The 56,212-nt window shown below is 46.2% G+C and overlaps 6 protein-coding genes across 8 annotated transcripts; 1 reads left to right on the plus strand and 5 right to left on the minus strand.

The window, feature by feature from the left end:
- Positions 1–5,448: 5,448 nt before the first annotated feature.
- Positions 5,449–9,627, minus strand: LOC125515677 (U-box domain-containing protein 24-like). Its single transcript, XM_048681192.1, has 4 exons — positions 9,317–9,627; positions 7,926–8,472; positions 7,489–7,798; positions 5,449–7,331 (listed from the first exon to the last, which is right to left on the minus strand). The coding sequence occupies exons 2-4, from the start codon at positions 8,463–8,465 to the stop codon at positions 5,704–5,706; spliced, it is 2,478 nt and encodes an 825-aa protein (XP_048537149.1). The 5' UTR covers positions 8,466–8,472; positions 9,317–9,627; the 3' UTR covers positions 5,449–5,703.
- A 626-nt stretch (positions 9,628–10,253) lies between these two features.
- On the minus strand, positions 10,254–15,311 carry LOC125515678 (alpha-1,3-mannosyl-glycoprotein 2-beta-N-acetylglucosaminyltransferase). The gene is made up of 18 exons (XM_048681193.1): positions 15,119–15,311; positions 14,874–14,945; positions 14,715–14,790; positions 14,346–14,408; positions 13,852–13,886; positions 13,708–13,784; positions 13,205–13,250; positions 13,055–13,117; positions 12,403–12,469; positions 12,251–12,319; positions 12,093–12,162; positions 11,931–11,992; positions 11,751–11,841; positions 11,561–11,654; positions 11,376–11,438; positions 11,243–11,281; positions 10,990–11,160; positions 10,254–10,841 (listed from the first exon to the last, which is right to left on the minus strand). Exons 1-18 carry the CDS (start codon positions 15,185–15,187, stop codon positions 10,731–10,733), a joined length of 1,338 nt encoding a protein of 445 aa, XP_048537150.1. The 5' UTR covers positions 15,188–15,311; the 3' UTR covers positions 10,254–10,730.
- A 9,090-nt stretch (positions 15,312–24,401) lies between these two features.
- LOC125513171 (probable serine/threonine-protein kinase PBL7) lies at positions 24,402–25,679 on the plus strand. Its single transcript, XM_048678199.1, has one exon. It carries the CDS (start codon positions 24,458–24,460, stop codon positions 25,601–25,603), a length of 1,146 nt encoding a protein of 381 aa, XP_048534156.1. The 5' UTR covers positions 24,402–24,457; the 3' UTR covers positions 25,604–25,679.
- Positions 25,680–31,976: 6,297 nt separating this feature from the next.
- On the minus strand, positions 31,977–35,983 carry LOC125515679 (protein FAR1-RELATED SEQUENCE 5-like). The gene is made up of 8 exons (XM_048681194.1): positions 35,681–35,983; positions 35,303–35,600; positions 34,589–34,853; positions 34,139–34,496; positions 33,805–33,939; positions 33,266–33,723; positions 32,895–33,182; positions 31,977–32,807 (listed from the first exon to the last, which is right to left on the minus strand). Exons 3-8 carry the CDS (start codon positions 34,622–34,624, stop codon positions 32,205–32,207), a joined length of 1,878 nt encoding a protein of 625 aa, XP_048537151.1. The 5' UTR covers positions 34,625–34,853; positions 35,303–35,600; positions 35,681–35,983; the 3' UTR covers positions 31,977–32,204.
- A 547-nt stretch (positions 35,984–36,530) lies between these two features.
- LOC125515680 (BTB/POZ and MATH domain-containing protein 3-like) lies at positions 36,531–42,699 on the minus strand. Of its 3 annotated transcripts, none has more exons than XM_048681197.1 (3): positions 42,432–42,699; positions 41,032–42,304; positions 36,531–36,653 (listed from the first exon to the last, which is right to left on the minus strand). In XM_048681197.1, the coding sequence occupies exon 2, from the start codon at positions 42,299–42,301 to the stop codon at positions 41,045–41,047; it is 1,257 nt and encodes a 418-aa protein (XP_048537154.1). In that variant the 5' UTR covers positions 42,302–42,304; positions 42,432–42,699; the 3' UTR covers positions 36,531–36,653; positions 41,032–41,044. The 3 variants fall into 3 exon arrangements, with proteins under 3 accessions (XP_048537154.1, XP_048537153.1, XP_048537152.1); XM_048681196.1 differs by lacking the exon at positions 36,531–36,653 and adding an exon at positions 39,514–40,177 and having other exon boundaries at positions 41,032–42,319; XM_048681195.1 differs by lacking the exon at positions 36,531–36,653 and adding an exon at positions 39,514–40,177 and having other exon boundaries at positions 42,432–42,698.
- On the minus strand, positions 36,661–39,180 carry LOC125515681 (BTB/POZ and MATH domain-containing protein 3-like). Its single transcript, XM_048681198.1, has 2 exons — positions 38,953–39,180; positions 36,661–38,843 (listed from the first exon to the last, which is right to left on the minus strand). The coding sequence occupies exon 2, from the start codon at positions 38,820–38,822 to the stop codon at positions 37,923–37,925; it is 900 nt and encodes a 299-aa protein (XP_048537155.1). The 5' UTR covers positions 38,823–38,843; positions 38,953–39,180; the 3' UTR covers positions 36,661–37,922.
- Positions 42,700–56,212: the final 13,513 nt, after the last annotated feature.

Consider the following 56,212-nt stretch of genomic DNA (forward strand, 5'->3'; position numbering starts at 1 on the left):
AAATGGTGGTGGCGTGGTCTCTCTCTCTCTCTCTCTCTCTCTAGCGTCGAGGAGGAGGAGGAGGTTGAGGCACTCCAAAAGAGGGTAAGGCGTCAAAGCGGGATGGGGAAGCTCGGGAGACAAAACGACGCCCCACGAGTTGAGGTAGAAAGTATAATTATTTTCCCCCAGAGTGCCCACGTAGGCCTCGTCGAAAGTATGCTTATTTTCCAAAAAATGGAATGTGAATATAAGTTGTGGGTTCCTGTAAATACATGCGTGGAAACTTTTTGACTGGAGTAAAAATAATCTTATTTATTGCGGCAAAAAATCCACTCAAATGCTATTTAGCAACCTGTCCCATGAATAAAAAAATTCAAACATAATATAGCACAAATCTTTTTTGGCATGTTTTTATCAGGATTTGCCCAAACAGGGCCGTGTGGGACGGGCTTTGCAGCTCGTGGGCTGTGAGGGCCTGAAAGGCCAATAAGTACTAACAAACCCTAGCTAGGTAGGTCCTCTGCTTCCGTCGGCGTTGGCGGCATCGTGCGGGCGCCGTTGCGAGCAGCGACTCCGTGTGTTTCGGGGTGACCGGGAAGGGGGATTGAGCGGGAAGGTTTGGCCCCTCAGCCCTGAAACTAGTTAGGAATGTGATGAATGGTGACTGATCGAGTAGGTCGTCGATTTCCTTTCCGGTGAGCTCGCAGCAGGTCCGCCGCCATGTCGTCCTTCGCCGGTGTATCGGTCCTTGACGGCGACAAGGGGTGCTCTTGCGAGACGTCTGGCTCCTCGTGATCAAGGGCTACTCGGGTAGCAAAAAGGAGGTGGCCACCGGCGCGCGAGAGCACGAGCACTGACCCTTTCATGCAATGCATGGTAGGAGGCCATAATTGGTACATCGACTACTACCCCAACTGCCGGCGAGAAGAGAACCGACTTCATTTCCCTCAGCCTCTCCCGCCTCTACGGAGATGAGAGGTCGAGGAGGGTGTCGAGGCCAAGTTCAGCTTCAGTCTCTGATGTATGTTGGTCGAATTAGTCAACCGCTAGAGCTCTCCAGGCCTCATCCTTGCTGGGGCTGCCACGACTTCCTCACAAGAGATGCCCTTGCGTTTGCAGACACCGATGGCGACTACAGGGTGGGGGCATGTAGCCACGACCTACCCCTCTGTTTTGTATGAGCTCATTGCCATGCTTGCTGCAAACCAGCGGAGATAACACGCTGTATATGGTACGCGTGTTCCTTAATCAAGTCTGTGTGTCTGTGTGTCTTGCTTTTAATTGTCTCATCAATCATGTAGAGTAGTTTTCCTGTGCGCCGAATCAGAAAAATTCTCTTGAGAGAGAGTGAGATGGTAGTCTGTGTGTCTTGCTTTTATTGTCTCATCAGTCATGTAGAGTAGTTTGCCTGTGCGCCGAATCAGAAAAATCCCCTTGAGAGAGAGAGATGGTAGTCTGTGTGTCTTGCTTTTAATTGTCTCATCAGTCATGTAGAGTAGTTTGCCTGTGCGCCGAATCAGAAAAATCCTCTTGAGAGAGAGAGATGGTGGTCTGTGTGTCTTGCTTTTAATTGTCTCATCAGTCATGTAGAGTAGTTTGCCTGTGCGCCGAATCAGAAAAATCCTCTTGAGAGAGAGAGAGATGGTAGTCTGTGTGTCTTGCTTTTAATTGTCTCATCAGTCATGTAGAGTAATTTGCCTGTGCGCCGAATCAGAAAAATCGTCTTGAGAGAGAGAGATGGTAGTCTGTGTGTCTTGCTTTTAATTGTCTCATCAGTCATGTAGAGTAGTTTTCCTGTGCGCCGAATCAGAAAAATTCTCTTGAGAGAGAGTGAGATGGTAGTCTGTGTGTCTTGCTTTTAATTGTCTCATCAGTCATGTAGAGTAGTTTGCCTGTGCGCCGAATCAGAAAAATCCTCTTGAGAGAGAGAGATGGTAGTCTGTGTGTCTTGCTTTTAATTGTCTCATCAGTCATGTAGAGTAGTTTGCCTGTGCGCCGAATCAGAAAAATCCTTTTGAAGAGAGAGATGGTAGTCTGTGTGTCTTGCTTTTAATTGTCTCATCAGTCATGTAGAGTAGTTTGCCTGTGCGCCGAATCAGAAAAATCCTTTTGAGAGAGAGAGATGGTAGTCTATGTGTTTTGCTTTTAATTATCTCATCAGTCATGTAGAGTAGTTTGCCTGTGCGCCGAATCAGAAAAATCCTCTTGAGAGAGAGAAAGAGATGGTAGTCTGTGTGTCTTGCTTTTAATTGTTTCATCAGTCATGTAGATTAGTTTGCCTGTGCGCCGAATCAGAAAAATCATCTTAAGAGAAAGAGATGGTAGTCTGTGTGTCTTGCTTTTAATTGTCTCATCAGTCATGTAGAATAGTTTGCCTGTGCGCCGAATCAGAAAAATCCTTGAGAGAGAAGAGATGATAGTCTGTGTGTTTGCTTTTAATTGTCTCATCAGTCATGTAGACAGTTTGCCTGTGCGCCGAATCAGAAAAATCCTCTTGAGAGAGAGAGATGGTAGTCTGTGTGTCTTGCTTTTAATTGTCTCATCAGTCATGTAGAGTAGTTTGCCTGTGCGCCGAATCAGAAAAATTCCTCTTGAGAGAGAGAGATGGTGGTTCTGTGTGTCTTGCTTTTAATTGTCTCATCAGTCATGTAGAGTAGTTTGCCTGTGCGCCGAATCAGAAAAATCCTTTGAGAGAGAGAGATGGTAGTCTATGTGTGTCTTGCTTTTAATTGTCTCATCAGTCATGTAGAGTAGTTTGCCTGTGCGCCGAATCAGAAAAATCCTCTTGAGAAGAGAGAGATGGTAGTCTGTGTGTCTTGCTTTTAATTGTCTCATCAGTCATGTAGAGTAGTTTGCCTGTGCGCCGAATCAGAAAAATCCTCTTGAGAGAGAGAGAGATGGTAGTCTGTGTGTCTTGCTTTTAATTGTCTCATCAGTCATGTAGAGTAGTTTGCCTGTGCGCCGAATCAGAAAAATCCTCTTGAGAGAGAGAGATGGTAGTCTGTGTGTCTTGCTTTTAATTGTCTCATCAGTCATGTAGAGTAGTTTGCCTGTGCGCCGAATCAGAAAAATCTTTGAGAGAGAGAGATGGTAGTCTGTGTGTCTTGCTTTTAATTGTCTCATCAGTCATGTAGAGTAGTTTGCCTGTGCGCCGAATCAGAAAAATCCTCTTGAGAGAGAGAGAGATGGTAGTCTGTGTGTCTTGCTTTTAATTGTCTCATCAGTCATGTAGAGTAGTTTGCCTGTGCGCCGAATCAGAAAAATCCTCTTGAGAGAGAGAGATGGTAGTCTGTGTGTCTTGCTTTTAATTGTCTCATCAGTCATGTAGAGTAGTTTGCCTGTGCGCCGAATCAGAAAAATCCTCTTGAGAGAGAGAGAGATGGTAGTCTGTGTGTCTTGCTTTTAATTGTCTCATCAGTCATGTAGAGTAATTTGCCTGTGCGCCGAATCAGAAAAATCGTCTTGAGAGAGAGAGATGGTAGTCTGTGTGTCTTGCTTTTAATTGTCTCATCAGTCATGTAGAGTAGTTTTCCTGTGCGCCGAATCAGAAAAATTCTCTTGAGAGAGAGTGAGATGGTAGTCTGTGTGTCTTGCTTTTAATTGTCTCATCAGTCATGTAGAGTAGTTTGCCTGTGCGCCGAATCAGAAAAATCCTCTTGAGAGAGAGAGATGGTAGTATGTGTGTCTTACTTTTAATTGTCTCATCAGTAATGTAGAGTAGTTTGCCTGTGCGCCGAATAAGAAAAATCCTCTTGAGACAGAGAGAGAGATGGTAGTCTGTGTGTCTTGCTTTTAATTGTCTCATCAGTCATGTAGAGTAGTTTGCCTGTGCGCCGAATCAGAAAAATTCTCGAGAGAGAGAGAGATGGTAGTCTGTGTGTCTTGCTTTTAATTGTCTCATCAGTCATGTAGAGTAGTTTGCCTGTGCGCCGGATCAGAAAAATTCTCTTAAAAGAGAGATGGTATTCTGTGTGTCTTGCTTTTCATTGTCTCATCAGTCATGTAGAGTAGTTTGCCTGTACGCCGAATCAGAAAAATCCTTTTGAGAGAGAGATGCTAGTCTATGTGTTTTGCTTTTAATTATCTCATCAGTCATGTAGAGTAGTTTGCCTGTGCGCCGAATCAGAAAAATCCTCTTGAGAGAGAGAAAGAGATGGTAGTCTGTGTGTCTTGCTTTTAATTGTTTCATCAGTCATGTAGAGTAGTTTTCCTGTGCGCCGAATCAGAAAAATCCTTTTAAGAGTGAGAGATGGTAGTCTGTGTGTCTTGCTTTTAATTGTCTCATCAGTCATGTAGAATAGTTTGCCTGTGCGCCGAATCAGAAAAATCCTTTTGAGAAAGAGAGAGATGGTAGTTTATGTGTTTTGCTTTTAATTATCTCATCAGTCATGTAGAGTAGTTTGCCTGTGCGCCGAATCAGAAAAATTCTCTTGAGAGAGAGAAAGAGATGGTAGTCTGTGTGTCTTGCTTTTAATTGTTTCATCAGTCATGTAGAGTAGTTTGCCTGTGCGCCGAATCAGAAAAATCATCTTAAGAGAGAGATGGTAGTCTGTGTGTCTTGCTTTTAATTATCTCATCATTCATTGAGAGTAGTTTGCCTGTGCGCCGAAATAGAAAAATCCTCTTGAGAGAGAGAGAGATGGTAGTCTGTGTGTCTTGCTTTTAATTGTCTCATCAGTCATGTAGAATAGTTTGCCTGTGCGCCGAATCAGAAAAATCCTCTTGAGAGAGAGATGGTAGTCTGTGTGTCTTGCTTTTAATTGTCTCATCAGTCATGTAGAGTAGTTTGCCTGTGCGCCGAATCAGAAAAATCCTCTTGAGAGAGACAGAGATGATAGTCTGTGTGTCTTGCTTTTAATTGTCTCATCAGTCATGTAGACCAGTTTGCCTGTGCGGCGAATCAGAAAAATCCTCTTGAGAGAGAGAGATGGTAGTCTGTGTGTCTTGCTTTTAATTGTCTCATCAGTCATCGAAAGTAGTTTGCCTGTGCGCCGAATCAGAAAAATCCTCTTGAGAGAGAGATGGTAGTCTGTGTGGCTCCATTATATCATCGGCTTAATGGCTATCTCAAATCCCAGCCGTACACTCAAAAGGTGGTCTCTTAGTACCATGAGCAATGCACATAAATTCCATGTCTGCATAACATCAGATACTAAAAGACACCTCTTGAAATATGTGAGAGCAAAAATAACAACAATGAAACCCGTTTAATGCAAGAATCATCTAGCATTTGCTTTGCTTAACAAGGCAAACGGAGTGACTACAATCTCATTGTAGACACTCCCGTTGCCTTTACCATGGCATAGTAGCAATCATCGGCTACAACGAAAATGCACACACAAATTGACCTTGGCCTCAGAAATCTGCAACTATGCAATAATCAACTAATAATCTGCAACTAGAGAGTTTGTTTATAGGCAGGCAGGCAAGCAATAATCCACAGCAAGATGCTATGTACACATTTTCTCATCTGCACATACATCTTTATTATATATCAGGGTGCAACTTAACAAATCATCACCATCACATGTCTTCAATTGTGCTTGTGATTGCCATACTTGATACTCCTACCCTATTATATTAATTAATAAACATGAACAAACCAATAAAATCAAGCTACATACACATTTACATCCATCATATATACTTTTTACATACAAAAAAGCAAGGTTCGAATTTCAAACAGAGAGGATGGCGCCAACAAGATGATGGATGTCATGTTCATGGCCGGCGTGCTTGGGCATGGAACGCGCTGGAGAAGTTGGGGATCCTGTCCAGGTGCCGGAGGGCGCGCTCGGCGGTGTGCCGGGTGCGAGGGTCGCCGTTGCGGTACGCCTCCACCAGCGCCGACGCCACTGTCTGGTCCGCCGCCACCTCCTGCGCGATGTCCTCCACCCGCAGGATGCGCTCCACCACCCACACCGCCCGCCGTCGCAGCGCCTCCGTCCGGTTCTCCACCAGGATGTCCACCACCGGCCGCAGCCCGTCGGCATCCCCAAGCACCCCCACGCCCTCCGCAGCCTCCACCCCGTCCCCCACCAGCGTCGCCAGTGCCGCCAGCGCCGCCTCCACCACCTCCGGGTTCAGGTGGTCCAGGCACGCCACCAGCCGCTCCACCGCCTTGCCGCCGGCCCCGCCTTCAGCCAGGCAGAAGCTCTCCCGCAGCGAGCAGAACCCACCGTGCACGCGGCACACCCCCACCGGACGACCTGCAGCCGCACCCGTCGACGATGGCGCCCCGAAGCACGCGCACAGGAAGCTGCTGCCGGAAGGCGCTGGCGGCGGGGGGTCAGGGATGACCGTCAGGTTCCTCGTCTCCAAGGACAGCTTCTCCAGCGCCATCGCCGAGTAGAGCTGCACCGCGTCCTGCCCGTTCACCTGCACCAGCTCCACAAACAAGGGCGCCAGGGCGGCCTCCCGCGCGAACTCCACGTACTCCGGCGCCTCCTGCAGCATGCACGTCAGCCTGTACATCACCTTCACCATGCCCTCCGTCAGCGGCGTCGTGTACCGGTTCCCGCGGATGGCGCCCCGCCGCAGCTCTGCCAGCTTCGTGCTCAGCGTGCCGAACGCTCCCAGCTCGAACAGCTGCCGCGTCAGCTTCGAGTCCCTCTCCGGGAGGTCGCCCAGCAGGCCCACGGCTGCCGCCTGCTCCTCTGTCACGCCGCCACCACCGGCGTCGGATATCACCCGGAGCAAGCTGCTGAGGTGGCCGCCGAGTGCATCCGCGAGCTCGGCGCCCATGTACGGCGACACGTTGCGCAGGAGCTTGAGGGACTCGACGCGGATCTCCCGGTGAGCTGCCTCCAGGAACTGGATCAGGCTGATGGTGGCGCCGGAGCTCTTGATGGCCGACACCACGTCTTGGGCTGTGTCCGGTGAGCTGGTGAGGCCGACCAGGACGTTGAGCAGCTTGCACTCCACGGCAGGGCCGGTGTTGCTGATGAGATGGAGCAGGCTGTGCACCACGTCCTCGGACAGGAGCGTCTGCGTGCCGGCGTCGTCCAGCGGGATGGAGCGGAAGCTGGCCCCGGAGGCGACCAGGTTGGCGAGGATGGTGGCGGAGACCTCCTTGAGCCTCATGGGGAAGTGGCTGCTGGCGCCGACGGAGAAGAGGTCCTTGACCAGCGGCGGCAGGATGCCGGCCTGCAGCAGTATCTTGGCGCTCAGCTCGTTGGATGACATCTCCCTCATGGCCTTGAGCGTAGCCTCCCTCGCCGGCAGGCCGCCGGTCTTGATGATGCTCACCAGAAGAGTTCCAACCTGCTCCGCCACCACCACCTTGACGTCGTTGGCCAACGCGAGCTCGCCGAGGTACTCAACCATGGTAACCTGCACCTCAGGCCCGCCTGCAATTCAAACCAGAAGTTGGAAAATTAAGACCACAAATTAACCTCTGGGAAACATTCTAAACCTTTTGCAGTTCAAAACAGAGGACCAGACCAGAATTAGCAAAACTATAATAGTACGAACATGGTGAAGCAAAGTGAAGATAATGATGCAAACCTTGAAGCAGTTTGGTGAGGAGAGGCTGCAGCCTGCCATTTTCAGCCATTTGCTTGATGTTGGTGTCATACTTCTCCAGATTTTTGAGTGTCTTCTCTGCTTTCTCCACGGCCATCATGTTCTCCGACTTGCTGCTCCCCATGCCAACCAGCAGGAGTATGGCCCCATAGATGGCACCGATCCTTACGCACACGGGCTCATACTCTGACAGCTCATACAGCAGGGAAACTGCAAGCTCCCTCTCCTGGATATGCTCGTTCGACAGGAACTTTATGATGGTGCGCACCGTGTCGCCTTTCCCCAGCTCTTCCTGCAAAAGAAACCAAACATACATACATACATACATACATATAGTTACTTACTTACTTGAATAGCTAGCATATACACTGGGCCAACTGTGGAAAATCCATCAGGACTTCAGGAAAGAAAAGAAGAACCTTGTTCTGATCATTGTCCTCGACGACGGTGCGGAGGACCTGCAGGGACTTGAGCCGGACCCTCCTGCTGCTGCTCTTGAGCAAGTCGGCGAGCGTGGATATGATGCCCTGGGCACGCACGAGGTTCTTCTTGGCGCCGCTCCGCTGGCATATCTGCGAGATGTACGCCATGGCACGCAGGGTGTCATCCTCGTCGTCCTCGGGGTGCATGTGGAGCGCGTTGCACGCCTTCTCGAGGTCCTTCTCGTCGTTCCTGGCCCTCCACTCGTCGATGACATTGCGGAGGGCGATGCTGGGATTGATGTCGGTGGTGCGAAGCTCGCGCTGCGTCAGCGGGCAGGTGGGCCTGCGGCCATTGTCGCGGCACTCGCGAAACCACTTGAGGATGGCCTCACGCTCGAAGGTCTGTCCGGTCTCAATGGTGACAGGATCCTGCATCACCTGCTTGGTGAGCGGGCACATGAAGGCCTCGAACGCCGCCTCCTGGTACCCCTCGGTGGACTGCTCCTCCAGCTCGCCGTCCGAGTTCCGGGCCATCATCTTGCAGCTGTGCAGTGTGGATGCCACACAAGTCAGATAACGAATTGTGGGATACATATGGTAAGAATGAATTAATACTGGTGTGGATACAGCAACAGCAGCAGAAATAGCAGTGGTGCAGTGAACTAATAGTTTTGGCAATATCTTGGGTATATATATTGTAAGAAATAATTAATACTGACATGTATACAGCAGCAATAGCAATAGCAATAGTGCACTCACTAAGATTTTTCTGAAGCCGAGATCCTGGGTATATAGACTGTAAGGATTCATTAATACAGGCATGGATACAGCAGCAGCAATAGGAGTGCAGTTTGTTGAATTTGAAATTAAGATTGGGGCTGTTGATGGATGGAACATAAATAAACATGATTTAATATCAATAGTGCACTTAGATACAGCAGCATATAAATTAAGATTGGGGCTAAGATTTAATATCGGCATAGATACAGCAGCAGCAGCAGCAGCAATAGCAATGGTCACTGAAACTGAATTCGTTTTGGTAAAGTTGAGTTATCTGTTTTTTTGTTTTGTTTTTTTTAACCCAATAGTATATACTCTGTTAAAGATGAATGATGAAGCAATTCTTGCTGCCCCCCTACCCTGTCTAGAAATGGAATGGAATTGAATTGAAGGTCCAAACCTACAAAACTTGTCCCCAACCCAATACTCTATTAGAAATCAAAATCAAAGTCAATGGGGAGGGCAACCCAAGCAAGCAAAGGCCCCAAGGCAGGGATGAAGCAGTAATCTTTCTTACTAATTGGTTTGGTGGTTGCGATTGCAGCGTGGGGTGGGAGAAGATGGAGGGGAGGGGAGGGGATCAAGTAATAATAAAGTAAAGAGCAAACCTCCTGATAGATAGAGATGAGGTGGATCTGCGCGGCGGCGGCGGCGGCGGCCCTGGCCCTGGCGGGGCGCAGCCGGGCAGCAAGAGGAGAGGAGAGGAGAGGAGAGTCGGCGGCGCAGGAGGAATCAGCCAGCGGAGGAACAAGGAATGGGGAATGGAGGGCGGCGGCGACGAGGAGGGGAGGGGAGGGCAGCTGAATCAATCAAAGTCGCAGGCAGGCAGGCAGGGGAAGAAGAAAGAAGAAGCAGCTGTGCTGTGCTGTGCTGAGATGCCTGCCGACGACAAGCCAGCTCGAAAATGAAATGAAAAGAAAGAAAGTTGCTCTTTTTATTTCATATTCAGACTGCCAAAGTTACTAGTAGTGTACTAGTAGTATCCGATTGACTGAATCCACACCAGATGCAAACGAAAATGGAAGCCCAAAGCAAAGCTGTGCCGAGGTCAACAACAACGACGACTCAAGGCTCAATCAACCAACCAATCAATCAATCAATCAATCAATCCCATAATATAATTAATATAAGAGCGAGTTCGTTTATACTATGGACTGGAATGGAATGGAGGGAGGTTCAACTTTCTGTTTTTTCTTTCCTCTCTCTCTTCCTCAGGCAATAAATCAAATCAGTGTCATTATCTTCTTTCTTCTGAATTAAACATCATCAAATGGATGGATGGATGCATGGGACTGACTGACTTGATCCATTCCCACCTACCTCTCTCTTGATCCATTCAATCCATTCCAACCCAACTACTACCCTACTACACACACACACACACACACACAGAGAGAGAGATATTGCTGACTAGACTAGACAGGACTGGACTCTTTTCACATGGACAGACAGCTTCAAACTTCAAAACCAGCATCACCAATATTCAAACACAAGCAACAATTTTCTTCTCTTCTCAAGCATAATGCCATGTCATGCCAGGTCAGCTAAAGGGAACAATTCTATATATTCTTGTTAGATCATCATGTAGTAAACACAGACACACACACACACACACAAAAACTTGCTTCAATACAAACAAACCCTTTTACTAACTACACACACACACACACTTGCTTCAATACAAACAAACCCTTTTACTAACTACACACACACACACATGGATGAATGAATCCCAGCCAAATAATGTATCTCTGTGAATACATCTCTACACCGTGCGCTCTTCTTCCCTTACTCTCTTACTCTACTCTATCCCCTCCCTCGACTGTCGACGGACGGCGAAACCCCTCGAGACCTCGACTCGAGGGCGAAACAAACACCCGTCATCCATCCATCCATCATAAAAGGAAAAATATATCCTTGCCAACTGTGCATTGAATTTGCACCCATCCATTCAATGTTTTGCTACATCAGGGTGTCAACTTCCCCATGTCGACAGATTTCCCCCACCTTGGCAAAGCTAAGCTAAACACCGAGTTGGCGAAGAGAGTCGGGGCCCACCAGGTATATCCGTCTTGGGCTGCTCTTGTACCGGAACACCACCACGCCTTTGTAAGCCGCCCGTGGAACACCGTCCTGGAAAATAAGGGCAGAAAAATCAGAACATAAGCCATCGTGTTTTTTTTACAGCAAAACTACTAGTCAGGTTGTATGCGTTTTCCAAAAAAATGTATCCAGCTAAATTGCAAGATTTACGAATTTTTAGATTGAGTTAGCAAGGGACCTTCCATTCTTCAAATATTCCAAACTGACGAGCTATACGCTCGAAGTCGCCCTGGTTATCGTACTGAATCCTTACGTCCACATCCAGATTGTGGGCCTTCAACAGAGCATCGGATCCATGCACAGGTGTGGCGCTAGCCACGTCTTTTCCAAATTTGGTCAAAAACTTGTCCTGATGTCACCAACACAAGTATTAGGCACCATCTTATGGAAACAGCAACTTTCTCTCTGAAGAACAGACTAATAATCCTTACCTCCGTCAGGTAGCTCAGGTCCTCAGAATTCCAGTCAATCTGTGGCCACAAGAGGGGCAGAGGTAAATTTCAGCAACAAACAGCTTATGAAATCTGTACAAAATGAATTATATGGGGAGATTGATTTGCATACATGAGCATCATTTAACTTGATAGGTTTCAGGTATTGATCGAAGAATTGCCCCATGCTTGATCCCTGGAAAGGAAGCATAAAAATGCAAGATTAAATGCCAGCAATCAAGGACCAATGGCTCAAATATTGTTACGTGTGCAAAAATGCAGTGATAAATTTGCATTGGTGTAGAGTAGCCAACATACATGCTCGCCAAAGTTGTATGTTCTGCATACTTCTGGCCGAATAAACTGCCGATCTTTGTGTACCTCCTTTAGCCTCACCCAGTCATCCCAATAAGTAAACTCTTGTCAAGGAAGAAACAGATGATACAAGGTAGTTAAAAAAAGCATCATATCTGCTGATCTAAGAATCAGTAGGCAGCAGTAAGGATATGCTTTGGGCCACTTTGGTGACAGCTCCATCCATGTTGACTTTGTTAGCATCCATCCAAGCCCAGGAAAGAAGTCCGAACGGTAAAGAGCCTCTGCAAAGCGTTATCTAGAAAATTGAGCAACTCTCCCTTTTAATACGGAAATAAAGTTGAACAGAGGCCTATCAGAACAGAGAACTAACTTGGGTCATAAACAAATTGCTTTTGCCCGTTGTCATTCCAAGATGAAACAGCCATTATCGACCTTCAATACCACAACAATCACAGTAACGTAGTTAGACACACTTGATATAATTTCACTGTCTTGCCATGTAAGTATAAAACAGAGTACAGTTGTAACATACTTGTCAGTGTCAAGTAATTTCGCTGCAGCCTCAAAGTAGTCAAAGAAATCTGGGGCGATCTCCATGTCATCTATTAATCAATAAACCATGGAAATGAGATGGCGTGCGGAAATATATAGGAACAAGACAGTCAAAGAACCATCAAAAAGAGATCAGACCTTCCAGAATGATTACTCGACGGAAATCATGCTTAACGAATAGCTCATCCAAGGCCCATTTATAGTGGTCTGGGTTAAGAAACATCATTAGGACAAGAATCAATCACATCATCAACTCCTAAGAAAACACGCATCAATTGAGGACCACCTACTAGCTATCTTGTAATATGCAACGTTTTCTCCTGGTCTTTCAGTGCGCACAGGCTCAAGATCCACATGCTGCAACACATCAAAGGCAAAAAGAACACTGAGTGCTAGCTAAATAAATCATTTGCTGGTAGCCTGCACTCTCAGAAAAGTACTGGAAACGCTATGTAGAGAAGACTGAAACCAGAAAAGATACAATCATCCAAATTCAGAAACCTCCCCCCACCCCGTACGACTTCATTGCACATTTCTCATTGATGTTGTACCAGGGGCAGACCAATTCACGTTTGGACCATTGACATCACTGGCATCCACGTACATAACCTACTTTCCCAGTACCAAACTAATCTAGTGCCCTCTTAAAAAGCGGCACATCAAGATGCCACAAGTGAACATGTCTCCCTTGTGGCGAAGCCATTTTGCTGTGTCTCAAATGCTTCAGGTCCTACCTCCATCTAGATTTGCTACCGTCTCTCGGTACATCTACAGCTTCTTGCAGGCCAAAGTTTTATTTCAATTTTTGCACTCACATGTCTACTTGGTATGAGCAGTCATGCATAACATGTATCAGCTATGCTAACAATATTACAAGAGAAACAGAGTTGTTCGATTCTATCAGACAATTAAGAAGCATAAAGCAAGTGTTTCTTTACTCACCTGCATAAATGTTATTTGCGTGTAACTCAAAGCTTTCTTTTTTACTTCTCCATTTGTTCCATCCTGCGATTGGAAGGAGCAGTGTAAAATTTTCCTTCCCACACACTTAAAGATACTGAAAACAAGAACTGAAATTGCTACTACCAGTACCTGTGATATAAATAGTGGAAACTTTGAAGCAACTGCTTTCTGATACCTGGAAAAGATGTTGTCCATCATTTGGTCAGGAAGACTGTTGTACAAATTAAAGCTACATGGATGTAAAAGGAGCAAATAGGCTTCATAATCAGATTAGAGAGTAATTCAGTCACAGTTTCCTTAAGAGATGTTGTGTGATTGGTGAGGTGATAAAGGGTGCAACTTGATTATTATTTTCACATATAGGTGAGAGGTGTCATCAACTAAATGGGCTATTGGTGCCATTAGAAAAAAAAAAACAGCAGACATCGGAAAGTTTCTTCTTTTGGGAAATGAAGGAATGGAGATGCTGTACGAGAGTTGACTGGCAACGTGATCAACTGTGCAACTTGATTTCTAAGATAACTGCACAGGTGTAATCAATTTGAGTGGGCTCTTATGAAGTTAAACAAAACAGAAGACGTCGGAAATTTTCTTCTTATGGGAAATGAAGGAATGGAGAAGAAAGAGCGTACTTGAGGATAGATTCAACTGTCCTCTGCAAATAGTCTGGTCGATTGCAAGCCATTATGACGACAGCGGCGACAGGAACCTGTTGTACAGAAAGAGATCAGGTCATTCCTGTAGAGCAATAAAGGTTAGCAAGATGAGATACATACCACGTCCTTGTTTATTAAGGTCTGTAAACTCCTTTCTGCATCCAAAAGAAATGTTAAAAAGTAGAGTTAGATTCTTCAAGCTCCTCATGTCTCAGTAACATTTTGGCATTCAGCCCAAACTGAATGTGTTGCACTAATTGTTAAACTCGATACCATTTATTGCGATGCCATATATTTAAACAATATTCCTAAAGTTGTTTCCACAAACATGGCCAAGGTCAAAATACTTTCCCCTTAGAAGTTTGGAAAATAATAGTTTGAAATCTGCTATAAAAAACACAGCCAATTCGAAGATGAAACGTCAGAGTATCGTCAACGTTCAACATGGTTTGGATGGATAAAACAGGTGGTAGTCTAGGACCTAATATGCCTGTACCATTATAATATATATATATGATGAATAAAAGAAGAGGAAGCGTTGTAGATGAAATCCACAAGTAAGGCTAAAATAACAGAGGGTAATGAATGATTCCTTGCATACATTACATACTTACTTTCAAGATCTTGGATCAAAATCTTGAGCTGCACGCGCTCCTCGTCTTGGCGTACCTTCATCTCTGTTGCATCAACAGACAGGCAGGGGTTAATGTCATGAACTGTCCGCAGAAGCGCTAGAGTCAGGTTATCGGCGCGTGTGGTTGCATGGAACAGAAGAGCTCTTCCCAAAAATTATGTTGAGAACTAGTGTGTGTTGATAGAGCAAGGAAGACAGACAGACAGACAGACACCTGTAATGCCTATCTCTATGTTGAGAAGTAGGTAACTAATTATGTGTTTGGAGCATTTGAACCTTGAGGAAGAAGAACAGATTTGTGAGAGCAGACTGGATCATGGCTAAGTAAGGTCTAAAAGTAGGTAGGTACCTTCGAGTGCGGCAATCTTCTCCTGCTGGGCGCTGACCTGGTCGATCATGGCGTGTAGCTGGCTCTCGCATTTCTCCTTCAAAAAAGTGCAGCTTGTTGGAATGAATTAGAGAGCCTTCAACTCTAGTGTAGGTAGAAAAGAAAAGAGAGAATCCTTACTGCTTCCGCGAGGCGTCCGGCGTCCATCGCCTGGGAATTAGAAGAAGACGACTGGGTGGAGAAGAGCCGCACCTGAACAAGAAGACGCATGCCAAGGGGAAATCACAATCAAGAAAATAGGATTAATCTGATTTGCAGGTGGAGAAGAGGAAGCAGAGGCCCCGTTCAGGTTCAGATCCCCCACCGGCGAGCCCGGATGGATCTGGTTCCACGGCGGAGCAGAGGGAGGGGGAGGGGATTCTTACCTGGATGTAGATGAAGGCGAAGGCGGCGGCGACGAGGAGGAGCCGGATGTCGCAGGGGTTGCGCGCCATCGCCGGTGGCGGCGGCGGAGCAGGGGACGAAAGACGACTCCTTGAGGCAGAGCAGTCGCGCCCTGTCTGTCCGTCTGACTGACTTGGGAGGCTCTGCTCTGCTCTGCTTTTCTTTCTTTCAGTTAAGGAAGGAAAGATGAGATTTTTACATACAATAAGGATGGATGAGAGTTTCACACTCATCACATGAAGAACCTTCTCTTCTCTTCTCTACTCTACTTAGTAATAATAAATAGTACTACTCCAACTCTAAGCAGTCACCAACAAAACCCCAACCATCCATTCCATGCCACCACTACCAATCTAATCACAATTACATAACCTACCAACCAGTACTTAGATAGAAGCATTTTATTTATTTATTTTCACACAAAGACTCGCAACAAACACGTCAAAAGCAAAAAAATCAACAAGACCCGACGCAAGTCTTCATCTTGGCCACACCAAAACTCTTGAATCCCCGCTCCACCTATCTGAAAGACGACATTCAAAACCACCACGACATGAGCCTGCCACATGAGTGCGAGGAGGAGCTTGCTAAGGAAACAATTCATTGTTGCCACTCCAGAAATCGTAAAGGCGTGAGTCCAAAGCAAGACAAAGAAATGCACTATCGTGCTGCATAACCAGGTCCACCAGTATGGAGCCCGAACCAAGGTGACACGGAACCAAACATCTTGATCGGCATTTAGGCAATGCCATCATAAAAGAAGGAGAAGGAAGCCAATTATTTAGCATACCGTTACTACTATTAATATTTGAAGCACCTAATTTGTTTTTACATGTGCACAAAGAACACGCCATGCCATGTACAGAGCACATGAATAATTCAATTCATTAGGGATTACCCAATTTTTATTCATTATTAGATCTACTTACACTAAAGAATGGATATACCCAATCTTTTAGATGATCACACCACAATTAAGAACCTTTCATATGTTTTTTTACATTTATTAGGAAACTTCTTAATTGGTACCTTCTTTTATATAGAGCATGGGATTTTTTTTATTTCTATCATGGTGATTTTATTTTTCATTACTTGGCAATTTCACTTTTTGGATCATGGCAACTTTCCTATGTGTGATCGACAAAAAGAAAATATAGATCACTGCATTTTTACTTTTAAGGTCATGACATTTTTTATTTTAATGTCTTCGTATTTTATTATCTTGTGCTTATGTGTTCAACATTTTTAAAATTGATGAATGATTCTTTTTGTACGCTGACGACATGGAATACATAATTTTTTTTGTTTTCTATATTTTTTCATGAATTTTGTGTTGTCTTATAGAAAATTTTATTAGTCTTGCTTTTTCATAGTATCTTCGCAATTCTTTGCTTTTTTGCATACTATCTTGCAGTTCTTTGCTTTTTTCATACTATCTTGGCCGTTCTTTGCTTTTTTTTCATAGTATCTTGGCACTTCTTTGCTATTTTCATACTATCTTGGAAGCTCTTTATTTTTTTCATACTATGTTGGCCGTTCTTTGCCTTTTTTTCATACTATCTTGGCCTTCCTTTGCTTTTTTTTCATACTATCTTGGCACTTCTTTGCTATTTTCATACTATCGTGGAAGCTCTTTATTTTTTTTCATACTATGTTGGCCGTTCTTTGCATTTTTTTCATACTATCTTGGCCATTCTTTGCTTTTTCATACTCCCTCCGTTCCTTAATATAAGGTGTATAGATTTTTGAGAAAAACTCCAAAATATAAGGTGTATTGCGTTTCACCACTCGTTTGAATAATTTTTGAAGGGATTTGATTACATTTTCTTATATAGGGCAAGCTCCTCTATTTTCTCATGTCACATAAGAATTCACCAACCGACTTCTGCCTTGTGCGTGGAGGACCTGTGTGTGCGGGGAGGATGAGAACGAAGGGATGACGTAGGGGGCACGATCCAAAGATTTGACATCTAATCATATGGTGCAGAAAGTGACCAATCCATGCCTCGCGTCGGTCAACCCAAAGTGCTACCCAATCTGAAAACTACTTGCAAGCGGGGACAGTAACTTGCAAAACCCAAAAGTGTAGTTTTGTACCATTCTGATCAAAATGAACAGAACAAAAACAATAAGTAACCGGATTGGATCTTGAGGTGTATCTCTCCTTGTGTGTGATTTGAGTAAACTTATGTGGTGAACCTTGTTCTTGTGTGTTTCCTCTTGTGTTCCTTTTGTTATTTGAGACCTCCTCAACTCCTCCTCAAAATTGTGAAGATTGGGCAACATCTAGGACTTGGTCCTACTCCTACATCAGTAAAGCTTCATGGACAGAAACTGAGAAATAAGGAAGTACAATGGCATCATGACAATTTTCTTACCATAGAGAACCAGCCTATTATTGCTCCGATTAAACAACGCAAAAATGTTGTGCCCATGCCTTCATTCGCAGTGGGTGTCGGTGTCAAAACCTGCGGATCTCGGGTAGGGGGTTCAGAACAGTGCGTCTAAGGATCGAATGTAATAGGAGGCAGGGGACACGATGTTTACCCAGGTTCGGGCCCTCTTAATGAAGGTGATACCCTATTTCCTGGTTGATTGACTTTGATGAGTATAGGGGTTACAAGAGTTGATCTACCTCGAGATCGTAATGGCTAAACCCTAGATGTCTAGCCTGTATGATTATGATTGCCTCTACGGACTAAACTCTCCGGTTTATATAGACACTGGAGGGGGCTAGGGTTGTACAGAGTCGGTTTACAGAGAAAGGAATCTTCATATCTGAACGCCAAGCTTGCCTTCTACGTAAGGAGAGTCCCATCCAGACCGGGGGGAGCCTTCTATTCTGTATCTTCACGGCCCATCAGTCCGGCCCGTGTCACATAGCCCAGACGCCCGAGGACCCCATAATCCAGGACTCCCTCGGTAGCCCTTGAACCAGGCTTCAATGACGATGTGTCCGGCGCGTAGATTGTCTTCGGCATTGCAAGGCGGGTTCCTCCTCCGAATACTTCAAAGTAGTTGATCAAAAGAACTATATCCGGCTCTGTACAATAGTTACAACCCTAGCCCCCTCCGGTTATTTAAACAAAAATAGGTTATGTCTTCTGACAGGTTTTTCGGCAAGGCGTTGTGCTTCGGCCTTATTATTATTTTGAACCGTTTTTCAGCCTCCCGCTTCACGTTTCGAGACGCGGCATCCATTGACACGTCTCATCAAAGCAGAGATCATGTCCCCTTATTGCGGGATATGGATTTGGGTAATCCACCCGTACCGTTCGCACGACTCCTGGGGAACAAGCGAGTTTTAAGGCTCATGGGGGGACGCTCAATATTCACTGCCTTTACAAGAAGATAAGGATCCTGCTTTTCACCCCACGCCTTCTTCTTCCTCAGCCCATCTGTCCTTGAGCTCAAGCGCCCCAGCTTCAACCCCTCCCGTCCCCAACTAACACTCCAACCATGTCCGGATCTGGAGCGCAGGGCAAGTGGATGGCCTCCTCCGTCATGGAGGAGAACATAAAGGAGCTCCGGGAAGCGGGGTATTTAGCCAAAGAAATCGCCCATCGGCTCCCTGCCAAAAAGCATATCATCCCCACACCGGAGCCCAGTGAGAGGGTAGTATTCATCCCCCACTTCCTTCGCGGGCTAGGGTTTCCTCTCCACCCTTTCGTCCGCGGACTCATGTTTTATTACGTGCTAGATTTCCATGATCTAACCCCAAATTCATTCCTCAACATCTCGGCGTTCATCGTCATGTGCAAGGCGTTCATCGTCATGTTTTTATGTCAAATGAGAGACTATTGCTTTGAATCACTCGTATCTTAATATTCATGCCATGATTAGATACATGATCAAGATTATGCTAGGTAGCATTCCACATCAAAAATTATTTTTTTATCATTTACCTACTCGAGGACGAATAGGAATTAAGCTTGGGGATGCCGATACGTCTCTATCGTATCTATAATTTTTGATTGTTCCATGCCAATATTCTACAACTTTCATATATTTTTGGCAACTTTTTATACTATTTTTGGGGACTAACATATTGATCCAGTGCCCAGTGTCAGTTCCTGTTTGTTGCATGTTTTTGTTTCACAGCATATCCATATCAAACGGAGTCCAGACGGGATAAAAATGATGGAGATTATTTTTGGAATATTCGAAGAATATGGGAAGGAAAATCCACGCGAGACGGTGCCCGAGGGAGGCACGAGGCAAGGGGCGCGCCCCACCCCCCTGGGCGCGCCCCTGACCCTCGTGGGCCCCCCGTAAGGCGGTTGATGCCCTTCTTCGGCTGCAAGAAAGCTAATTTTTAGAAAAAAAATCACGGCAAATATTTCAGTCCAATCGGAGTTACGGATCTCCATATATATACGAAATGGTGAAAGGGCAACAGACCAGAACGCAGAAACTGAGAGAGACAGAGAGACAGATCCAATCTTGGAGGGGCTCTCGCCCCTCCCATGCCATGGAGACCAAGGACCAGAGGGGAAACCCTTCTCCCATCTAGGGAGGAGGTCAAGGAAGAAGAAGAAGGAGGGGGGCTCTCTCTCCCTCTCTTCCGGTGACGCCGGAGTGCCACCGGGGGCCATCATCATCACCGCAATCTTCACCAACAACTTCACCGCCATCATCACCAACTCTTCCCCCCTCTATGCAGCGGTGTAACCCCTCTTTTACCGGTTGTAATCTCTACTTAAACATGGTGCTCAACGCTATATATTATTTCCCAATGATGTATGGCTATCCTATGATGTTTGAGTAGATCCGTTTTGTCCTATGGGTTAATTGATGATCGTGATTGGTTTGAGTTGCATGTTTTATTATTGGTGTTGTCCTATGGTGCTCTCCATGTCGCGCAAGCGTGAGGGATTCCCATTGTAGGGTGTTGCAATACGTTCATGATTCGCTTATAGTGGGTTGCGTGAGTGACTGAAACACAAACCCGAGTAAGGGGGTTGTTGCGTATGGGATAAAGAGGACTTGATGCTTTAATGATATGGTTGTGTTTTACCTTATGATCTTTAGTAGTTGCGGATGCTTGCTAGAGTTCCAATCATAAGTGCATATGATCCAAGTAGAGAAAGTATGTTAGCTTATTCTTGCAAACCTATCCAACAGCACCTACAAAGTACTTCTAGTTTCATACTTGTTCTAGGTAAAGCGGACGTTAAGCGTGCGTAGAGTTGTATCGGTGGTCGATAGAACTTGAGGGAATATTTGTTCTACCTTTAACTCCTCGTTGGGTTCGACACTCTTACTTATCAAAAGAGGCTACGATTGATCCCCTATACTTGTGGGTTATCAATGTCTAGCCTATATGATTATGATTGCCTCTACGGACTAAACCCTCTTGTTTATATAGGGCCAGTTTGGTTGGAGGCCTGAACAATGTGCCTGGAAAAAATCATTGCTTGGACAAAGCCTGAGATGGTAGATGTTTTTCGCCTGGCCAGGCTAGCCTGGTGCGTACTTGTTTGGTTCCCCTCCTCGCCTGTTGCTTTGTTCTTTAGTGGTTAAAATATTTCTAATGCTGCCAACGTCCCTTGATTAGCTTCAGGCACACGGCCAGGCATAGAAAACGGGAAGCCTGGGCCAGGCTGATCACACTGCCTGGGTTGGGAAATATTATTTTATTGGACTTCTTTAATCAGGCCAAGCTAACTATGGTGGAAGGGACGCCAGGCCAGGCACTACTCTTTTCTATCAGGGTGCCAACCAAACAACAACCAGGCAGGAACCAGGCACATCCCAGGCCAGGCTTGGAACAGCATTGACTCCAACCAAACACGCTCATAGACACCGAACGGGGCTAGGGTTGTACAAAGTCGGTTTACAGAGAAAGGAATCTTCATATCCGAATGCCAAGCTTGCCTTCTACGTCAAGGAGAGTCCCATCCGGACCCAGGGGGAAGCCTTCTATTCTGTATCTTCACGGCCCATCAGTCCGGCCCATGTCACATAGCCCGGACGCCCGAGGACGCCATAATCCAAGACTCCCTCAGTGGGCTAATACAAAACATGGACTAATAATTAACCAAAACCAGGTATTAAGAAATGTCAAGGCTGGCAATAAAAAGGCACATAAAAACAACCTTCGGATGAAAAAGAAGACTGGCGGTGCAGAAAATAGTCAGATCCCATGGTAGGGTACCTAGCGTAGCTGGAAGTCACAAATCAGAGGTCGCACGGGGAATTTACCCAGGTTCGGGCCTCCATGGTCGAGTAATACCCTACATCTTGCTTGTGTTTGTCGTTGATGGTGCATATATCTCGAGCAAGGGATTACAGAGTGATGTATGAGTATACCAAGAGTTGTTTCTATGGTAGTAGATGGGATAGAGAGCCCCCTAACCTCCCCTTATATACACAGTGAAGGTTGAGGTTTTACAAGGGAAGATTCGATCTAGGTCGCCGCCACCACCAACTTAGGGATCAAGATGGCCAAGGGACGTCACTCCCTTACTGTGGGCTCCCTCCTATTGTTGGATATGTGATGGGCCTCACGGTCCTACAGACAGGCCCCCCGCCGGGCTCCCTGTGGTGAGCCACCCCCGGTGTATGACATCGTCAAAGACATTAATAGATAAATGTCGAATGACAAGGCAAATTAGATGAAGGCTATTTCACTCTTTGTTGATTGACAACACTAAGAATAAAAAAGATTGATTATGAAGATATGGAAGTAGAAAAAATAATTAATAGCAACACAACTGAATTACAGATGAAAACCAAGGAATGAATAGTGAGAAAAAAGGAAGGTTGGAAATGGGAACAATGAAGAAACAAATACATCAAAAACTTGTAAAAAGAATTTTGGTTGAAGAGTAAATAAAGAGGAACTATGAAAACTAAAGTATACTAGCACAACAGAAAGAAGAAAGTGAAGATCAATGAAAAGGTAAAACACCGAGGGAGTATAAATTGACTAATGACCGGAGAGACCCCTGTTAGCAAATGAATGATGCCACGGCACTGAAATCAATACACAGCAACATTACCTTCACCAATCCAAGAAATACCATCAATGATGTTGCTCAAAATAAGTGCAGATTCAAATGATTGTAGTCTTCTAGCTCCAAAGAAAGAGAATATTAATAAATAAAAATGAGAATCTCAATAGTGATATGATAACCTATTTGCCTTCTATGCATATTGCATTCTCTCTCATAGAATTAGAGAATACGAAGAAAAAAAACAGGAGTCTCAATATTGATAGATAGCTAAACTATATCAAGACTCATACAAATATGAATTATGCAAGCATAAAGACCGGCAAACAAAAATACCATAGCCTTATAGAACTAGGAGATTATACAATACTTGGAGCCTTGTAGAGATAGAAGTATTTATGATACTAAAACACACAAACAAAAAGGACCACCTACCAAAATCCTCTGCATGGTGGGAGGCGGGAACTAAATCATTACGGCTTTGTTCGGTTAATCCTCTCCCCAAGAGGATTGGAGGGAATTGGCAACGATTGGTTCATATTTTGACTTAGAAGAGGTTTAAATCCTCCTCAAACCCCTTCAATCCACTCGGATTTACACGCAACCGAACAAGGCCTACATGGACACAGTGCATATCTATAGGGGAAATCAAATGAATAGTCATAAGAGGATGTTTTCTTGCGGCTGTGCAGGAGGACAAAGGGAGAGCAGAGTGGTAACTGCAGACGATTTGCCTCCCCGCGCATAAAAAATCCATATGGAACGAAGAAGAATAACTGAGCATGGAAAAGGGGTAACATCAGCTACTTGTCGCCCCGCGACGACCTCCCTGTCCATATCTTACCCCTCTCTCTTCCCTGTGCATAGCTCGTCCCGTCCTGGACCGAGACGAGCAGTTTCTCCCCTCCGGAGACAAAGACAAAATGAAGGATATCCTCCCCGTACCCCTCAAATCGGGTCGGCTTTTGGAATAAAAACCTCATGTCCAATGAGCCGACAGCATAACCAGAATGCCAAGTCGAGAACGTGCCAAGAATCATGCCAACCCCCGTTCCAACGAATGAAAAATCGACAGGACGCTAGTAGAGAATCAGTCGACTGAATTAGCAAAAATGTTTTTTTTCACCCATGCATGAGATGTTTTGCTACCCTCGTACTCCCTCTGTTCCTTTATATAAGGTTTGTTTGTTTTTTCAAAAGTCAAACAATAGCATATTTGACTGAGTTTTTAGAAAAATATATCAATATCAATACACATTTTATATCGTTTGATCCATCGTGAATAGTATTTTTCATATTTTATCTACTACATCTTGCAGATGTTATTATTTTATTATGTAATCATGGTCAAACGTTCAAATGATTGACTTGCATGGAAATCAATACACCTTATATTCTGCAACAGAGGGAGTAATAGCTAATTCTCTCTTCTTTCAGTTGAGGTAATTGAGCATACATCAATTTTGAGTTTGGCTCATGGACTCCAAGAAGCCCAGTGTTTTGAAAATTTTTATCGAAAAACACATTTTAAGCTTAAAATAAAATCAAATTTATTCCGTGAAAACTTACACGAGTTCACCACATATCCATAAATATTCATTAAATAGTATGATAGACTGCAATCAATTTTATGTCCAAAAAATAAACAGAAAATCATTTTGACAATATGAAATATATTATTATGCATAATACACATGTATTTGTATATGCACACTTATTTGAAATTTTTTGCCACATGAAAATGAATTTTGTGAGAAAAAAAGAGGGGGCTACCTGGAGACCATGCACCAAAAGGCATTAGGTTTTTTACCCTTTAGTTGTGTTAATTGGGTGGTTTTTAACATATTTTAAAATTATATTACTCCCTCGAATCCAAATTAATTGATGTTGGTTTAGTATAAAGTTGCACTCATTTTGTACTAAGTCATGGATGTTGGTTTATTCATTAAATTATATTAGGTTGTGATCATGTGATAGTTTTCACTGCACTTAAATAAAGATATTACATTTCATACCTTAGTGGAGATCCACATGTCACAATGATGTGGCGACTAACTTCACCTGTCAGTATTTATTCGTTAAATCCAACCTGACAGAATTGAGAGCGGTATGATAGAACAAGCCGCATATATCTTGACATAATATGAAACATTTCAACGAGTTCGACAAGATTTGTTAAATTTGACTGAATTTTAACATAATCGAGGATAAAAAAGTTGGCAGAGAGTGACAACCAAAACGTGGTTAATTCGAGCTCAAATAATGGCGGCCTTGTGTCGGCCTCCCGTTTTTTAGGCGGCCAGCGTCGCTCTCCTCCATTGGAGACGCACGGGTAGCTCTCTCGGCGCCTCGCCGGCCTCCGCCATGCCGCGCTGCTTCTCCTGGGCCGGCCACCGCCTACCGAGCCTCACCTGCGTCCCCTGCACCGGCGATGCCGCCGGCCGCCCGTGCAGCCCGTCCAGCCCCTCCAGCCACGCCGCGGAGACCTCCATGAGCCTCCGCCACCGCGGCGACGGCAGCGGCAGCGTGGCTGGCCGCGCCGCGCGCAAGTTCACGCTGGAGCAGCTGTCCGCGGCCACGGACGGCTTCTCCGCGTCCAACCTGCTCGGCCAGGGCGGCTTCGGCAGGGTGTACAGGTGCCACCTCCGCCTGGACAACGACGACGACGAGGCCGCCGCGCCGACGCCGGTGGCGGTGAAGCAGCTGTGCCGCGGCGGCGCGCAGGGGAGCCGCGAGTTCGTGGTGGAGTGCGCGATGCTGATGACGCTGCGGCACCCCAACCTGGTATCCCTCGTCGGCTACTGCGCGCAGGCCCAGGAGCGGCTGCTCGTCTACGAGCTCCTCCCCCGCGGCAGCCTCGACGCCCACCTCTTCCGCCCTCTCCCCGCCCAAGGCAATGGTGACCGGCCTGCGCTGGAGTGGAACACGCGGGTGAAGATCGCGCACGGCGCGGCGAGGGCGCTGCGGTACCTACACGAGGCGGTGTCGCCGCCGGTGATCTACCGCGACCTGAAGCCGTCCAACATCCTCCTGGCCGACGACTTCACCGCCAAGCTGTCCGACCTGGGGCTGGCCCGGATCGGGCCCTCCGGCGACGACACCCACGTGTCCACGCGCGTGATGGGCACCTTGGGCTACTGCGCGCCCGACTACGCGCTCACCGGCCGCCTCACCGTCAAGTCCGACGTCTACAGCTTCGGCGTGGTGCTCCTGGAGCTCATCACCGGCCGCAGGGCCTTCGACCCCGACGCCGGCGACGAGAGGCGCCTCCTGGACTGGGCCAGGCCCTACCTCGGCGACGTGCGCAAGATGTACGGCCGGCTGGCCGACCCGGCGCTGCGCGGCCGCTTCCCTCGCCGGGCGCTCTACCAGCTCGCCGTCGTCGCCTCGCTCTGCCTCCACGACAGGCCCAACCTCCGGCCGACCATGTCGGACGTCACCCGGGCCATCGACCACGTGGCCTCGCAGCCCTGGCAAGCCCATCATCGTGCCAAATCGTGCCAAATATGAAATTCAATCTTCTTGTTGTAGAAGTATATACTATGATAATATGAAGGTATGTTTATGCGAAATCATATGAAATTCAAATTCTACTCTACCAGGAATGAATGAATGAATGAATCTGTTGGCCATCATCAGTTTGGATGGATGGTTGAGCAGACCTTGTTGGTTTGTGGATCCAAAGGGAGAAGAACACTTGTTGGTTGAGAAGAACACTCAAATAGTGCCTACATGAATCTGTTGGCCATCACACTAGTAGAAAACTTGTTGAGAAGAACACTTGTTGGTTGAGCAGACCTTGGTAAACATGCATAGTGCTCCCACTGAAAGAAACATAGATAGTGAATACAACACTCAAATAGTCGTTTTGGCGGTCTCTGTATCCCCACCGTTCTTCTCCCTTTGGATCCACAAACTGCATTTATTACAGGTTGTATTTTCTAATAGGAGTAGAAGCCAATAGCCCTCGGCGTATATGCATGATGTATATCCTGGTAAGGCCAACATCTGTTTTGGCAGCTGGCCACTAGTGGGACCGTTTTCCTGTTTGGGGCTCATAATATGTTTCGATTTTGCTGGTTCCTGATGACATGCACCACGACGAGTTGAGCTGGTACACCATGAGAAATACTCTTCACACATGATTTAGGGGGTTTTTCTTTTTTTTGTTTTAAAAAAAGTGGCTGTTTTAGGGGTTCAGGGGGTTATTTTTAGGTTGTTATTAGCTAGCTAATAGAGAGAAGTGTCCTCTCTTATATCTTCATCCTTGGTTTACCAACACTACTGCTATGTTCATTTCACCCGCAGATATATAATAACTCATGCATGCTCGCATCATACATCATCATATATAATAACAAGTCCTACTAATCAAGTATCATCATACAACTTCTACTCGTTATTAATAATAAGTCATACGATCATCATCCTCATAGTCATCGAACCCAACCCTACATAATTGTTCTTAGCACATGATTATCAGTATCAGGTAGGACCTAAACACACTTAAGGTAAAATAGCATAAAACAATATAGACCCTGACTCTCCATTATGAAGAATGGAGATCATCCTATCTCCAATCTTGCGCCTCGCTTCCTTTTGCTTCCAAGAAGCTCCTTACGACTGTCCATACATTTTTTCCATTCTTTGATTGTCATGTCTCCACTTTTTTTAGAAATCCGGTATGGACAGTTGAGATTCGTAGGATGACCTGGATATATGTTCAAAACACGAAGACTGCCGCCATTTTGATACATCAAATGAGGCACACAATCCTCTGGGATTCTTTGTTGAAAAACATAGTAATAACTTTGTAGTTAGCAATGATGTACTAGTTTTAGAAGTATGCAAAAAGATGCACGGATGTCGTAATAGTAAAAAATCTTACCAGGGTATCTCCATGGTAGTTACCGTAGTTCAACACGTGCACTAGTGGCACGTATTGACCATAATGTTGAGGAGTTCGATTGTAGATATTGTAATTCTCAAGATCATTACAAAATCCAACCAGGTGAGTTTTCTCCTTGTAAGTTAACTCAGAGCCATCGGTGTAGTAAGTTCTATCTACCATCTTCTGCACATTCTTTGATACTTCAAAATAAGCTGTCAATGGAAATAAGCTGTCAACTATTTTGAAATGAACAATATAAATTAGTTAATAATTAACTATGTTTGAGAAACTCACATAGCGGTAGAACTGGAGGCGTATCAACAAGGACCCAAATGTCCATATTGTCTTGCTCGATTTCAGGATCACCAAGATCCATGGTGACAAGCATACCCTCATCAAAACCATACAATTTGCAAAATGCATCCCAATTTTTGCAACCAAAATGGGTTACGCTCTCAGCATTATACAACTTTACTTCAAAATCCACATCATGATGGGTCCTTAGGTGAATTTTCTTCGTTCCAAAATTTTCATGGTCTTCAAAATCCATTCTCTCCAAGACATAGCGTCTTGCATGGCATGGGATAAACTATACTCGAATTTTAAAAGATGAAAATTACACGTTGAAATAGTTGAAGTCATGCTTAATTATGAAAAAAAAACACTTGTCGTCGTTGCGTACCGTTTCAGCTTCGAAGGTCTCCTCGAGCTTAATGCTGAAGCGCCGACCATCGTCCAGGTGAGGCCTGTCGCACTGACCTCGATCGTCGTGGCACCAGTCGCACTCCCCCGGGAGACTTCCGTCGTCCGATGATGACATTTCCTATACGTTCATAATTCAAAGACTAAATTAGATCATTATTATTCAACTAATCATATGCATATGCCTTGCATAGTGCTCTCCAATTTGAGCATTCAATAAGAAAAATCAAATCGCAAAATAAAGTAGTATTCAAATTAGGATGCATTCAATTATAAGAAAAACTACATCATCTCCATGTGTCCGTACATCAAATATTATCACTAATACACGTCGAATACTATCATACATATCGCCAGTACAGCTAGAACCGTAGCGCCCAACGGGTATCGGCGCGGGCGGTGGACACCCAAAGGGAAGGAACCATCACAGGATCATAGCTCCAGTGAGATCCCTGAAGAACCTGCCAGGTATTCTCAAACCTGCCCTCCAACGCAACCATGTAGCGACAGACGTGCTGGTCCTCCTCGCTGACACAGTGATGTACCACGTCCGCGGTGTCCGGAAGCCTCGGCACCGTCACTGGCCCACGCGACCGCCACCAAACAAGGATCGGGTCAACGACGGGCTGGCTCCTCACCAAGCTACGCCCCCCGGAAGGTAGCGCCTCCCAGTACCACCAGGCGGAGCCCAGTCCCGGACATGGCCCATCTGGTCAAGCAGGTGTCGTCCTCCGCCGACTCGACGACGAGGATGCAGGATAGGCATCGTCCACGTCGATGCGGGAATAATTGCTTTAACTAAAAAAATAAACTAGTTCTATTAATTTTCTTGCTAAAAATAAACTACTTCTATAGTAAAATAAACCAGTTTTTATTAAATCAACTAGTTCAACTACTAAGCACTTACTATAAATAGAATAATGTAGTACTTACTAAAAATAAACAAGTTTACCTAGTTCTAACTAATTCCATTAAACACTTTCTAAGTAGTACTAATTACTAAAAGTTATCGGGGAGGGGGGGTATATCGACAACGACATACCCGATAACAAAAATAAGAAGAGGAAGAAGAAGAAAAAAAGAGGAGAAGAAGAAAGGAATAGAAGAGGAAGAAGAAGAAAAAAGAGGAGAAGAAGAAGGAACCTCTTTTTTCTTCTTCTTTTTCATCTTCTTATTTATTTCTCCTGTTATTCCTCTCCTCTTCTTCTTATTATTCTTCTTCTTCTCCTTCTTCCTCTTCTTATTTTCCTTTTTTCTCTCCTTCTTTTTCTTCTAAATATGAACATATACGTAAATTGACAAAGATAATTCTATGAACAAAAAAAATCATAAAAATTCTATGAACAAAATTACAACAGAAAAAATCAAAAAAAATCTATGAACAAAATTACAACAGAAAAAAATCATAAAAAATCTATGAACAAAATAAAGATTCTATGAACAAAATTACAAAAAAAATTCATAAAAATTCTATGAAAAAATTGACATATTCTTTGCATATATATGAACACACAAACTTTTGCATATGCAACAATAATATCACCAAAAAAATGTATGAACAGTAAAAAATTCTAACTTTTGCATCTAAACTATACATCTAAATTAACTACAACAATTCAATTAACTATACATCTAAACTATGCATCTAAATTAACTACAACAACTCAATTAACTCTACATCCTAAATTACGCATCTAAATTAACTACACATCTAAATTAGGAAATTACGCAACGGGCCGGGGCGGCGATCGACGAGGAGGCCGGCAGGACACAGGGGCGACGGTGAGGGGCGCGGCGACGGCGACGGTGAGAGGCGCGGAGACGGCGACGGTGAGGGGGCGCGGCGCGACGGGCGATGAGGGGGCAGGGGGCGGCGACAGCGACGGTGAGGGGCACGGCGCCGGCGGCGAGGAGGCAGGGGGGCACGGGGCGGCGACGGCGTCTGCGGCCGCGCGGGACGGCGTCGGAGGCAGGGCGACGGCGAGGCGCAGCCTGGCGGCGTCGTCGGGCGGGGAAGAACGAACTGAATAAAAAATTTCACAAGTGCTATTTATATAGACGAAGCATTGGTCCCGGTTCGTGACAGAAACCGGGACGAATGCCCCCTGTAGTCCCGGTTGGTGGCACCAACCGGGACCAAAGGCCACTTTTCGGCAGTCCAAAGGGCGGGAAGCGGCGGCCTTTAGTCCCGGTTGGTGCCACCAACCGAGACCAATGGCCTTGCGCTGGCGCGGTGGTGGGAGTTTAGTCCCACCTCGCTAGTTGAGAGTGACCAGCACCTGTTTATAAACTCTGCTGCCTCTTCCCTCTCGAACTCCTCTGAAATGCAGGCTTATGGGCCTAATTGGACACTGCAATGTTTGTGGGCCTACTGGGCCTTCTGCGGGCCTGAATCCTGGCCCATGGTTGGGTTTCTAGTCGTATTCAGGCCGTGCTGGCCCAGTAGGTGGCATTTTTTTTTTCTTTTTTTCTATTTTTTTTTCGTTTCTACTTAGAACTAAATACTTATAGTTTTTTAGTGATTTCTTTTTTCTTTTAGGTCACAAAAATTATAAACTTTCTGTTAGTGCCATTAGCTTTAAAATTTGAATAGTTTAAATTTGAATTTTTTAAAATTTGTATGAATCACTAGTTTATGAATCACTAGTTTACTAAATTTGTGTGAAAACACTTTGTAGAATAGTTAAAATTGATTTTTGAGTCAATCTTTTTCCTGCTATTTAATAGTAGGTGGCACTTCTTTTGTTTTTTTGTTTTGTAGTGATTTCGTTTTTATTTTAGGTCACAAAAATTATAAACTTTCTGTTAGTGCCATTAGTTTTAAAATTTGAATAGTTTAAATTTGAATTTTTTAAAATTTGTGTGAATCACTAGTTTATGAATAACTTTACTCAATTTGGTAATTTTAGTTAGTCATAACAAATATTATAGGCATTTTTTTCTTTTTTGCTATTTATTTTTTCATTTCTACTTAGAACTAAATACTTATAGTTTTTTAGTGATTTCTTTTTTCTTTTAGGTCACAAAAAATAAAAACTTCTCTGTTAGTGAACATAGATGCACTTATAGAGAAAATTAAACATAAATTCATAATTAATTTCTATTTATGAATTTAGGTCCAATTTCCTCTATAGGTGCATCTATTTTCACTTTGAGAGGAGCTCAACAACGCAGAGAGGGACGGGCTTATAAATAGGTGTGGGCGCCCTTTGGTTGGCGAGGTGGGACTAAACTCTGGGCCAACCCTTTGGTCCCGGTTCGTGGCATGAACCGGGACCAATGGTGGTGGGCCAGGAGCCAGGCCCATTGGTCCCGGTTCGTTCCACCAACCGGGACCAAAAGGTCCAGACGAACTGGGACCAATGGCCCACGTGGCCCGGCCGGCCCCTGGGCTCACGAACCGGGTCCAATGCCCCCATTGGTCCCGGTTCTAGATTGAACCGGGACTAATGGGCTGACCCGGCCTGGACCGTTGCCCCCTTTTCTACTAGTGTTATAAAAGGGGACATGCTTGTGATGTTGAGAGGCCTAATAAATCCGGACGGAGAAAGTACTGTTTAAGTTACGATAATTAATTATACTCAGGATACCATGGAAAATCATCGTAAGCAGCCAGCAGAATCGACGTCTTAGACCTGTATTAAGCACCTGACTAACTGTATATTCTTGCTTCAGTTGTACACAGCTAGAATATAATTAGTTCCCTCGCAAGAAAAAGAATATAATTAGTTCAAATCATGCTAATTTATTATTTTTCGTTTAGCCACTGATTGTTGGTTAAATCTCAAGATCACAATGGAAAATCAACATAAGTAGCCAGATTCAAATTTTAACCCGGCGCCAGTACAGATTCAGTACCTAGCTAGACCATACTAATTAGTTCTAATTAACTCTGTTTGTTTAGGGCTAAAAAAGGATCACTTAATTATCAGCATCACCTGTACGAATACCTGGAACATATTCTCCATCTGGTTCCTGCATCACCATCACTAAGAAATCCCGCGACTAGTTTTTGAACCTTTCACCGGCACGACGACGCGGTGGGTTAGCTGATCATTCAATGCAATAGTTATTGAGATAGTTATTGCGTGCAGGCCACTGCCCACCTCCCCAACTGCACTCGCTGAGATCAGCCACCAAAAGGAGACTCTCTCTTCTACTGTTCTTCTTCCCCATAGGTCAGCTCCCTGGCGAAACAACCTGCTAAACCACAACACGAATATGAGGCTTAGGTTCGGCCCGCTGGGAGTAAGAATTCATCATTTTAAAACCAGTTCCTACATAAGATCATCGACCTCAATCTCAATAACTATCATCATGACAACGAACCAGACATATGTTTATAGATTCTTAACTGACGATCTATAATTCTAATCATCATATCATAAGTTGATACTAGGCGCACCAACACACTGTCAACTAATAATTGACTTAATAGTACCGTACACAATATTTAGTTGTACTAGTATTCAACAAGGGAGGAAATATCCTGGCTCAAGTGAAACAATTCAATCGTGTCTACAGTATTTCCTTGCCACAGCTACTTCTCCTGTGACCAAGCACACCACAATTTGAACACTTGGGAGCTTTCCTGGGAGGTTTTGAGAGGTCGCCGCGGTCAGGACAAGTGGTGCTCTTATGACCTTCCTTTCGACAAATTTTACAGAATCTAGACTGTTTCACGGGCTTCTCATAAGGCGGCTTGTCCCGGCTTGTGGTTGGCCTTCCCATTGTTCTCTTCCGTTTTGGGGCGCTGATTGAAGAGATGACGCCGTCGTCTCCATCTAACTCACCGCCTTCCACTCTATCAGCTAGTGCTGCAGCTTCCCTATCTGCAACACCCATACCATCTTGTTCAGCAGAGGTCGGTGCCAGCTTTGCTTTAGCTTGTTGCAGCAGTAACATGGCTGCTTCATAAGACTGTACATTTGCATCACCCATTTGAACAAGCTCTAGTGCAGATAAATAAAGCTTGGTGTGTCTTGTCGTATCTGATTTGGGCCGCCCTTGATCGTTTTGATACATTACTAGATCCTCAGGGAGTATGTCCCGCGCATCCCTAGTCCAACGCTTGACAACATGTTTCGCTGGGATCTCACCAAGGCGGAGATGTAGTATAACCTGACAATCCAATGCCATTATTGATTGACAATGATCTCGTATCACAAAAGTCAGCACAACAAATTTAATGGAGTTCGACAGAATTACCTTGATCGCATGGCAGCAAAGCATCCCAGAGTGGGCAAAGAACCCACACTCACATAGGAATTCATCCTTCGTCTCGTTTGTTTCTACCTTGAAGGTAACTCTGCACCATTTCTCTCTTGATGCCGAGTCAACATGGTGTGCAAAATAAATTTTGTGTGGAACAACTTCCTCGATGTCATAAGAGCCGGATTTGTACAACTCGTCTCCAAACTGCTCAAACATAGTTCTGGTGTAAATTCTGCTTGCATGCCATTCAAGGGGAAAGTTCCCCTTCAGAACAATTCCTGCCTATGATAACATAAAATTAATATAGACACGACCATCAGCATCTAACTAATTCTGCCAAGAAAAATACACAATAAAAAACTTACTATTGATGTCCTCTTTTCCTGATAACTCTCCTCAGACTCGCGATCAAACTGTATCTTCTCGAACTGCTTAACAAATAGATGCATTGGGCAACCAGGTGGGATGTATCCCTTCAGTAGGTGATTGGCACTTTCACTCCTCTGTGTACTGGTCATCTTCGCACAGAACACTCCCATGAAGTAAGGCTTGGCCCACTTCTTCCGCACTTCATAGACCTGGGTCAGGAATGGATGCTTCTGCAAACCATACTTTGTTAGCATATCACCCCACCCAGTTTCAAATTCTTCTACCGTCAAAACATGGTGAACAAGCATGTGGAAGTCCGTCTTGAACTCTGATTTCTTGCCATACAGTACTCCAAGGCTCTCCTTAGCCTTCCGAAGAACGTGCCACTTGCACCACCGGTGAGTTGTGTGAGGCAGTTCATCAATAATCGCCAACTCAATAGCGCGAGCTTGGTCTGAAAAATGTCAATCATGAATAAACCAAGACACCAAGTTCAGGTACATAAAATTGGAACTCGGAATTATGCTTGTCTCACCTGTTAGTATAGTTAGTGGAGGCTTCCCACCAAACATTCTGATAAATTCCTTGAACACCCATTTGAAACTTTCGACCTTCTCGTCCCTCATCATGAAACCACCAAATATAATACTCTGGAAGTGATTATTTACTCCTACAAATAACCCAAAAGGCATATCGTACAAGTTTGTACGGTATGTTGTGTCGAAAGTTATAGCATCACCGAAATACTTGTACTGCTCGATCCCCCTGCCTGTCGCCCACATAAGTGTTTTTACACGGCTCTCTTCATCAACTTGGACGTTGTAAGTAAAATCACTATCTGCTGCTTTCAGATCCTGGAGTAGACTTACTGTCTTGGTTGCATCGTTGTCCGATTGCTCCCTGCTCAACTTGCCACACAAAGTGCGCAAAGCCCTCTTGGTGAATGGTACATTCTCCAATGTGCCAAAAAAAACTTCCAACAATACTGTACACTTTGCTAAGGCTAACATTATTCTCCCTGAGCTGTTGCACCAGATTTCGAGTGTACCTGTCGATGTGCCTATGAGATTTCCAATGCAACTTCTCTCCGCAAGTCAGGGACACCCGGTGGTTGTGAACTGTACGGTGCTCGCATATGTACCATCCATTGTCGGACGACCTCAACAATCTGATCATCGCTGTACACTCGCACCTGGTGGACCTGCTGTTTTCTTTAACGGGCTTCCCCTGCGAGACATAATCATGAAATGAGACCCAATTTTGTTGGCAACCAACAATAAATGAATTATATTGTTGAATTGTCATGGGGTGAAACATACCGCGCAGGCACAAACGATTTCCTGCATGCACTTCATTCAGTGAACGTTCAAACGACTCTTTGCGAACCTAACACCGAATCCGCTTTCCCACGAATATAGGTTGTAGAATTCGTAAGCCTCGTCCAGTGAATCAAACGATTTGCCAACAGTTGGGTTAATTACAACTCCCTCCTTGCGCTCAACAAATTCTCTAACGGATATTTCCAGAGCACTTTTCCTATTTGGATTGAACTCCCTTTCAGTGGCAGCCCTCCCTATTCTCACCCTGCATAATGACAAAGCAAATTTTACCAGCTTCATCGCTTATGCGTTGTCAAAATTTTGGCTTGGCGGCCAGTAGCATAATTAATGTGATTCGTCCATCACACAGACCAACAATCTCATGCAATGGAGTAGTATTATTCCATCGTTAACAGTCTTATCAAAAATATAAATTAATCAGCAGAAACCTTTGTTGAATGAGCCACCAAGGTTTTCAGCAATTAACAAACATAAGACGTACTACTACTATTCACTAGATTCCTGTTTGGGAAAATTAGTTGCTATTTGCTGTGAATATCAAATCAGGAACATACAGAATACTAACCAACGGAAGCTACATGTACAGTATATTCTTATCAACATTGAACCCACATACAGTATTTCGTAACTGCTTTAAGCACCAAATAATTTCTAATATGCCAGTTCAAGGAATAGTTTTTTGCAAGTACATACCTTTTAGTCCATCCAGATGTTGCCTCAGCGACCTCATCTTTGCCTCCCGAATCCCCCACAACAGCGTCATCTGCACTAGCCTGAGATGAGGCGGATCCTTGGGCGCCAGAGCTCTCGAGCACCACCGCTCTTGCAGCACGTATCGGGACCTGAACATGCTTCTCCGATGGAGCACCCGATTCTCTCTAGCACCCCTAGCCTGGACATAAATCCAGATGACACCGAGCCATTTTGGTCTATCTCGCCGACGGTCCTCCTTGATTCAGCAGAGGGTGGCGGAACAAGGCTTTGTGCGCACCTAAAGAACAAATCTTGCCGATGTGATTCAAAAACGACACTCCATCGAATTGAATACAATAGCAGATCTCGCGAACTCACCCTGATAGTTCAGCGTCGCCAAGGAATTCCATGGGCCGCTCGTCTCCTCCAGACTAGCTATGGTGGAAATCTCCGGGGACAGCACCATGCGAAGAAATTTTGGGCGCCCGGCAGAAATCGGAAATCCGGAAGAAGAACTGAATGGATTTGGATTTGGATATGGGGATGGTTGGGGAGTAAAGCTCGGGCCTGGCATGTCATTAAACCTGTTGAGCACTGTTCATGTTCCTTCGCTTGCCCAACAGCCCAAGCCGCAACTACTTCTGAACCTAGCATTGAAGTGAGCATTGAATCTGACGCGTTATGTTCTGACTCAATACAATAATATATACCACTGTCCGTGTGTATAACGAAGCCTGGACTGTTTGTAAAGCCAGCATGGACAGTGGCACGGGAATCACAATCCTTATATGAGCGGGTGAGATAACGTCCTACGAGGCGCTCGTCCGCTGAAAATGCGCTCACATACAACACTGCTCTGCTTCCCCTGAAAGAAAACAGAGGCTGGTGGCAATGCTGAATCACCAACATATATAGAACAAGCATCAGCATCATCGCGCAGATGATCATATTTCAACAATCACACCTTCGAAGAACAAGTTGTCTAATAGCTAAGTTTTTACATCACCATCAGAGGAGAATTGCATCAAAGCAAAAGTGACCATTACTCCACTAGTGAATCAGGCAGGGCAGGGTCCCTGTTACATTTTCCAGTTGGGAGGGGACGTGTTGGCCTTGAGGTAGGTTCATACAGGGAGTGCTCGGCATCCGCCACATAACATTCCGGCCAAGCAATCCGTCAGACGCAATTCTCCTCTTCTCTTTTCTTCTCCATCCAAGGTACAAAATCCTCGGTACAGCAGTGAGTGATTTCTGCTTGCATTTGCACAGCTTTTGCCTCCAGGAGTGAGCATGCCTCATCACAGCATTCCAAACATAGTGAAAGTCTCTCCATTCCATTGCTTCGCCTCCCCTGCTCGAGTAAAGATGTTAATACAACAGTACATGCCAGGACCATATGAATGGCTGATATGACAGAAAACACGCATCAGCATCGTGTAAATCATACATAATTCAGAGCCAGGGCTACTCACACTAGGGATGTCCAGATATCACAACTTCAACAAAATGTTAATTCAGGCTTGTCCCCCACAAAAAACTAAAAAAATTATCTGAAGATTAAATACTACTATGGGGGTAACAGGAAATCTTGGTGTCCTCTGTCTTGTCCTCCAAATTATTTTCCCTAGATCCAGCTTCATAAAATGCTTCTCCAAAAACATCTACATTTGTTCTTCTTGATAATAACCACTAGAAAGGGTTTTTAAATGACAGGCAAGGCAATAGCTACAATATACGACACAATGCACACAGAAATATAAAATGACTAGTTTATAAACTTGCACATTACTGCAATGCAGACCACTCTTGACTCTCGCACCAGAATTTACAGACCATCCATTCTATGACGAGACAATCTAGCCATATGTTGGATTTTTTTTTTCTGATTCAGCGTATAGGCAATTTACATGATGAGAAAATTAAAAGCAAGACACATACTATGGTCACGGACAGTAAGATGCTCAGGTAAAGATGTAAATGCAACAGTGGATGCCAGGACCATATGAATGACTGACAGAAAACACGCGTCAGCATCGTGTGTGTAAATCATACACAATTCAGAGTAATGGCTAACTCAGATCAGGGATGCCTACAAATCACACATTCAAATAAAACATTCAGATAAAACATTGAAAAGCAAGCAGGTTTTGCCATCAACTTGTTGCCTAATAACTAACTTGTCTGTCTCCAGTGACAAGCTTATCATGAAAAAGATATTTATAGTGTGAAGAAAAAGTATAGCCATTGTCCATGCACCCCACAGGTCTCCCCAGCTTATCATCATCAGAATTGATATCATTCATCATATGTACTTCAGAATACAAGAGAATGGAAGTCCTTTTTTTTGGAGTACAGAGCAAAGCTAAAACTTTGGACTTCACAGGATCCCCGAGCTACAACCTTCCTCTCACAGGACTTCATCAGCAAGCACCCAGAATAAGACTAATTCCTGAGTACTGGATCACTACCGCTGTTACCAGAAATCTTGGTACCTATGTCCTGTCATCCAATTTCTTTCCCCTAAATCCTGGTTCATAAAATGCCTTCCCCAAAAAAATCTACATTTGGTCTTCTTGATAATCATTAGAAAAGGCTTTTAGATGGTAGGGAAGGCACGACATTACTGTACACGACACTGCACACGACATTCTTGTCCTTGTCCCGTATCTTTGCATATTTCACTCAACTTAATGTTGTCCACGTACATGTCAGGGAACGAGTCTGTGTAGACGAAGCTAAGTAAAGCCGTGAACACCTTTGGTTCCATGTCTTTGATCTGTATGACACGGTTGGACGACGCCTCCTTCATGGGGCCAAAGAGTTGTGCCATGAACACCGTGGATCGGGCAGCGAGCACACACCGGTGTGCGGCGAAGGTCTCGCCCCCGACCTGGAATGCCACATCGGCACCGACCTTGTTTTGAAGTAAACTGTTGAAATGCTGGTGTATGTCCGGCAACAAGAGCGCCTTGGTGCTGTGACCAGGGCCACTGGCATCATCATCATCAAGCTTGCTGTTGCGGACGACCACAACGTCGCAACGGATGGTGAGACAATCACACTTGAGATCTGCCGAGTGTTCAACGGCGTCTCTTCTCATGAACCTGTCGTTGCCCCAGATTGGAGTAGCGGTGGAGAAGTCGCGAGTCTCACCGGTTCCACGAATGTGCATCGCCATCTGCTTCTCAACCTGATCGACAAGGCTGAAACTGAACCTGACCTCCACGGGGTCTCCCTCATCGGTGTCGGCGTCGTAGTGAAAGGTGAGAAAGAGCGAGATGAAGTCGGCGAAGCTGGGGTTCTCGCCGTTGGGGTAGTACTCAATCATCCAATCGTGGCCTCCTACATTGAAAGGACCGGCGGTGATGCCCTCGCCGGTGGGAATGAGCTGTTTGGTGCGCGTGTAGCTGCTGACCATGAGCAGGTGGTAGCCGCTGTCCCCGCGGGCGTCCACGGCGGACGTCTCGCAGAAGCACTGCCTGTTGCTGCCGGAGATAGAGACGCCGGTGAAGGCCGACATGGCGGACCTCACCTGATGTACCTGTAGGAAGTCGATATATATATATATATTCAGTCACCATCCAGTTGATGTGCAAAACTTGGAAAAAAAAACTAAGCTTGAGAGTTTGGAGTTGGGATGGATGGCGAACCTGGGGAGGTCGCCGGAGCAAAGCTGGAGTGGTCACCCCCGGCGCCGGCGGCCGCACCAAGACGAGCTCCACTCCCCGAAAGCAGAGTTGGGCACACCCCACTTTCAACGCACGGAGTCGCCGCTGCAGCTTCTCCCCGGAGACAGACAGAGCTCGCGCCGCCGCCGCCGCCGCTGAGTGGCTGCGCCGCCGGGTCGTCCCGTGTGTGCGACCTGGGCCTGCTCATTTTGAGACTCTTTACCGTGTTTTCGTTCCCATTAGCTTTGGATCAAATTTTTTTTTGCTGTTTCCTTTTTGTTGTTTTTATGGGTATCTTTTATAGTCCTTTCATTATTTTTCTTCTGTTTTTCCATTTTAAAGTTTCTGTATTTTTCTAATTCATGATTATTTTTTGCAATCCAGGATTTTTTTTTAAAAAATCAGAAAACTTTTTTTTAATTCATTAATATTTTTTAAATCGCAACATTTTTCACTATATTATGGAAACCCCAAAAGTTTGGATGTTACAGCTCATGATGACCCACCCAGGCTTAGTCTAGGTCCAGTAAACAACGCTCCATTGGAAAGAAACATTACAGTATGTATATTTATCGAATTCAGAGAAAATAATGGTTTCCAGGTATCCAATAAAAAAATAGGTAAATGAAAATAATTGAATTTATCATTCCCTGAAACGATAGAATTTACATGATTGTAAGTAGCACATAAACAGGCAGCTCCAGGAATGAATCTGTTGGCCATCAGTTTGGATGGATGGTCAGATGAGATCCTGTGATGTGATGTGATGGCCAAGTGCAATCTGCAGCAGCAGGGTGTCAACATTGGTAACAAATGTCAGTTCAAAGATAAAATTAAGCACCTCCACTGCAAACTGACATTCTGATACCCAGCAAACATTGGAAGGAAAATACATACGCATTGCCCAGGAGTTTCTGACAGAAACCGCTAGCTAGCCTTTTAATTGCACACCATAGGAAGAAGAAGCATTTTACGACATTACAGCATCAAAGCAGCACAGGGAGCCAGTTTTTACTATACATCACAGCACCGTAACTAGATAAAGATCGTCCATGGTATAACATTCCGGCCAAGCAATCCCAAGTATTCTTCTCTTTTCTTCTCTTCTGCAGGAGCCGGAGCATACATACCTTGGTTAGTCTTCTGCGACATAAACATAGTGCTTCCGTTGAAAGAAACATAGTGAATGCAACACTGCTCTTCTTCCCTGGAAAATAGAGGCCACCAGTGCATGTTAGTGTCAGGATTAAGCCACCAATGAATCACTAATAGAACAAGCATCAGCATAGTGCATATTTCAAGAATCACACAATCACATTCAAAGAACCAAGTCATCTAGTGCAAGTTATTACTATGAAACAACATCCAGAGGAAGATATGAATTTTATGACTGAACAATATAATGACCATCTCCCAAAGTTTCCACTGACACTTGACCAAGAGATATTTATTGGGGAAAGTAAAGAAAAACATCTACATCTGTTCTCTTTTTTCTTGACAACCACTGCAACTGCAGTTCAGTTTGACACTTGCGCCTGAATTTTCAGACAGCCCATTCCATCAAGACACAATTTGCAAGTACGTTGACTCAGAATATAGGCAAGTTATATGTACATGCCGAGGAAAAGGTGAGACACACATACTACAATCTCTCTAGACTAGAGGATCACATATATGCAAAAGAGTGCCACTTGAGGCCTAAGGAACATGCGTACCATATATATACGGAGTGCGTGTTACTTCTGCTGGTTCGAAGCAATACTTATGGCATTTCTATGTCGACTATTGCTTGCCTGCCTTCCTACAGAGAAACTCTTAAGTTGCAGATTTGCTTGACTATTGTTTGATTATTACTTCAGATGGTAGAGGCAGAACAAACATGAACATGGGCAGCAAATGCCAGTTGAAAACTAAACATGAACATGGATTTTTCTGATTCATCATACATCAAAACTACAAGACGAGACAATTTAAAACAAGACACATATACTACAATCTCTGTAGAGATACTTGTATATGCAAAAGAATGTCACTTGAGGTCTAATTAAGGAAGATGTGTACCGTATCCAGAGTGTTACTTCCTCTGGTTCGAAGCAAGCATGGCGATGAGCTCGTTCAAAACAGAGGGATAGGTCGTGACAATATGCCCCCAGCCATTACTTGCCATTAGTCTCTGCAGACGCGAGGGAGATTGGACTTGGATAAACTTCAAGCACGCCTCTTTCAACCCGCGACAGTGGTGCTGCTCGGCTAGAGCAAGAGTGGATGCCACAGAGCTCACACCTATGCGCTGAGACAGCTGCTTTACACAGATGAACTTGAGCCGCTGGAGATCATACCGGTCTGCCGCCACAAACAAGCCTTGCAGCCATTGCAGCAACTCCACTTCATCCTCTGCCGCTTCCCCATCTTGACCTTGGCCCACAGCTTCCGACATCTCATCTTCTTGTCCTTGTCTCGTATCTTTGCACAGTTCACTCAACTTAATCTTGTCCTCGTACATGTCAGGGAAGGAGTCGGTGTAGACGAAGCTAAGCAGAGCGGTGAACACCTTTGGTTCCATGTCTTTGATCTGTATGACACTGTTACTGTTGGAGGCCTCCTTCATGGGGCCAAAGAGTTGTGCCATGAACACCGTGGACCGGGCAGCAAGCACACACCGGTGTGCGGGGAAGGTCTCGCCGCCGACCTGGAATGCCACATCGGCGCCCACCTTGTTTTGAAGGAGGCTCTTGAAATGCTGGTGTATGTCCGGCAGCAGGAGCGCTGCTTTGGTGCCACCATGGCCACGGCCACCAGCATCATCATCATCATCAAGCCTGCTGTTGCTGACGACCACGACGTCGCAGCGGATGGTGAGACAATCGCACTTGAGATCTGCTGAGTGTTCAAGGGCGTCTCTTCTGATAAACCTGTCGCTGCCCCAGATTGAAGTGGTGCTGGAGAAGCTGCGGGTTTCACCGGTCGCACGAATGTACGTCGGCATCTGCTTCTCCACCTGGTCAACCAGGCTGAAACTGAACCTGACCTCCACGGGCACTTCATGGTTGTCGTCATCGGTGTCGTAGAGAAGGTTGAGAAAGAACGAAATGTAGTCGGCGCAGCCCGGGTTCTCGCCGTTGGGGTAGTACTCGATCAACCAGTCATGGCCTCCCACATTGAAAGAGTTGGCGGTGATGCTCTGGCCGGTGGGAATGAGCTCCTTGGTGCGCGAGTAGCCGTTGACCATGAGCAGGTGGTAGCCGCTGTCCCCGCGCGCGTCCACGGCCAGCGTCTCGCAGCCGCACCGCTTGTAGCCGTCGGCGATGGACACGCCGGTGAAGGCCGACATGGCCTGTCGAAAATCGACCTACTCAGTACTCAGTCACCATTCACCATTGCTAAGTTTCAGAGTTCATTTCAGAAAAGAAAAAACCAAGTTTCGGAGTTTGGAGTTGGGATGGATGGGGTGAGGGGCGAACCTCCGGTGTCGCCGGCGTCGCCTCTCCCCGGAAATAGAGTTTGCGGCGAGCTGAGGGGCAAACCGCCGGCGGCCGCACGAAGACGAGCTCACGGAGTTGCCTCCCCACCGCGCAACGCACGGAGTGGCCGCTGCTCACTCGCTGACGTCGCCCCTCGGTTTCTCCCCGGAGACAGAGCTCGCGCCGCCGCTGCCGCCGCTCCACTGACTGGCTTGGCTGCGCCGCCGGCTGGTCCCGTGTGTGCGACCTCACCTGGGCCTGGAGCTAGGGCTAGGGTTAACTATCACCACGTTCGTTATTGGACTTGAGTCCACCAGCTGCAAAGCCCATCATACAACGCATAATATTTATTCGGTATAAGTTTGTCTCAAAACCAAAAATCGGTATAAGTCGAGCCGGGTTTTTTTTACTAAAAATCGAGCTGAATTTTGTGGGGTGCCAAAACACAAATTGAATGATTTTTTAATCACAAAAATAATCTAATTTGAGTTTTAAAAAAAATCACCATTGTATTTTCATGAACTCACGGCTGATCTCCTCCCCACACCATCGTCCACCCTCATCCTCCTATCATCATCCTGCCTATATAGGCCAACCCATTTGCGGCACTTTACTGTGTTTTGGGCTCTATCAGTTTTGGATCAGTTCTTTCTTTTTTTTGATTTTTGATTTTTGTTATTTTGATGGGTCTTTTTTTATATTTCTTCATTTTTCTGTTTTTTGTTTTTTTTCATTTTTGAAGTTTGTGTAATCATTCTAATTAATGAAACTCTTTGAGATACGGGATTTTAAAAAACATAAAAAAATTGAATTCGTGAAAATTTATTAAAATCGCAAATATTTTTTAAAAAAGGGGAACATTTTTTGAATTTTTAAAAGAAAACTGGTTTTTGATTCACGGACATTTTGAAATTCCTTAAGTTTTTTAGAAAAATATTAATAGGAAATCGGCTAAAAAAACTAATAACTAGAATAAGCCGATTAAAAACAGAGAATACTTATGTACCATAGCCTTGTTATCATTACTGGGCCGGACAAGTTTGCAATAGCGTGGGGCAACACGGTGCACGATTGGTGCACTTCCAATGCAATACTGCATGTAGTAAGTCCTTTCGGTGCCTTCTCCTTCCTTCCCTTTTCTTCCATGTGTTGTTGTGTTGTCTGACCTCTTCTTTTCGCTCATCCCATGTTATTCCCTTGGGCTCCCCCTACGGCGTTGTGTCTTCCTCCAGTCTGCGTCACATCCATCGTGATTGTCGCGAGCCATGCGGTCGCGACCTGACATGTGTCTCTCAAACGCCCTAACTTATCTCTTCCTCCTATGTATTCATCTTCTCGATTTCTTTCACTCCCGTAGTCGTTCCCCACTCCTTGTCTATCTAGCCCAGCCACGCCGGGGTAGCCACCCCTCAATGCGCTTGCCCGTACAGGCACTTCTCCATGGCCGTGGGCCCCCTTTTTTTCTCTCCATGCAGCCTCGACAGAGGTCACAAGCGCCGACGATGGTGACCAATCACACTTCGACCCGGTGGGGCCACCTATTGGTGTTGCGACCGGTGGTCATGGTGTCTGGGTTCCAGTTGTACCCGTGTTGCATGTGCTGACGGCGACGCTGCAACCAACAAGTACGGTGTGCAGCTGGCGTGTCATTTTGCTGGAATCGGGTAGTGAGAAAGTTGTGACCACACGAGTCCACTGTTGGAACCGGACAACCGGCGAGGTCATTTTTGCTACAAATCGGTATATTTTTGCTGGAACTGGCTACATTTTGCTAGAATCGAGCAGACCATCGGCAAGGGAAAAAGCTGCAATAAGCAAGCAGAATTGATGGAACAGAGATGATGGCGGTGCTGCAACATGCACCCGTGCGCGTGAGCGTTAATGACGGCGGCGCAACCGATGTTGCGACCACGTGGCAAAGTTGAAACCGCCGTTGGTCGAGACTCCATGTCAGTGTTGTCACGTCTGCGGCCATTCACAGCAGTAGCTGCAAGCAGCCATGGCCGAGCACGCCCGTCGGCGGCGGGTGTTGCAGGATCAGAAGTGGGCGTCGATGGAGATGGATGGCAGGGGATCCGGCAGGTTGGGTCGCTATCTCTCTTGCAGCATGCGGGGATGGTTTGATGCGCGTCGGGAAAGAAAAGGGAATGGCGTCGATGTGGACGGCTTGTGATGAGGCAGACCAAATTTTGGGCCGGTCGGCCGGCGCCTAGCAAGCACAGGCTTATAAATAAAAAAGAGAGGAAAGTATATTCTAATCCAGTTTGGTACACGAGGGTAGACTGGCTTCGGGCGGGCGACCAGAACACGAGATATTTTCAGAACAGAGCGTCCCATAGAAAGAGAAAAAATACGATGAAGGCTCTAAGACATGAGGACGGCTCACTGTGTCGGGTTGATGAGGAAATGCGCAACATGGCTGCCGATTTCTATGAAAGCCTTTTCACGTCGGATGGCTCTCAGGGCGCGGCTGCTGTGTTACAGAACATTGATCAACTGGTCACACCTGAGATGAATGGGTCACTGTTGGCGCCTATATTGGATGAGGAAATCGAGAAAGCACTATTCCAGATGGGTCTTACGAAGGCGCCGGGGCCGGACGGACTACCAGCCCTTTTCTATCAACGACACTGGTCTTTGGTTAGAGATGATGTATGTCGGGCAGTTAAAGATTTTCTGCATGGTGTTGGGGCGCCTGATGCCTTCAACGCAACGGTCATTGTGATGACACCTAAATGCAACTCGCCTGATCTGCTCTCACAGTTCAGGCTGATTAGCCTCTGCAATGTACTCTTCAAGATTGCAACGAAAGTTCTAGCTAATAGGCTGAAAGTGATTCTGCCTATACTTATCTTTGAGGAGCAGAGTGCGTTCGTACCGGGACGTCTGATTACGGACAACGTCCTAGTGGCCTACGAGTGCGTCCATGCAATTAGGAAGCGGAAGAGAAAGAAGCCTTTTTGTGCGGTGAAGTTAGACATGATGAAAGCTTACGGTAGAGTTGAATGGGCGTTTCTTCAGCGGATGATGGAACACTTTGGTTTTGCACAGGGCTGGATTGATATGATCATGTGATGTGTGAGGTCGGCAACATTCTGTGTCAAGCTTAATGGGGGCTTGTCAAGAGTTTTTTCGCCATCTCGTGGACTAAGGCAGGGTGACCCTTTATCCCCTTACCTTTTCCTCTTTTGCGTTGAAGGCTTCTCGGCATTACTCAAAAAAGCACAAGAGGAGGGCAGCATCAAAGGGGTGTCGTTTGGGAGCACTGGCCCCCCAAGTTACACACCTCCTGTTTGCAGATGATAGTGTTGTTTTCCTAGAGGGCTCGCATGATAACATGGTTTGTCTGAAAAATATTCTGTTGCGATATGAGGAGGCCTCGGGCCAACGAGTTAACCTACAAAAGTCCTCGATTTTCTTTGGGAGAGGTTTTCAGGAGGAGAACAAAGATGAACTCAAAGAAGCATTGGGTGTTCATTCTGAGGCCTTGAGCAAGCGGTACTTAGGATTGCCAACACTGGTTGGGCAGTCTAAGGACGGGACTTTCAAAGTAGGTGGATGGAAGGGCCAAGGATTGTCAAAAGCAGCTAGGGAAGTGTTGATCAAGTCTGGTCTACAAGCAGTACCTAACCACACCATGAGTTGTTTTCAGCTTACGAAGAAGATGTGCCAGAACCTGTCCTCGATCTCTTCAAAATTCTGGTGGGCGGCAACGAATGGTGAGCGTAAGGTGCACTGGATTTCTTGGTGGAAGATGTGTACATCGAAACGGGAGGGTGGAATGGGTTTTAGAGACCCCGAGGCCTTCAATCAAGCGCTGCTTGTAAAGCAAGCGTGGAGGATTGAGGGAGTCCTGAATTGGGGGGTGTCCGGGTAGCCGGACTATGACCTTTGGCCGGACTCCTGGACTATGAAGATACAAGATTGAAGACTTCGTCCCGTGTGCGGATGGGACTTTCCTTGGCGTGGAAGGCAAGCTCGGCGATGCGGATATTCAGATCTCCTACCATTGTAACCGACTTTGTGTAACCCTAACCCTCTCCGGTGTCTATATAAACCGGAGGGTTCTAGTCCGTAGGACAACTTCAACATACAACAATCATACCATAGGCTAGCTTCTAGGGTTTAGCCTCCTTGATCTCATGGTAGATCTACTCTTGTACTACCCATATCATCAATATTAATCAAGCAGGACATAGGGTTTTTACCTCCATCAAGAGGGCCTGAACCTGGGTAAAAACATTGTGTCCCTTGTTTCCTGTTACCATCCGCCTAGACGTACAGTTCGGGACCCCCTACCCGAGATCCGCTGGTTTTGACACCGACATTGGTGCTTTCATTGAGAGTTCCTCTGTGTCGTCGCTTTTAGGCCTGATGGCTCCTTCGATCATCAACAACGATGCAGTCCAGGGTGAGACTTTTCTCCCCGGACAGATCTTCGTCTTCGGCGGCTTCGCACTGCGGGCCAATTCACTTGGCCACCTTGAGAAGATCGAAAGCTACGCCCCTGGCCATCAGGTCAGGTTTGGAAGCTTAAACTACACGGCGGACATCCGCGGGGACTTGATCTTCGACGGATTCGAGCCACAACCGAACGCGCCACGCTGTCTCGATGGGCATGATCTAGCTCTGCCGCCGAACAACGCACAGGTGGCCGTACACGCATCGGTCCCGACTCTTAATTCGGGGCCGATTGCTCCGATCGAGGACGAGCGGTTGGACGCCGCCTCGGGGGCTGTGATCCCAAAGGCGATCGAGCCGAATACCAGCCCCGCACTCTGCAAGACCCGTGACTCCGAGGGGCCGGACTCCTCCCCGGATTCCGAGCCCTCCGCACCCCTGCCGATCGAATCTGATTGGGCGCCGATCATGGAGTTCACCGCCGAGGACATCTTTCAGCACTCGCCCTTTGGCGATATCCTGCAGTCACTAAAGTCTCTCTCTTTGTCAGGAGAGCCCTGGCCGGATTACGGTCAATAAGGATGGGATACGGACGATGAAGAAATTCAAAGCCCACCCACCACCCACTTTGTAGCCACTGTCGATGATTTAACCAACGTGCTCGATTTCGACTCCGAAGACATCGACGGTATGGACGCCGATGCAGGAGACGATCAAGAACCAGCGCCTATAGGGCACTGGAAAGCCACCTCGTCGTATGACATATACATGGTGGATACTCCAAAAGATGGAGATGGTGATGGAACAGTGGGGGATGACACCTCCAAGAAACAGCCCAAGCGCCGGCGTCAGCGGCGCCGCTCTAAATCCCGCCAAAGCAAAAAACAGTGATTCCGGCACGGGAGATAATACTACCCTGGATAGCGCCGAAGAACACTGAAGGAAATATGCCCTAGAGGCAATAATAAAGTTATTATTTATTTCCTTATATCATGATAAAAGTTTATTATTCATGCTAGAATTGTATTAACCGGAAACATAATACATGTGTGAATACATAGACAAACAAAGTGTCACTAGTCTGCCTCTACTTGACTAGCTCGTTAATCAAAGATGGTTATGTTTCCTAACCATGGACAAAGAGTTGTCATTTGATTAACGGGATCACATCATTAGTTGAATGATCTGATTGACATGACCCATTCCATTAGCTTAGCACCCGATCGTTTAGTATGTTGCTATTGCTTTCTTCATGACTTATACATGTTCCTATGACTATGAGATTATGCAACTCCCGTTTGCCGGAGGAACACTTTGTGTGCTACCAAACGTCACAACGTAACTGGGTGATTATAAAGGTTCTCTACAGGTGTCTCCAAAGGTACATGTTGGGTTGGCGTATTTCGAGATTAGGATTTGTCACTCCGATTGTCGGAGAGGTATCTCTGGGCCCTCTCGGTAATGCACATCACTGAAGCCTTGCAAGCATTGCAACTAATGAGTTAGTTGCGGGATGATGTATTACGGAACGAGTAAAGAGACTTGCCGGTAACGAGATTGAACTAGGTATGGGATACCGACGATCGAATCTCGGGCAAGTAACATACCAATGACAAAGGGAACAACGTATGTTGTTATGCGGTCTGACCGATAAAGATCTTCGTAGAATATGTAGGAGCCAATATGAGCATCCAGGTTCCGCTATTGGTTATTGACCGGAGACGTGTCTCGGTCATGTCTACATTGTTCTCGAACCCGTAGGGTCCGCACGCTTAAGGTTTCGATGACAGTTATATTATGACTTTATGAGTTTTGATGTACCGAAGTTAGTTCGGAGTCCCGGATATGATCACGGACATAACGAGGAGTCTCTAAATGGTTGAGACATAAAGATTGATATATTGGACGGCTATATTCAGACACCGAAAGTGTTCCGGGAAAGTTTCAGATAAAACCGGAGCACCGGGGGGTTACCGGAACCCCCCGGGGGGTTAATGGGCCTCATGGGCCTAAAGTGGAGAAGAGGAGGGGCTGCCAGGGCAGGCCGCGCGCCCCTCTCCCCCTAGTCCGAATTGGACAAGGAGGGAGGGGCGGCGCCCCCCCTCTCCTCTCTCCCTTCCTTCCCCCTCTCCTACTTGGACAAGGAAAGGGAGGGGAGTCCTACTCCCGGTAGGAGTAGGACTCCTCCTGCGCGCCTCCTACTAGGGCTGGCCGCACCCCCCTTGGATCCTTTATATACGGAGGCAAGAGGCACCCCATAGACACAAGTTGATCCACGTGATCATATTCTTAGCCGTGTGCGGTCCCCCCTTCCACCATAGTCCTCGATAATATTGTAGCGGTGCTTAGGCGAAGCCCTGCGACGGTAGAACATCAAGATCGTCACCACGCCGTCGTGCTGACGGAACTCTTCCCCGACACTTTGCTGGATCGGAGTCTGGGGATCGTCATCGAGCTGAATGTGTGCTAAAACTCGGAGGTACCGTAGTTTCGGTGCTTGATCGGTCGGGCCGTGAAGACGTACGACTACATCAACCGCGTTGTGCTAACGCTTCCGTTGTCGGTCTACAAGGGTACGTAGATCACACTCTCCCCTCTCGTTGCTATGCATCACCATGATCTTGCGTGTGCGTAGGAATTTTTTTGAAATTACTACGTTCCCTAATAGTGGCATCCGAGCCTAGGTTTTATATGTTGATGTTATATGCACGAGTAGAACACAAGTGAGTTGTGGGCGATATAAGTCATACTGCTTACCAGCATGTCATACTTTGGTTCGGCGGTATTGTTGGACGAAGCGGCCCGGACCGACATTACGCGTACGCTTACGTGAGACCGGTTCTCCCGACGTACTTTGCACATAGGTGGCTTGCGGGTGACAGTTTCTCCAACTTTAGTTGAACCGAGTGTGGCTACCCCCGGTCCTTGCGAAGGTTAAAACAGCACCAACTTGACAAACTATCGTTGTGGTTTTGATGCGTAGGTAAGATTGGTTCTTGCTTAAGCCCGTAGCAGCCACGTAAAACTTGCAACAACAAAGTAGAGGACGTCTAACTTGTTTTTGCAGGGCATGTTGTGATGTAATATGGTCAAGACATGATGCTAAATTTTATTGTATGAGATGATCATGTTTTGTAACCGAGTTATCGGCAATTGGCAGGAGCCATATGGTTGTCGCTTTATTGTATGCAATGCAATCGCGCTGTAATGCTTTACTCTATCACTAAGCGGTAGCGATAGTCGTGGAAGCATAAGATTGGCGAAACGACAATGATGCTACGATGGAGATCAAGGTGTCGCGCCGGTGACGATGGTGATCACGACGGTGCTTCGAAGATGGAGATCACAAGCACAAGATGATGATGGCCATATCATATCACTTATATTGATTGCATGTGATGTTTATCTTTTATGCATCTTATCTTGCTTTGATTGACCGTAGCATTATAAGATGATCTCTCACTAATTATCAAGAAGTGTTCTCCCTGAGTATGCACCGTTGCGAAAGTTCTTCGTGCTGAGACACCACGTGATGATCGAGTGTGATAGGCTCTACGTTCAAATACAACGGGTGCAAAACAGTTGCACACGCGGAATACTCAGGTTATACTTGACGAGCCAAGCATATACAGATATGGCCTCGGAACACGGAGACCGAAAGGTCGAGCTTGAATCATATAGTAGATATGATCAACATAGTGATGTTCACCAATGAAACTGCTCCATCTCACGTGATGATCGGACATGGTTTAGTTGATTTGGATCACGTAATCACTTAGAGGATTAGAGGGATGTCTATCTAAGTGGGAGTTCTTTAAGTAAATTAATTGAACTTAAATTTATCATGAAACTTAGTACCTGATAGTATCTTGCTTGTTTATGCTTGATTGTAGATAGATGGCTCATGCTGTTGTTCCGTTGAATTTTAATGCGTTCCTTGAGAAAGCAAAGTTGAAAGATGATGGTAGCAATTACACGGACTGGGTCCGTAACTTGAGGATTATCCTCATTGCTGCATAGAAGAATTACGTCCTGGAAGCACCGCTGGGTGCCAGGCCTGCTGCTGGAGCAACACCAGATGTTATGAACGTCTACAGAGCAAAGCTGATGACTACTCGATAGTTCAGTGTGCCATGCTTTACGGCTTAGAGTCGGGACTTCAACGACGTTTTGAACGTCATGGAGCATATGAGATGTTCCAGGAGTTGAAGTTAATATTTCAAGCAAATGCCCGGATTGAGAGATATGAAGTCTCCAATAAGTTCTATAGCTGCAAGATGGAGGAGAATAGTTCTGTCAGTGAGCATATACTCAAAATGTCTGGGTATAATAATCACTTGATTCAATTGGGAGTTAATCTTCCAGATGATTGCGTCATTGACAGAATTCTCCAATCACTGCCACCAAGCTACAAGAGCTTCGTGATGAACTATAATATGCAAGGGATGAATAAGACTATTCCCGAGCTCTTCGCAATGCTGAAAGCTACGGAGGTAGAAATCAAGAAGGAGCATCAAGTGTTGATGGTCAACAAGACCACTAGTTTCAAGAAAAAGGGCAAAGGGAAGAAGAAGGGGAACTTCAAAAGGAACAGCAAGCAAGTTGCTACTCAAGAGAAGAAACCCAAATCTTGACCTAAGCCTGAAACTGAGTGCTTCTACTGCAAGCAGACTGGTCACTGGAAGCGGAACTGCCCCAAGTATTTGGCGGATAAGAAGGATGGCAAGGTGAACAAAGGTATATGTGATATACATGTTATTGATGTGTACCTTACTAATGCTCGCAGTTGCACCTGGGTATTTGATACTGGTTCTGTTGCTAATATTTGCAACTCGAAACAGGGACTACGCATTAAGCGAAGATTGGCTAAGGACGAGGTGACGATGCGCGTAGGAAACGGTTCCAAAGTCGATATGATCGCAGTCGGCACGCTACCTCTACATCTACCTTCGGGATTAATATTAGACCTAAATAATTGTTATTTGGTGCCAGCGTTAAGCATGAACATTATATCTGGATCTTGTTTGATGCGAGACGGTTATTCATTTAAATCTGAGAATAATGGTTGTTCTATTTATATGAGTAATATCTTTTATGGTCATGCACCCTTAAAGAGACCTCCCGCTCAAACTTAAGGGACCGGCCTGGCATTGGCTTAACAGCTTGCCAGCAGATTTAATCGGTTCTTGGGAGGACCTGGAAGCCGCATTCATCGACAATTTCCAGGGCACCTATGTGCGACCACCGGACGCCGATGACCTAAGCCACATAATTCAGCAGCCAGAGGAATCGGCCAGGCAATTCTGGACACGGTTCCTAACAAAGAAAAAACAAATAGTCGACTGTCCGGATGCAGAGGCCCTAACAGCCTTCAAACATAATATCCGTGACGAGTGGCTTGCCCGGCACCTTGGACAGGAAAAGCCGAAATCTATGGCAGCCCTCACGACACTCATGACCCGCTTTTGCGCGGGAGAAGACAGCTGGCTAGCTCACAGCAACAACTTAACCAAGAACCTTGGTAATTCGGATACCAAGGAAAAAAGTGACAGGACGCGTCGGAACAAGCAAAAGCGCCGCGTTAGCAGCGACAGCAACGAGGACACGGCAGTTAATGCCGGATTCAGAGGCTACAAATCCGGTCAGCGGAAAAAGCCATTCAAAAAGAATACTCAGGGCCCGTCCAATTTGGACCGAATACTCGACCGCTTGTGCCAGATACATGGCACCCCCGAAAAGCCAGCCAATCACACCAACAGGGACTGTTGGGTGTTCAAGCAGGCAGGCAAGTTAAATGCCGAAAACAGAGACAAGGGGCTGCGTAGCGACGACGAGGAAAAGCCCAGGCCGCCGAACAACAGTGGACAGAAGGGTTTCCCCCCGCAAGTGCGGACGGTGAACATAATATACGCAACCCACATCCCCAAGAGGGAGCGGAAGCGCGTGTTACGGGACGTATATGCGATGGAGCCAGTCGCCCCAAAGTTCAACCCATGGTCCTCCTGCCCGATCACCTTTGATCGAAGGGACCACCCCACTAGCATCCGTCATGGCGGCTTCGCCGCATTGGTGCTAGACCCAATTATTGACGGATTTCATCTCACAAGAGTCCTTATGGACGGCGGCAACAACCTGAACCTGCTTTACCAGGATACTGTGCGGAAGATGGGCATAGATCCCTCGAGGATTAAGCCCACCAAAACGAGCTTTAAAGGCGTTATACCAGGTGTAGAGGCCAACTGCACAGGCTCACTCACACTTGAAGTGGTCTTCGGATCTCCGGATAATTTCCGAAGCGAGGAGTTAATCTTCGACATAGTCCCGTTCCGCAGTGGCTATCACGCACTGCTCGGGCGAACCGCATTTGCAAAGTTCAATGCGGTACCGCACTATGCATATCTAAAGCTCAAGATGCCAGGCCCTCGAGGAGTAATCACGGTCAATGGAAACACCGAACGCTCCCTTTGATCGGAGGAGCACACGGCAGCCCTCGCAGCGGAAGTACAAAGCAGCCTCTTTAGGCAATTCTCCAGTCCGGCCGCTAAAAAGACGGACACTGCCAAGCACGCCCGGAGTAACCTACAACAAGACCGCCTGCCACGTTCTGAGCAGGCGTAGCAATGCGGTCCCAACCCTTGCCCTCGCGACATAGCGAAACCAGTGCTTCGCGTACATAACTACGCTCTTGAAATACCATGGGCGCAGGGGAAGGGGCACCATCACGACACGCCCAAAACACGACCTAAACTGTACTAGGGGCTGCCGAATTCTTTTTTTTTAATTTTTTCTTACTTTCAGGACTCCATACTTCGGACGACCTGTTCGGCAATTCAACTGCCGCACAAACGATGCAAGATCCAGGAAAGCAGACAAGCCATGCCGCATTATGGAACTCCCAGGTGGTCTCTATTACGAGCAGTATACCTGATTTGCATATAATTCTGCGGCCTGCCCCTGGACAGGACATGTTAAATAGTCCAACCTTTTGCCTATCACACTGTTTGTATCGTTCTGCTTTGATCACAGCCTTTATATAAACAATGCATAGCTTTTGTCTATTTTCCGCATTACTCTCTTTTATATATGTTCATTAATGACATGTTGCACCCGTACACTGTGGTATGGCAAATATGCTAGGGGCTTCAGTACCCCTCAATATGGTGTGAGAAGTCCGTACACTTTCACAAGTGCGGCACCCCGAACTTATAGCACTATATGCATCGGCTCTGAATCATGATTTGGGTCAATAGTTGGGTTTGCCCGGCTCCTATGTTTTGGTGCCTTACGTTCCGCTATATCGGCTAAGGTAGCACTAGGAGAACCACTGCGATTGTGCCCCAGTTGAGCTGGGCTGAGCACCTCAGTGGAGAAAGCTAAAACTGACTGTCATGATAAGGCAAGAGACCGGTCGCTGTTCGAGAGGTTTTTCGAGTCCCTAAAGACTTATGCCGCTTCGAGCGAGGAGCCGGCTTTGTCCGGCCAAGGTGTGGATAGCGCCCCGAACTCGGTCTTCCGAACTAGGGGCTTCGCCGAAATTTAAAATTATAGAGTTCTATGGCTAAGTGAGAGTGTTCAAGCATTATAGTCCGATTGCCTTGTTCGTTGTGCTGAGCGCCTCCCTCGAAGGACCCAATCATGGGAAAAAGAGCGCTCAGGTTTATCCCGAACACCCCAGCACTAGTGGCATGGGGGCAGAAGCCGACGACTGGCCATCTCTCAATTTTTGATAAACGGCCGCACAGAAAGTAATATTTTAAATTCAAAAAGCATTGCTTAGCGCATATGAACAAGTTTTCAGCGCACAGGACAATACGAGCGAGTTCATTCAAAAATTACATCCCTGGTACATTCATCCGCCATAAGGCGGGCACCCGCCAGAACATCCTTATAATAGTTCTCGGGCTTGCGATGCTCCTTCCCCGGCGGTGGCCCGTCCCTCACAAGCTTCTCACCGTCCAGCTTACCCCAGTGCACTTTTGCACGGGCAAGGGCCCTGCGGGCACCTTCGATATAGACAGAGCGCTTGATGACCTCGAACCTTGGACAGGCCTCCACCAGCCGCCGCACCAGTCCAAAGTAGCTCCCAGGCAAGGCCTCTCCAGGCCACAGCCAAACTATGAAGCCCTTCATGGCCTGTTCGGCCGCCTTGTGGAGCTCGACCAGCTGCTTCAGCTGGTCGCTCAAGGGCACAGGGTGTCCGGCCTCAGCGTACTGAGACCAGAACACCTTCTCCGTCGAGCTGCCTTCCTCGGCTCGGTAGAATGCGGCGGCATCGGATACGCTACGGGGAAGATCTGCGAATGCCCCTGGAGAGCTCCGGATTCGGGTAAGTAACAAGTAGTTTACTTTTATATGTCTGCTTTGCATAAAGAATGCCTTACCCGCTGCTATCTTTTTCACCGCATCCAATTCCTGGATGGTCTTCTGGGATTCGGCCTTGGCAGACTTAGCAGTCTCAACGGCCGCCGCGAGCTCGGACGCCTGCGTCTTCGAGTCATGCTCCAAACTCTCAAGTTTTTTCATGAGAGCCTGCAGCTCTCGCTGTGCCTCGCCGACCTGCGCCTCAAATTTCTCTCGCTCGGTGCGCTCCGTGGCCGCTTTTGTCTCGGCCTCGGACAGCGCCTGCTTGAGGGTCGCCACCTCAGTTGCGGCCCCTACAATAAGCACCATAATCCTGTCATTTTTTGCAATTGCATCTTTTTTATATTTTTCTATAAGGTATCCCCTACCTTCTTTCTCCTCGAGCTGCCATTTGGCAAGACCGAGCTCTTGCTCGGTCCGCTCAAGGCCCTGCTTCAGGGCACCCACCTCCGCAGTCAGTGCGGCGGTGGCCAGCAGCGAAGCCTGCACGCGCATATTGACTCTTTTATTGTTAGACTCCTGCGAAATTTATTAGATCCTCTATTCGGCTTTTCTTTCCGAACGCCAAACAGAGCATCAGGGGCTACTGTCTATGCGGTAATATTTTTACATATTTTCACTTACCTCGAAGCCTATTAGAAGGCTAGCACAAGCTTCAGTCAGTCCGCTCTTGGCGGACTGAACCTTCTGGATCACCGTACTCATGATAGTACGGTGCTCCTCGTCGATGGAGGCGCCCTTAAGCACCTCCAGTAGATTGTCCGGCGCCTTCGGTTGGACGGAGGCCGCCGGCTCGGTAGGCGTACTCCTCTTAGAAGGAGGTCGCCTGCCGCAGTCCGGAACCGTTGAGGATTTTGGCGCGGTGTCCGGCGCAAAGCCAGACTTGGAGCCCTGGGGGGTCTTGTCCCCTTTACTCCCGGAGTCCGGGAAGTCGCCTCTCGGCTCTTCCAGGACCACCTCCTCTTGGTCCGCAACTTGCTGCGACGCCACTTCGGCGTCATCCGCGGTGTGGGGGGAGG

Source organism: Triticum urartu, chromosome 6 (assembly GCF_003073215.2).
Source record: "Triticum urartu cultivar G1812 chromosome 6, Tu2.1, whole genome shotgun sequence".
Classification (NCBI taxonomy): Eukaryota; Viridiplantae; Streptophyta; class Magnoliopsida; order Poales; family Poaceae; genus Triticum; species Triticum urartu.

What these genes read in the sequence shown, in the direction of transcription:
- LOC125515677 (XM_048681192.1), bottom strand. Translation starts at nt 8,465, where the DNA reads ATGATGGCCCGGAACTCGGACGGCGAGCTGGAGGAGCAGTCCACCGAG. An exon ending in AGGACAATGATCAGAACAAG is followed by an intron (nt 7,799 to 7,925) that starts GTTCTTCTTTTC and finishes TTTCTTTTGCAG; the next exon opens with GAAGAGCTGGGGAAAGGCGA. An exon ending in CCTCACCAAACTGCTTCAAG is followed by an intron (nt 7,332 to 7,488) that starts GTTTGCATCATT and finishes TTTGAATTGCAG; the next exon opens with GCGGGCCTGAGGTGCAGGTT.
- LOC125515678 (XM_048681193.1), bottom strand. Translation starts at nt 15,187, where the DNA reads ATGGCGCGCAACCCCTGCGACATCCGGCTCCTCCTCGTCGCCGCCGCC. An exon ending in CCTTAATAAACAAGGACGTG is followed by an intron (nt 13,785 to 13,851) that starts GTATGTATCTCA and finishes TCTGTACAACAG; the next exon opens with GTTCCTGTCGCCGCTGTCGT. An exon ending in TGCATATTACAAGATAGCTA is followed by an intron (nt 12,320 to 12,402) that starts GTAGGTGGTCCT and finishes TTCTTAACCCAG; the next exon opens with ACCACTATAAATGGGCCTTG.
- LOC125513171 (XM_048678199.1), top strand. Translation starts at nt 24,458, where the DNA reads ATGCCGCGCTGCTTCTCCTGGGCCGGCCACCGCCTACCGAGCCTCACC.
- LOC125515679 (XM_048681194.1), bottom strand. Translation starts at nt 34,624, where the DNA reads ATGAAGTGCATGCAGGAAATCGTTTGTGCCTGCGCG. An exon ending in ACAACGATGCAACCAAGACA is followed by an intron (nt 33,940 to 34,138) that starts GTAAGTCTACTC and finishes GGTTATTTGTAG; the next exon opens with GAGTAAATAATCACTTCCAG. An exon ending in AGGAAAAGAGGACATCAATA is followed by an intron (nt 33,183 to 33,265) that starts GTAAGTTTTTTA and finishes ATGTTATCATAG; the next exon opens with GCAGGAATTGTTCTGAAGGG.
- LOC125515681 (XM_048681198.1), bottom strand. Translation starts at nt 38,822, where the DNA reads ATGTCGGCCTTCACCGGCGTCTCTATCTCCGGCAGCAACAGGCAGTGC.
- LOC125515680 (XM_048681197.1), bottom strand. Translation starts at nt 42,301, where the DNA reads ATGTCGGCCTTCACCGGCGTGTCCATCGCCGACGGCTACAAGCGGTGC.